We start from the raw sequence: 63,968 nt of genomic DNA, 5'->3' as shown, positions 1-63,968 counted from the left end.
AAACGGTGATGTCAATGATTATCCCCTTGGATTGGGAAAGACTCCTGAGCACGGGCTTAGTATGAGCTGCAACACTATTCAAAACTGTTTTGACAGCACGTCAGGTTTCTGTAAATTACGGTAGGCACCTATTTGGGTAAACTCCTTAAAACAGATAGCATCAGGAGAAGCTACGGGCCGTATGCAAAGTGTGAGACACAGATTCGATTGTGTGATGTTGACGGATAGCTTTGGCTGACCTCGAAAAAAATGAAAATCAAAAGGAAGGGGGAGGAGGAGTAGGAGGAGAAAGCTGGGGGGATGGATGAAGAGCGAGGAAACTGCCTGCCTGTCTCTCTTCCCCAGTCTACACATGCTACTGGAAATAGGTCACATTTGATTCATTCGACACATTCAAATCCTAATTTATTTACTAGTTATGATGACCCTCATATGCCTACAACTATTTGTATGTAATGTGTAGAGTAAAGGCGTATGTAAGAAATGGCTATTGTATTAATTTGATAATTATATTTGATAATTAAAAAGAAATACTCAATGTGTACATAGCAGCACCATATAAGCATATACTACACTTAGATATACAGTCAATTATAAATAATGCACAAATGCATAAATAATGTGTAGAGAGAAATGCTTTAGGCTACTGCCTAAGACTAGTCAAAGTAAGATTAAAACAAAGAAATGTTACTTCAAATAAAAGCAAACCCATATTCCCTATGAAGTCAAACATGATCAGGTTATCAACACAAGAACGTAAATTGAAAATACTGGAAAAAAAAACATGTGGCTTTGATCACTTGTTTTATTGCTATTTAGTTAAATCAATAAAGCTGCCTTGCCTTGCCTTGTTTTGCAGTCACCAAAAATCGCTCGATTGCTTCATGTTTTTCGGACCAGGAAACATCGAGATCTGAAACAATATATATTTTTTGTTTATTGGCAGCAGTGCATGGAGTGCATGGAGGCCAAAAACGCTTGAGAGAGCTCTGTCCGGCCAGGTTGACACAATGATATTCAATCACTGTATGTTGAGCAGAAAACAGACAGAAAGAGAATGCAGTGCACCACCCACACACATGGCTTCACTTAGATTTCTTTTTTACACACACATGCACACACACACACATGTATGTGTACTCACACACACAGGGACATATACACATGCGCCCATGCAAATGCACGTACAAACACACCCATATACACGTGCACCGATACACGCATGCACTTGCAAGTGCACACACTCACTTATGAAAACACACACTCACTCGTACATACGTCCCGCAGCACACAGGTACCGCAGCACAAACATACAAACACAACCACACACAAACACAATCACAAACAAACGTCACACGCAAATACTGCATCCTTTGTGTGCAGCAAACACCGGTCCAACTAAAAAGTCACCTCATTGTTGGACTTTTTATCAACCCCTCCCACCCCCACAACCATGTTCACTCGTCCAATCAGATGTCAGGAGGAGGGTGAAAGAAGTGGTGGGGACCTGCTGTTTCAACATCACACTGAAGCTGATCTTTGACCCCAAACCCATCATGCCCCCAACCCCATCATATCCCCCCCCCCCCTCCACTCCAACCTTCTCCATCTGAAGAGACAAAGAATTTGTGACACAGTTTTCCCTGAACTTTGATTCTCCATCCGTCCATCCGTCTAGCGAGGATGTGATGCTAGGTGACGTCACCTGTGGACCTTCCAGAAAAACTTATACTGAATTTAATAATGATCTCTGTCAGAGATGGCACTGCCCTGTTGAGAGATTATTAAGAAACATCTTATCCTTCAAAACAATTTATTATCTGTGTTTGTTCTCAATACATCTCAATTCATAGACTTTTCTAATTGTACTGAACGTGGCATATACTGGATAAAAGGTGGCCTTCTGGCTTAATATTATGGGATGTGCTTTCACCTCAATGCACTGACATGGTTTTGGATTCAAGGGGGAACAGGGAGGGGGCTTCTCCTGCTCATTGAATGTAATATTGCTGTGTGTGTATGTGTACATGTTGTATTTGTATGTGTGCTATAACTTGCAGAGACCATACGCCCCCCCCCCCCCCCCCCCCCCCCCCATTTCAGTGAGTGCTCAATGCTCAATCAGGTCACGTGTAGTTGGATCGCCCCAGACGTCCCCTCAGATGGTTACAATAATCTGCTCGACGTTTGAGGGCCTCAGGGGTCCCTCCGCAGTGTCATGGGGGGAGGGGGGGAGGGGGAAGGGGGTCTCCATATTTGAATGCGGTGCGTTCATTTTTGATTACTGAATTGCTTGAGAAGGAAAGTCCTATTTAGTCTGGAGCTCAACATACTGCTGTCACAAATGTGAATGCCATCCAATCAAAATAGCTATAGCTTGCAATGTAGTGTCTATGCACTAGGGTTTGTATATGCATTTGTACGTGTGTACAAGCACATTTTAAATACACAGCCCCCACATCTCATTAGTTACACTCCGTGATGCACTAAAGCAGGGATGGGCAACTGGCGGCCCGCGGGCCGCATGCGGCCCGCATCCTCACTCAGTGCGGCCCGCATCCTCACTCAGTCAGGCCTGCACATAATAAAAAAAATAATAAAAAATAATAATAATAATAATAATTGATCGAGTTACAGAAAACTCGGTCAAGAAAGATGAGAAGAATTCATAGAATTCGAAGGCAAACCCATGCGTCTAGTTTGCTTAGAAGCGATATCAGTCATTAAAGATATCCACTTAAGTCGCCACTACAACTACTACAACTGCTTGTTGGGTTTGAGTTCATTGAGTTGTTGCACTTAATGTTGGGCCACTGTTTTTCAGTTTTTTGACTTCATTGAATGATGATGTATGTGAGCCCTTTGCACTGATAAAAATACTGACCATTCATGTGGCTGTTTGAGCATGGAAAACATGAAATGAATGTATGTTGGTTCAATTAACATACCGTACATAGGTTATGATTCTGGATGATTTTTTAGGTAGTGGCCATCCCCAAAATGCACCAGAATACAGGAAATCATATCTACCAAATTCAAAATTGTGTAGCTTCTCTCAGCTCACGTTTAGTTGTAGTGTGCAGTCATGTGGCCCTCCGATGGTTATGATGAAAAATGTGGCCCTCTTTATCATGAAAGTTGCCCATCCCTGCACTAAAGGGATGCTGTAGGCCTGTTTTATGTTGCTTCTAGTGTTATTGAGAAACATTCACCACCTGGAACGCATTGACAAAACACCAGTTGTGTCATCTAATACCTTATTAAATACATTTTACGTGAATTCCCAAAATGTTATAAAGGTGTTACATGCCATGCTTTTCCAGTGGCACTTGTGTTTGCGGCTGGCTCTCGATTTTTCCCACAGGGTCATGTCCCTTGCTACCTTCTCTGGTTCTGATTGGATAATCTGACATCCATCCCAATCAGCCAGTCTCAATAATGAGCCGCCCAAGTAGGCTCCCTCTAAACTTGTTGTGAGAGCTACAGCCTGCGCTATGCTGTACCTCATGCTTTGCTATATTCCTGCCCTTTGCTGTGTTCTCATGTTCATCTCAGGGAGGAGGGCCAGGTAAGCTGGGGTATTCAGTGCATCCCAAACATGTAGCAGACTTCCTGTAGGGAAACATCAGGTATAGAGGTGGAGGTCACCCATGCATGTTTTATTCAACTGTTGCTGGTGGATTTGGGATCTCTTCTCTTTGGGAAGCCTTTTTCTTTGGCTTCACCCTTGGGCTACTTTCCTTGGTGTCAAATGTAATATAAATGTACTTTTTTACGTTCTTAAGTTGTGCCTTCCACTTCTGGTGGATGTCTCATCAACGCTTATTAATTTCCGCTTGTAATTGGGTACAACCATATATCGGCCAATTGGAGGTTATGCATGCAATAGCATGGGTTCAACCTAGAGAGGGAGTCCATTAATGCAAACCGATATACAAGTTGTGATTTGGTCTAGTCAACTATACATCAGCAGCTGTTAGGAGACATCAGCCACCAAACCCAAACCAGCTGGACAGAACCAACCAATCAGAGCAGCTGCAGTGCCTCTGGGCTCGATGGTAAAGAGCGCTCTAGTGGTGTGTAGTCCTCATGCAGACATCAATCAGATGCTGGCCTTTGCTGTTAGCTTGTTTGTGTTGTTGTCTGCTGGTTTACACGCACACACACACACACAAACACACACACACGTGCACACACACAAACACACACATACACACGCACGCGCGCACACACACACACACACACACACACACACACACACACACACACACACACACACACACACACACACACACACACACACATTCACACACACACACACACACACACACACACACACACACACACACACACACACACACACACACACACACACACCCAAGAGGAAACCCAATATTTATGTTATTATGCACAGCAAAGTGGTGTAAGGAAAGGAAAGGATAATGATGGATAATAGTGTATTGAACTGTCAACCTTTGGAGTTGGTATTGACCCATACATACTATATATATATATATATATATATATATATATATATATATAAAATCTTTACCAGAAAAGCAACTAGGCAGGAGTGACTGATGATCTGAATACAGATTACATTTAGTTGATTCTCGGCAAGGTGTTCATGATATGTCTACAGAATCTCTTCCTCTGAATACGGAAGTGAATGTAAATTAAACATTTGTCTACCAGATCCATGTGAATAAAAGTGTTTCTTAACATCTGTTCATTCTTGACCAATGGAGTCATGTGCATGCAGCGTTGGACAGTTTCTTTTGGGACCAGAATGCTATAATTGAAACCTTGTGTTTGCGTGTGTGTGTTTGGGTCCACCTGCTGATTGTGCAAGATTGTTATTTGTTCGCAATGCAAAACAATGTGCATGTCAATCCTGCATAAATCCCCCTCCCATCAAGCAGACTCTGTGAATCGTATCTTAACATTATCTTAGAAATAGTTAGCCATGCATCTGTGAAACACCCCACCCCCTCACGTTTATCCTTCAACATTCACTGAATGAGTGAAGCCTGTTTACAAAAAAGGGCTCACACTCCCCCCGCCCATTTTCGTCTTCCCTACGAAGTCGACTAACAAGCACCTGGGGTCTCAAGTTGCAGCGATACCCTTGTAAACGTTGATGTGAGTGACCTTATTCATACAGGCTATCGTTCTGACACATAGCTATCATGTTCGCTCCGTGACTAGCCATGGATCGTCAAACAATGCATACGTATCTGGAACGAGTCACGTGAGGCAAGAGTGATAAACGGTCGTTTGTAGCTGGAAAGGCGGGACGGAAAATGATGACGCAGAGCAGACTGTCAACCGGAGTAGAGAGAGGGAGAGAGAGAGGGAGAGAGAGAGGGAGAGAGAGAGGGAGAGAGAGAGGGAGAGAGAGAGGGAGAGAGAGAGGGAGAGAGAGAGAGAGAGAGGGGCTTGAACGGGGTAGCATACTCTCCACCTTCACTAGTAGAGTAAAGAGACGTATCTGGCGAATAACGATCACATGAAACAACCACAGTGTAACATGGGCACGCCACTCGTTTAGCTGCACGTGACGATCGTACGCCGATTAGGATGCACAGAAGGGATTAATTGCGACTGTCAAGAGATACATGGCAAAGAGTGTTCTATAGGAAGACGATGCCCGTGACAACCTGTGCACCGATGTGCCCAGGAAATTAAGCGTGCATTTGATTTCTACTTTAATCGTTCAACGGAAGTTTCTGTGGGCGTTTCACAATTTTTTGGGGGGGCATTTTGCTTATAGACCATGGACGACGACAATCACGGTAGGCTCCGGCCAATGCGATGCTGCATTTTTCTACTTTGAATATTTCTGCAGGCTATTTGCTGTTGTTGTTATTATTAGTATTTTCTGTTTTTTTTGGGGGGGGGGGGGGGGGGGGGGGGATTGGAGACAACGGCCTTCTTGTTGTATTTGCTATTTATTTTTATTCCATCACTTAGGAAGTACAACGAAGTATAAGTTTCCTTCATAACAATTTTAGTTTAAATTGCATGCAATTCATCTACATTATCAGAACAATGTCTGCCTTCTGTAGTAATGATCAGCTGCTACGCATCATTTCCGTAAAGCGACTAGGACCTACCTTTGCGTGGTCAAGTTACCAACCTGCAGATATAGTACGCTGAATACTTCTCAGAGACACGTGGTCACTGTCATGAGTTACAGACCGCTCTGTATGCAGCCGGAGCTAATGCAGTATGTATGGATTGACCTACATATAGGGCGCTGAAAAGAACCCATAATGCTGTCTGGGTCCGATTTGCCCAACCGTGAAGACTAACTAATGCTGCACCAGTGTGTCATCGTGATGTTAGCAGTGATGGATCTGCGGTCTCTTGTCTTGACCACTAGACCTACACTTATGAGGCATGAGGTCATGTCAAGCCCACGAGCTCAACCGGTAAACGGGTCAAGCATTATCACTAGCCGAGACAGTTGGTTCACTTGACCAAAGTTGAGAAGTAGTCTCTTTTGCCAGATGGAGGGCATCTGTCCCGTGGTGATGGCTTTACATCTAGAGACCGGACTCTTAAGTAAATACATTTGAACGAAACCAAGGTATTCAGTAAAAACCTCTTCTCCATGACAATTATTAGTTGCAGCAGGTGAAATCGCAGTTATAATCCTCATCATAAAATATGAGTCACTCACTGCACTGCGAATGTAGCCATTATCCCATCATCCTGGGTGCTTAAGAGAGATAACAGTCCAGTCCTTGCATGCCCATTGTTTGGTGAGCTTATAATGGGCTGCAATGTGCATGCAGGGTGGTATGCCTGGTATGTGGGTACACACACTAGTATTGAGCTATTGTACAATTGCACAGGTCTTGTCCCTGGCGATGGCACATGCACACAGAAGCACACACATATTTTCATTAAGTAAAATAACATGCTAACTGAAATTGGTTATATTCTGTCCTTGTGGTGCTGTCTGCTGTGCAGATTTAAGAATGGACAGACAAGGGCCTCTGGTGTTTGTATCTGTGTCTTTGTGTGTGTGTGTGTGTGTGTGTGTGTGTGTGTGTGTGTGTGTGTGTGTGTGTGTCTGTGTGTGTGTGTGTGTGTGTGTGTGTGTGTGTGTGTGTGTGTGTGTGTGTGTGTGTGTGTGTGTGTGTGTGTGCCTGTGGGCAGCTGTGAATGTGTGCCAGTGAGTAAGCTCATGGTCTGTTTCCTCTACTGGAATCAACGTTGGCCCGAAGTGTGTGTGTGTGTGTGTGTGTGTGTGTGTGTGTGTGTGTGTGTGTGTGTGTGTCTGTGTGTGTGTGTGTGTGTGTGTGTGTGTGTGTGTGTGTGTGTGTGTGTGTGTGTGTGTGTGTGTGTGTGTGTGTGTGTGTGTGAGAGAGAGAGTGTTTATGTGTGTGTGTGTGTGTGTGCGCATGTCTGTGTGTGTGCTGCATGGACACTCAATATAGCTCAGGTCAGAGAAGAGCCCCTTGCTTAGAACTTAGTATTCTCCTATACTGCTAGAATATTAACATTTCATGTACTTTTGTAGTGTTTATTCTTTCATAGTATTTCATTTTTGATCTTAGTTTTTCAGTCATTATTAATTATTAATTAATCGTATAATCTCCAACTTCTTAACATTTTTGAAAAGTAATTTCTAGATACATTTTGGTAATAATTACATGTCCTGATTCCCATATGTGTTCACAAACTAACACAAACAGAAATACACACACACACACACACACACACACACACACACACACACACACACACACACACACACACACACACACACACACACACACACACACACACACACACACACACACACACACACACACACACTGGACTCCAACAAGTTAATGTAGTTAGAAAAGAGGAGAGATCTCAGAGAGAGTGAGAGAGAGTGTGAGATTAGAGAGAGAGAGAGAGACAGATAGGAGTTGGAGGGCAGCCAAAGTGGTAATGGAGTTGTTCAAGGGGAGAACAGAGGGGATTGTCTGCATATTCTCCTTAAATCAATGCGTTAAATCCAATATAAGTTCTCCTGTCGTCTCTCATGATGAACTCTCGGAGCATGCTGCAGGCCGACAGGAAGTGTATTACATCTGTCCTCGGGCCGCACAGCCCAGTTTAGAGGATCTTCTAACAGTTTTATTATTTTATTTTCCTTTCATATTTTCCTTATATTTTTTGTTTTATTATTATAAATCTATGTTATGGAAAGTGTAAGGGTGTTGCAATATTTGGTACGAGTGACCTGGACCGTGCCTGAGTCTCGATTGGCTACTAAAAAGCAGTCGACCTCCGCGTCTTGGTAAGGAACCGTACCCTAGCACATATGAACCGTACTTGAGACCACCTATTCAAGTCGACCTTGGCGCGGTTCGCTGATCCGCGCACGGGCACAGGACAAACAGTGTTCACACTGTGTACACAAACTGAAACTTTGGGGTCAAGTGTGCTCGGATCCTGGCCCGGGTCAGTGATGTGAAAGCCCCTAAGGATAAGGATAGCCTACCTGGATAAGGAAAGCCTACATGGATAAGGATAGCCTACCGTTGAGCTAACCACCCAAGTTTCTTTGCATCACAGAGTAAATTCAATTTTTTCTTACTACATTTTCCGTTTCAGGATGTGTTTTACAATAACAATTAAAAGAATGTCCAATAACCATTCCTGGTGTTGCAGTGGATATGGTGCAATATACTGGATTAGGAACGTCAAAGTTATATAACATAGATTTGATATTGATAGTATATCAGTCAGACACCTACAGCCATAACAATGGCTTCAGCAACACGGATCCCAAACCGACCTCGGATTGGCTAAACCAGACATATTGGCCCCTGTAAGGATCAGCTCGTTGGTTGGTAAACCAGTAGTGCGTTTGCTCACGACATGGCTGAGCAAAGAAACAGAGGGAGTCAGAAGACAGCCACGTCAAATCAAACATCCAAACCCGGCCTCATTTATTTGCTTTGAGAGTGTTTGGCTCTTAACGTGTGTTAGTCTATGGACTGGAGCAACCGCCTCCTCTCGTCTGTCTATTTATAGAATATTGGCCCCCATACGCAGGGGGACTAGAATAAGAGAGACCCATATGGTATGAATCAGAATATTTACGCTAGGCGCTGGTTTCACAGCCTTTTGATGGCTTGTGTTTCTGGCCATGGGCCCCATTACACACTATGAAAACAGCTCATTGACTAGAATCTGTGTGTGTGTGTGTGTGTGTGTGTGTGTGTGTGTGTGTGTGTGTGTGTGTGTGTGTGTGTGTGTGTGTGTGTGTGTGTGTGTGTGTGTGTGTGTGTGTGTGTGTGTGTGTGTGTGTGTGTGTGTGTGTGTAAGTGGGGTGTGCCTATGGGATTAATACACATCTAATCGTAATTGAGGCAAGAACAGGCCCACTCCCTATCTAGAGCTGTTCATCTGTCTGCCACTGGCTTATAGGATATTTGTCCTGTAGCTCTTTGCTAGATTTGTGAGTGTTTTGTGTGTGCGTTGTGTTTTGGAGTTGAGGTGCCGCTGTTGTATCTTTCCAGTCGGCCTCTTGTCATCCAAGTACCTATATAAGAAGAGGGGATCTCTGAAAGTACTTCACATTTGAGAACAAGTCAGGGTTAGCTAGCACAAACCCCCTTATGTGAGCTTGATAATGAGCTATAGCTTCACCGAGATTCTGTAGCACAACATTTCTATATTGCTTGGAGAACTAACAAAGGTCTGATTTGTGTGAACTTGGAGAAACTGGTATATCTGAGAGTCTCCAATGCAGTTTCCAATTGGTTTTCCCCTCCAGATTTCCCGCTCACCGTTGCTTGATGACCATGACCACTTCCTGGTGTCATGGGTGGGTCTGGGCCACTGTCTGGCACTAACAGGATCAGCCTCTCTCTGTATCCCAGCCCCAGGCCAAGTCACTGCAACCTTCTTCTCTATTTAATGCACTTTCTCCCGGTCAGTTTTTCCTCTCAATATCATTCCCTCTCTAGCTGTAGGTCTTTCTCTCTATCTCACACTCAGTGAATACATCTAAAGACTCTGTGTACCTTTGTATGTATCCTTAACATTTCTTTCACACACACACACACACACACACACACACACACACACACACACACACACACACACACACACACACACACACACACACACACACACACACACACACACACACACACACACACACACACACACACACACACACACATTCTTTGTTTCCTTCTTCTTCTTCTTCTTCTTCTTCTTCTTCTTCTTCTTCTTCTTCTTCTTCTTCTTCTTCTTCTTCTTCTTCTTCTTCTTCTTCTTCTTCTTCTTCTTCTTCTTCTTCTTCTTCTTCTTCTTTTGTCCATATCTTTCTCTTCACTTTTCCTTCACTTTCTGAAACAGTGGACCTTTTAGTGGTAAGTCCCAGTGTGTATTCTAAAGTATTTAAACTGCTTTGGGAGTAGAAGTAATTAAATAGTAATTAGTAGTGAGGTCTAGATAACAATCAGATGTGGATAGCTCTTTACATTCAGTGTGTGGTGGTGTGTGTGTGTGTGCGTGTGTGGGTGTGTGCGTAGGTGTGGGTCAATGTGTGTTTTCGCATGTGATGTGTGTGTGTGTACCATCTCTGTATAGCGGAGCCACCGACTTCCTGTTGAGAGAGATTCTTACCAAGGCAAAGAGGCCTTGGCTCCACTGGTCGCAGATATCACATTTCACGGTATACTCACCTGCCGGTGCTGGCCTTAAGGGCAGACCGGAGGGACTGTACAACAACCATGCGAACCACATCAAAAAAGACGTCCACTGTTTCTCGTCTGGGGCCCGATTTCAACGCATGCTCCTCCTTTATGAGAGCTGTGTTATGACGAGGGATTCAACTCCTGCCCCAAGGAGCGTAGACCCTCTTGAAGTTGATGGTCAGGGGCGAAGACAGTTGACCCTTTTTGCAAGTTGAGGTTCAAAAGAGTCATGCTCGATTTTCCAGACTATAGCTCACAGGGGTGGGGGTGGGGGGGTAATAAAGTGCACTAGTCCTCCTAATTCCTATCCAGGCTAGTTTCCTCCTCTACAGCCAACTTAAAGAGAAGGAAAATAACCAGTCTGGAGTAAGTGGCGAAAAAACCCTGACAATCCTCAGATGAGAACCAGATTGTGCATTATGTCCAGGGGGGGGGGGGGTAAAGTGTGAGGCGAATCCAAGTGATTTCTTCTCTCTCCTTTGAAGGGAAGAACAGCAATGTGCGCTGGGATCCCAGGAGCCTTAAGTCATGCGCTGAAATTAATTTTTTAGCAAAGAGAAAGAGAAAAGTCAGGTTTCACTCAGGGCTTGATGGGAATCGCATGGTTTCACGTGTTCAAGTGAGGTATGCATACGTGTCTGTATGTTTTTTGTGTGTGTGTGTGTGTGTGTGTGTGTGGGTGTGCGTGCGTGTGTGTGCGTGTGTGTGTGTGTGCATTTGTGTGTCGTTGTGCACATGAACAGTGTAGGCAGTTTAGGAAACGGAAGGGAACAAGGAGCATAGGAGAGCGTATGAAAAGGCAGGGCTGGAACAATTATGTAAGAGGCAGATACTGAAACCTGCTGAGGTAGCAGGAAAGGGGCGTATCCCTCTTTGCCTCTCTCTAAAGTCTGTACGGCTCATCCTTCGTTCTGAGAACACGTAGCACTCAGATGGACTCGTGTTTCCTCTTACTGTTAATGTGCCTGACTAATGCTTTGTTGGCTTCATGGGGAACAGAACATTAATGCAGAGATAGATAATAAATGTGTCTGAAGGTAGACTCTATGTCAGGTGCAGGGGGAGGCACTTCTACGAGCGATTACATTTTTTTGTGACTTGAGGTCTGTATTAATTCATTTACAAAGACATGGCAATTCAGGCAAAAATGGGTCCAAGCTGCCTTTTCTAGCACACGTTGATCACCGTTTCAGGAGGCTTCGCTTTTGAGGTACCCTTTCCTTACTCCGACCATTTTGATTACAGTCAGGTCACGCCAGGATGAAAATCAATTACAACGTGAGCCAGAAAACATCCAGATGTGATCTGGCAGATCCAGTACCGTAGTATGTATCCTGTGTGCATTTACACATTGCTTTAATATGTGTATTTGCCATATCCATATAATGTAATCCAGATAGATGGATCACTTTTTCTGATTGTTAAGATAGAGATTGCTTTTTAGTAACTTCATCACCACCCCAAACAGCACCCCCACCACAATCACTACCAACACCACCGTTGCCAACAATACCATCAACCTCATCACCATCATCACCACGACTACCACCACGACTGCCAACACCACCTCCATCACCACCAGCACCACATCTACCATCACCACAACCAATGTCATCACCGCCATCAACCGAACTACCACCGCCATCAACACCCCAACTACCGCAATCCACAACCACCACCACAGCAACCCCACTCACGAGCTCCTTCTCCACAGCCTCTCCCCCCACCCCGTTGGATATCTGCCAACAGGGCATGTTTTAGTACCTCATGTATTTCTACTTACGTACTTTATTTGCGTTGCTTTAAGATGCCGCTGCTGCCGTGCCGCTGCATCAAGCACAATTCATTGTACTTTAGTGTGGGCTGGGGGGTCCGGGGGACGGGGGGGGCTGGTGGAGCAGAGGTGAAGGGAGGTTAGTCGGACAAACTTGGTTGCAATCATGGGCTCAGGAAGACTCTGTCGCTCTGAGAGGCGCCGCTGGCCTCCTCGAGATCGGCACAATGCTGCAGAGAACCCAGCAGAGCGGCTGCGTGGTGAAGGAGAAGCCCTCCGTCAATGCTTCCCTGTGTGTATGTGTGTGTGTAACTGTGTGTGTTGTGTGCACGTATGTTTAACTGACATGTGTGGGTGCGTGTGTGCGTGTGTGTGCTTGGCACGTGTGTGTTTGTGTGTCGGTGCTGCTGCTATATTTGATTGCGTAAAGAGAGTTATTGCGTAACGCAGGCGTTCACAGACATTGTCTCTACAACGGTATGTCTGTGTTTATGTTTGTGTGTGTACGTGTGTGTGTGTGTGTGTGTGTACAATAATCGTTTCTGTGTAAACAGAGAGATATAGCAGCACTGGCAGAAATCCATGAACAAGAGAGAAACAATGTCAACAAAGAGAGCTTGAGAGAGACAGAGAGATTGATAAGAGACAGATAGAGACGGATACAGAGAGGCCGGGATATTGAAACAGACAAATGGAGGGACAGGGAAAGAGAGACTTTGATTGAGGGACAGAGTTTGGGAGCAATTGATAGAGAGACAGGGAGAGATTGATGGAAGGTCAGTGATTGATATAGACGGACACAGAGACAGAGCGAGAAAGATAGATGATTGAATGAGAGATACAGAAAAAGAGAGATTGATAGAGGGACAAAGAAGGCGAGAGAATAATAGACAGAAAGAGAGAGATTGACAAAAGACGGCAGAAAAACGGGGGGGATTGATGGAGAGACAGAGTAAGACAGAGAGCGAGCTGTGAAGGAGTGTGCATCGGATTTACACAGTCTGGTGTGTACGATGAGACTTCTTTGAGTATGTTAGCGGTGCTGAGCTGAGCACAGCTGTGTTCAGTGTATACCTAACGTTGTCACACGCCCACCATCGGCATCTGACTTGTTATGTAGAACCGTGTGTGTGTATATGATGTTTGTATGCGTTAAGGGAAATGAGTGTATCTATGTGTGTATCTATGTGTTTAAGTTAACTTGTCGAATGAGTGTGTGCGTGTGTTAATGTGTGTGTGTTTGTATGGTTGGGGGTTGCGTGTGTGTGTGTCGATTTATTGTGCAGTGAGTGAGCCCTCTCAAAGCATAGACAAAGAGGGTAAATCAAGTCAGGCTTGGGGATCGGGGGGTGTTGGGGGGGGTTTCTGAATGACAGTGAGTCGAACATGGGTCAGTAGCTCTGCATAGCTGCTGCATGTCATGTCATGTCACACACACACACACACACACACACACACACACACACACACACAGACACACACACAAACACACACACACACACACACACACACACACACACACACACACACACACACACACACACACACACACACACACACACATGCAGAGTACGCGCACTTGCAACGCGTATAAACAGGATGCAAGCCTGACAACCTGGGAAATGGATGGAGGGACCCGTCTCTCCTGGCCGTCTACGCTGCAGTGTTAACCATACAACCTCTTTCGTTGACCCTGCAGTGTCCAACCCTGGATCCCCAAGAACAGGAGACAGATGCCAGAGACAGTGTAGAAGAGGCCTGCCTTTATACACAGTACATACATATATATATATATACATCATATATATATATAGACTGTGTGTCTATGCACACACATTCTCTATCGGTTCCGTTGTCCTCAGTTTCACACCCATAACTCACGTCATGCATCAAAGTCGTTTGCACTCAGCAACACTTCCCACTATGATTGATACTGCAGTACATCATAGTAATACCCGCACCCACGCGCTCAAGCACACACGCACACCTAGAGACCCACACACACACACATGCACACTCACACACTCCTACTTTCAGTGGACCCCAGGGGTTGGTTAGCCGGTCAGAGATGTGTCATAACTCTCAAGGGGTGGTTTCTTCACCGATCAATCTCAGCTTAACTTTGACCTGTTGTCATGTCCCACTTACATAGTTGAAGGAGAGGACGGGCCTGATGGCAATGGTAGGAGAACGCACTCTTTTCGTTCAGTTTTAGTTCTGCTTAACTAACTATAGACGGTTGGCTAAGTTGTGTCTTTCGATGCACTCACACCCTATTTTATATGGGTAACCAGTGAAAGCCCATCACAGTCAAATGACTGAGGATCTATCTCTCTAAACAGGAAGTCCTGTATCATAGGTGTTATTCTGCACACTGCTGCTGCTGATGCGGCTGCTGCTGACCAAGGCAAACGCTATAACTGTCTTTGCTTTTTCATATTTCCTTCCCATGTTTTTCCCCATATTTATTTAAATGTATGCATTTGTCAAGCTGCACTCGTCGTTATGTGATGCAGCTGGTGGGAGGAGGACAGGCTGGGAGGGGGAAACCTCACTGGGGGCTCCTCCTGGGTTCACAAGCTGGGTTCTTACCAGTGTGTTTGCGTTGTAGATGAACGCAGATACCTCCACGTTATGTTCGTGGTCACCATGTATCCATAAGTGCTCTTTAAACACCTCTCTCTCTCTGACTTTAAGCTCAGGGTTATACAACCTTTTAAATACCCTATCTAATGCATCTTTCTTTTTTACTTTATTTACCTATAACCTCGTCTTTCTCTTGCCTGAGTTGGCCCATTAAGCTATGGATAGTTTACGATATACATCATACTAATAAACAGCTGTTACAGCCTATGCTGTTAAACCATAATCAAATGCAAATAAATAACCCTGACTCCCCCCAAAAAATGTATAAATAAATAAATACATACAAATCGAAAAACCTGAAATAGTCAGTAATGGCCAGGCATTCACCGCCCACACTCTTGGTAAATCCTCATGTCTGGTGTACTAAGCTCCATCGGCTCTGCTCTCCTCTGCTCTGCCTTCCTCTCCTCTCACCGAAAACAGCTGGCGGGGGCCTGTTGGCAGCAGAAAACATCCCTCCATCTTCCTGTCGCTCGCCCACTCCATATCTTCCTGTGTCATCTCTCCCCCCCCCCCCCCGCCTTACCTCTCCCTGTCTCTCTGTTCTTCTATTTTCCAGATGAACTGGCTGGAAAGCTGTAGCATCCAATAAACATAGCGCTTAGGGCTTTTTTTTTGCTTCAGTTCTGTCGTAGGCCGGTTGTGTTTGGCCTCTGCAGGGCCCTGTATCGGCTTTCTGGTTAGTGAGACTCTCCAGTCGTTTCCTGAGTGAGACACAAAGGACCATGAGGCCAATTTTTAAGAGGCATGGAGCTCTTTTCAGTTAGAGAACCCAGATGTACTCACAATAGTACATTTAGCAAGTTACACATCCCACTCTCGAGTTTGAGCCAACTTTGCTTGGTGTGAATTGACTGCATCATACATGCAAATACTAACTACACCTGAGAGCTGAGAGAAATTAGCAGAAGATTAAGTGGCCGAAAGGCTGTTTGCGTTGTGTTAATTGCATATGTTGGTAATGCAACTGGATAATTAACTACTTTTGCATTGCAGCCACATCAGACATGCACAATTGTCATACAGTGGCTCAGAAAATGTGTGTTGTGTTGTTTGGGATAAGCACGTAGACCTTCTTGCACATGGGTTTCAGTGCTCAAGGTTGTGTCCTCGGTCAACAAGTGAAGGTCATGTCTGGACTCATAAATTGAGGTGAGATTATAAAGACTGGGATCAATCACATTGTAAAAAAGGTAATTACAAGGAAATTTTCGGGCAACACATTTACCAATGATTTGTCTGATGCTGCATATACAGCATCCTTCGCGTTGCCCTGCCACAATAACCTCTGTCCTCTACTCTTTTATCTCAGACTCCTTCCTCTTCCCTGGGAAAAAATCATTACCCCAAGATAGAGACAGAGATATGAGATAGTGAGAGTTTTGCATGTGAACGGTTTGCTTTATATGCCATCAACAGATGGCAGACACACAGATGGCTAAAAGCAGTCTCAGTTGCGAGGCAAATCGCCTGAGCAGAGAATGTGTGTTATTTGAGGAGGAGTATACATTGTAAGTCACTTTTGAAAAGAAGGACTCAATGTAGATTACTTTGTGTAAATGCAAATAGCTCAGGGGTAGTTTTCAGAGGGAAAGTTGATAATAAAGAATGTGTACAATCTGAGTCAGATATACTAAGAAACTTGGAAAGCTACAACTCAAGTCTTTCGATCTTTTGACATAATTTGTCCTTTTTGTAATTTGGGTCATGACACAGATATCAGAGCCATTCCCGGCTTGGTTTTTCATCCCGTAAAGAGGATGGGTATCTTTAGGCACTTGTGTGAGGCGTCACTTAGTTTGATATGAAGTACGAACAACCGATTTGACTGGTGGATGCTGTGATCAGGCTTGCTAAGGCTTCAAGTGATTTTCTCACAGGGTCCTGATGGGGGCTTTGGAGTGACAGAACCGTTTCTGTTGATTTGATGTGTCCTCTGATCATATTTTCATAGAAACATGACTCTGTATGTTTGCAAAGAGACGACAGCAAACCTAACCAGCACTGACTAGTGTGGAAAAGATTTCATGTTTTATTTAACAAGATAGGATAGAGGAATAGTCAGGCAGGCACTGTTCCTTCCATTTCTGTGAGCGTAAGACAGCTATGCAAAGCAATATTCCTTGTTTGTGTAAAGTGTAAGTTTATGTGTATGTGTTTTTATGTTAATCATCTCTGGATTTCCTGAATGAAGCTTTTGGCTGTTTCATTTTTATTTATTTGCTAACTGATTGGTCCACTAAATAACCAACAACCACAACACGGGTGGTTTAGAAGAAGTATGACTTCGAGAGGGAGATACATTTAAGGGGAAGAGATGCAATTATTTGAGAGAGAGAGAGAGAGAGAGAGAGAGAGAGAGAGAGAGGGAGAGGGAGAGGGAGAAGACAAATATATCTAACCATAGAACACAGCATAATAATTCTCCTGAATATAAATCTGTGCTGCACTTGCCCAGACTCAGTCAGTCTGCTGGGGGGACTGCCCTTTTGGCCATTATGTTAATAGGGGGAAAAAATATGAGCAAACTTTTAAATCAATAGTACTGATGCCAAAGTTATGAGGGTAAAGTGATAAAGTGGGCGAGCGGCAAAGCCCCAGCCCAGGCTCAATGTGTAATCTTTATAAATCTTTCTAAAAGCTTTATACATTTCAGGGTGAATCATGTACTTGGAATCGAGACGGCGGAGAGGAGGCTGCCGGCTCGGTTTTGGCACAACACATTGAACTGAACACATTGACGACCGTTTGAATTTTCCCGACATGCATTTAACAACCTTTCTCCTCGTGGTGTCCTCACGTGGACCTTTTTTTCTTTTTAAAGTAAAATTATCCTTAATTATCCTGACACTGTCTGTTGTAGCTGTATTTTCTGCCTGCCATTATTATCTCTTGAGCAACAACTTTAGACTAATTTGGGCTCATTGCTCTCTTGTCTTCGGTGCCTTAGGAGGCACAACTCCAGATAAATGTACAGTCACTAATGGGGGGAATGGGACTCTCCGATGTGGAGTGTTAGCTCTGTGTTTTGTCCAATCAAATCACTAAAAGCAGCCATCACCGGAATGGAAAAGCTTGATGCAACCGGGGGTAGGTCAATCTCAGATCTCATCAAAGTTTAAGAGGTTGCTCTCAGGGTGAACGGACACGATGTAGGAACCATGATGCTGCAGTGTTCCTACAGCATCACTTACTCGAGACCCATCAGTGAAAAGTGGATGTAAATGGCTTTGCGGTGAACAGCACTTTACTGTACCAGCAGCATATTGCACCAATTATTCTCGTTATGATTGTCCACCCACTGGCATTTAAATGTAACATTTGTCCATGTCCTGCTGTTTATCAAAACATTTTAGATAACCGATCATTAGCACCATTTTTACTTTTAATGTCCAATATGTTGGTTTGTTGAACGTCCTCCAATTAAAAAGCCGAAAAAAGGTTTGCAGCAATTTGTGTGTGTGTGTGCATCACTGCATGTGAAATTGTATGCATGTGTGTTGGTCTGTACGTGCACACATTTGTCTGTGTGTGTGTGTGTGTGTGTGTGTGTGTGTGTGTGTGTGTGTGTGTGTGTGTGTGTGTGTGTGTGTGTGTGTGTGTGTGTGTGTGTGTGTTTGAGTGTGTTTGTGGTCTGTGTGGTCTGTATGACTTCAAGAGACAATACTTGAAGTCAAGTCAAGTGAAGCTTTCCCTTAAAGAGCAGGAATGTGGACGGGACAGAAGATGATGGGAGGTCTGGTAGTACCAGATTGTGAGGTAGTAGCCTGTGGAATTTGGCCTCGTTCCACATCACATACAATCTATCAAGAAGCTGGAACTGTCAGACGGAGCTCCCCCTGCACAATTCTTTGGTGGCTTCCGCGTGATGTCGGATGGCTGTGAGTGGGCGTAAAATTGCCAGGACGAATGGATTACTGTATTGTATAATGTGCATGCAATTGTATTATGAATTGCTCCACAAGTTGTAAGAGATTACGTGTAAAGTTACCAGAAGGTTCCTAGAAGCACTGGAACCCTCGTGACTAGCAGAAGGGACCGGGACATTCAGCTCTTCTTGAATCCTGTCATGCATAGGAACGATGGTCATGTGACCACTGTAGAAGAGAGCTGATTGGACTTAAACTAACTTTAACTTTTTACTTTTCATGGATTCATATAATGCAATGGGAAGTTGAGGAAATATATGAAGTAATTCCACTAGATGTGATTGAATTAATCACACACACACTCACACACACACACTTCAGTGGTTTATGATGTTATTATTCAGATGTGACATACTTTGTCATGTGCACAGCGCGTTTTTTGGTCCTTTTTAGCCCACCAACCCTCACACTATACGTAAATAGAAGAAGTAATGACAATTCAACCATCCCGGCAAAAGTTATTCATTTCCAGAGACAGTCTGATACATTCCTAGAACCTGCTTACATCACTGCACTCACTCAGCTGGAATGCAACTCTTGCAGCGATTGCAGCAACCAGACTCAAAGGGCTTTTCTCATGACATTCTGCAACGAAGAGTATCCTGAATTAACTTTTAATGAGGAGCACCAGGGCCCTTCCCTTGTTTTTGTGGTTTCCATTGTTACTGGCAGCAGCCCGAAGCTACCAGCACTTATCAAAGCACATGTCCTCCTTATTATCGTGTCCTGTAGCAAACCTGGAGGAAATCAGGCGTTTCATGTTTTTTTAAATCACATCGGACACTGTGTTTGGAAATTATTGATACATTTTATACATTCATGTTAAAAAATGTCAAGGCAGATGAGCAAAAATAGACTGTGTTGATAGTTTTCAGACGTCTTCTTCTGGTCTCTTTGAGTTCTAATAGCTGTCTTATCCTATTGACCCTTTGCCCCATATATCCATCTAGCACAACGCCATCAGCATGCCTTCCAGCTAACTACTGCTGTGGCTGCTGCACTCTATGCCAAGCAGATTAGACGGGGTGAATTCACGGCCTTGTGATTTAGCGACCAGTCAATAGAGGCACGTCAGACTCTCTGAATCAGATTTGAATCTCTCCCAGCAAGCTGTGCCAGGAACCTGAGCATCCGTCTTCCAGCTTGTCCCACCACCCCACCAGCATCTTCACACACTCAGACACTTTTCGCAGAAACTTTCTGTCCTTTCTCAAAAAAATTACCTGCCTCAGCCGTTTGGACATGAGACAGCGTGAAGAAATCGCATTATTCAAGACCAAGGGTATTTTTCCACTTGACACCATTTTTTCATTGTGTCAAAATTTTTCGCTTTTCATCATCTGGTCGCATTATGTCTTCAATGGTGAGCGAGAGCTTCATGTTTCACAAAGACAGCCATTGAGATTATATCAGAGAAACAGAGAGATTGTGTCATGAGGGGGCTTCAAACAGAGCAGTGATGCTGTCAAGCAAAAAAAGCGTAGATCACATGCAAAGTCAGAGTCAACCACGAGATGAAACCTCATTGGCAGGAGGGTCAATTGCAGTATCTGCTTAACATTGGCCTAAGAACAGAAGGGTCTCAAATGGCTCGCAGCCATTGCCCCTTATAATGTATTGAACTCGAGGGAGTATATAAAAAATGCATGTTTAAGGTCAACTTTTCTATGATCTTTAACATGCATTGAAATAGGCTTGTGACCCCATCCAGATATGTACGTTTCCGTTTCGCAAAGATTATCAGTCTAGCCTTGAATTCTTTGGACTGCAACTCTCTCCCCTCGTTCCTATTGGAGGATAGCATTGAACTGTGAATTGCAAAGAGATAAGTTCTCGTGGACGTCTCATCAATGGGATTTCTACCAAATCAATGCCCACAGTTTTCTGAGTGTTTGCTTATGTGAACAAACACATCAAGGCCTTGTGTGTCTCATGGCCTCCACTGGGCTTGTGTTAAAGCAGACCTTCACCAACCAGGAGTCGGAAGGAAACGTAATCCGTTTTCTTGAGCCGTAAGCTTTGACCTGCGCTGGGAAAGTTGACCTCACATTGTCATTGCTGTGAAACAGCGGCAAATTGTGCTGGATTGCATAACATATCGCTTGAACACACAACATGATGTGCATATATGACACACTTTTTGGCGTGAATTGTACGTACACAGTATAGACCACGACATAACACAAAATATGTTGTGTATTGTAGACAATATAATACTGTGTGCATATTGCATAGATTGCAATTTTAATCAAACTATATATCTACTTATCTATCTATCTGTCTATCTTTCTATCAATTTGATATCGTTCTTTCTATCTATCTACTATCTATCCATACATTTATACATCTGTACTTTACACACTTTACTTCCCATCTGCCCCACATTTCATCGATTTTGCATCCCAGCTAATTTAAGATAATTCCTGTGCACTAATTGCCATATTATTAGGACAACGGAGCCATATTCACAGAGCTATCATTAACCAACTGGGCACCGGGCCAAGCAAAGTGCTTCCTCGTCCATGACAAGGAGCTGTCCATGTGTCCGAAACCTGATGGTCCTCATCTCTCTCTCTCTCTCTCCCTCTCTCTCTCTCTCTCTCTCTCTCTCTCTCTCTCTCCCTCTCTCTGAGAGTCAGAGAAAGAGATGTACTGGGTGTAGAATGTTTCTCTCGCCTCATTCGTCACAAAAGGAAGGGGAAACAAGAGAGTGCAAAGCTGCTTAGAGCTGTGTGATTACGTTAAGGGGATTTCAATCCACTCTCACTGCAAGTGTGTGTGTGTGTGTGTGTGTGTGTGTGTGCGCGTGTATATATGTGTGTGTATGTGCCTGTGTGTGTGTGTGCGTGCATGTGTGTATATGTGAGTGTAGATGAGAGTATATATGTAAGTGTGTGTTTGTGTTTATATACGTGTTTGTGTGTGTGTGTGCGTAGGTCTATGAGAGAACGAAGAGCGTATAGCAGATGCTCCGCCTGCCATAGCTTCAAGTGAGAATGACCTACTTCCTATGAGCATGCTCTCAAATGGATTGCCGTTTGGTGTGTGCGTGCGTGTGTGTGTGTGTGTGTGTGTGTGTGTGTGTGTGTGGTTGGGGGTGGGGGGTAGAGCGAACATCAGAGAGATATGGGGATGGGGGGGAGGGTTAACGTGGAACCGTTAAATGACCGATAAGTAGTGGTCTCTCAGGACCTGTGCCTTTGAATAAAATAAATGTGTGTCAAGTTTGATGTATGTATGCATACATTGTATTGCCTTTGTGTATCTTTGTAGTGTGTGTGTGCATACAGGCAGTATCAAACAGAGCTCACCTGTGCATACAACGTGGTCAGGCAGTAAACGTGTGTTTATCTGTCAGCCAGACGGCGGCCATCTGACCTATATATCTTTATGATCGGCTAATGAACCACTCTGAGCAGGTGGACCGTTAAGAACAGGACAACTATTATTTAAAGACAGAGTGTGTACAATTCTAACTTCATTGTAGGGAGGGGGGGGATATCTCATCTAATGTGCATAATAGGACCGAATTTTGTAATTTATTATTTTATATATTTATATATATATATATATATTATTTTTTTTGCATTTATTTATTATAGTTGGCTGTACAACTACTGTGCAAATATGTTTTCCTTTAAAAAAAAGTACTCTGATTGTATTTTACTCTGAGTGAGCTGGATCTCCTGGTCTGACAAACTTGATCCTGCTGTGCAGGGTGCAGGGGAAGGTTACCAGTTACGTGTTTGAGAGCATAGAGAGATTCAGCGATTTGGTATGCACTGGGTCACATCCAGCCTAATCCATTTAACTGTGGAAGGACAGGTTGCTTGGCTGTGGACTGTATTCTCCAACGACGCAGACACACACACACCCACACCCACACCCAAACCCGCACACACACACACACACACACACACACACACACACACACACACACACACACACACACACACACACACACCACACACACACACACACACACACACACACACACACACACACACACACACACACTTACACTCACGGCATCTTTCTGTTGCTCATATCGCTCGCACTTATCTGCTACTGTTTTGTAATCTTGTTCTCTTTTTTCTTCTCCCCTTTGTTAAATGCTCAGTACCGGAGGACTTGTCTCTAGAGGAGAAAGATGAGCTTTCCAACATCCGGCGCAGGAAAAAAGAGCTGCTGGATGATATTGAGGTAATGACTCTCACCGTTCAGCTGATGCTGTTATGCAATGCCACCATCCCGTCAACCCAGCTTTACAACACATCAGATACACTGCACATCAAGGCAACTAAACATCAAATCCCATATACTACGCGCCAACCTCACTATACATCACATCACATATACTACACACCAACCCCACTAATTATCACATCACATATACTACAGACCATCCCCAATACACATCACATCACACACATACTACACATCGACTATAGCTGTGAAAGGCCCTTTAAAATAATGGCATATTAACAGGTAGCTTGAGGTCATGAACCAATATAAGTGTTGCTGTCAGCGATTTTGTCTATGTGCAACATGGCGTATGATGGAGAAATTATAGAAAGAATTACACAATGATACAAAAGCTAATTCATGTTTGGGCACTTTGTCGCAGGGCTGTGTTTCATCGGTCGAGCCTCTGTCTTATTGGAAGTGTCTGTATAATGCCTCAGGCATACAAAGCCTGAATTTCGCCTCACGTTTGTGGTAGCGCGTCACAAACAAGAATAAAAATCCTATTGTTGTAATGGAGCATAGCACACAAAGCTTGGCTGTATTTATGTTTGCGCATTTGAAAGAGGACTAACTATAGATATTGGACAAAGACATTGTTTCGCCTCCGTCCTGACACGGCTTGTTCTTTTATCTGAACCCAATGGGTCGAGTTGTTTTAGCTAGCATGAAAACTAACTTGCTTATCTTCTCCGTTGCAGCGGTTAAAGTTTGAAATTGCAGAAGTGATGACCGAGATCGAGCAGTTAACCTGCGTAGGGGATAGGTACGATTTTACCCTTTGAGCTTTTCTATTGTATCTTTCACTCTCTTCTCCCTCTCTTTCCTCCTTCAACATCTTTCAACCGCTCACTCCCCCGAGCCTCACACCTGTCATCATTGTGTGTGTGTGTGTGTGTGTGTGTGTGTGTGTGTGTGTGTGTGTGTGTGTGTGTGTGTGTGTGTGTGTGTGTGTGTGTGTGTGTGTGTGTGTGTGTGTGTGTGTGTGTGTGTGTGTGTTTGAACTAACTCGCATGTGTTTGAAGAGAAAAACGGAAGTAATCGCTGACCAAACATGTCTAAACATGCTCCATTTAGACGGAGGTGCTGATTGGTTGGTTTAGCGGGAGGGTGACAGGGTTTCTGTGCAGATGGCGAGGGGGCAAAAAGAATACACACACACACACACACACACACACACACACACACACACACACACACACACACACACACACACACACACACACACACACACACACACACACACACACACACACACACACACCTGTGCAGGTGGCTATTTCCATGTGGGATGTATGCAAAGATCTCTTAAAATAGACGGTTGTTGAGAGGGAAATTTTACAGGAAAATACAAACCTTTCAAAAAGCATGACGGCTGGGTGACAGACAGGTCAAACCCATTTTCAGCTGTTTATATATTTCTCCATCTACCTGCTTTCATGAAGAGTAATAATAACCATTCATTTAACAAAACATTCAAGCAACCAAATAATTTGATCAATAAATTAAAAAACAAAAACTGGGGTTGGTGTCTAATCATGTAGCTTGTGTCTGTTTTCTTGATTGCAGCAAAACGACACAAAGAAACAAACAGATCGCCATGGGAAGAAAGAAATTCAACATGGACCCCAAAAAGGTCAGGCATCCTCTTGCTTCTCAAATTAAATTGAAAAGGGACTATTGAGTTACGGCAGGCCGGTATTTTTTATGGTGGACATGAGATTACATTCTCAACATGATTTAATTAAACAGCGTAGGAAACCACACTGATATGTTTCCTGTTTTTGTTCTTTTATCCTTGCAAAGGGTCAGCTGTCATATTCTAAACCTCAAACCTCAGGAACAGTCTAAATGCTTGCTCATTCAGCAGATGCTTTCATCCAAAGTGTCTGACAATGAATTTGTAGCTAAATGAAAAGGTAGTCAGACACAGGCAGGCATTGATTAGATGTTTTAATCACAGCACGACCATTGTCAGCATTAACAAGACGCAGGCAATGTGCAGTCCGTAAATCCGCAAAGTATACGAATTTGGACGATATTTATAGAGAAAGAATGGATACATATGGAGGTGTAGTTTGGCCGCATGAGGTCTGGTAACCTCCATTTAAAAAGCTGTGTATTTCTTTTACTACAAACAATCAAAATATGATATTTCGTCCACGTTGATTTAAAGCGATGGCCAACAGGATCTTAAAGTGTAAAATAACCATTACAAATCACAGAGGGATGTATCCCCCCCACTTCTACCAAATAAATTGTCAGGAACATTTAAAGGGAGTATGTTAATGTAATCTAAAAGTCAGCTGATGAACTCACTGTTGGAAAGACTCAGGGGTGTGGTCTGACTCTCCGCCCCCTCAGTGTTTTGTACTTCCTGAAGAACCAAAACGCCGTCCATAGGCAGCGTTGCCCTAATGTGAGTGGCCTGGTTGGGGGACGTGAGTGTACAGTAATTGGTGAGCTGCCTAGCTCAGTAGCCAGGAGGGAAAAAGGACTCAACTCATCAAATCAGCTTGAAGGAATAAAGGGATATCGTTAGACAAAGATGACTCGTGATTGCAATGGATTTCATGTGTGTGTTTGTGTGTTTGTCTGAATGTGTGTGTATGTGTCTGTGTGTGTGTGTGTGTATGTGTATTTGTGTGGCCTTGTGTGTGTATGTACGTGTGTGTGCGTGTGTGTGTATGTGTGTGCGATTTGTATGTGTGTGTGTATGCGCTTGTGTGTGTGTGTGTGTGTGTATTTGTGTATGTGTGTGTGGGTGGTGTGTCTGTGTGTGTGTTTGTGTGTGTGTGTGTATGTGTGTGCGTTTGCCATGTGTCTCCACAGGGCATCCAGTTCCTCCTGGAGAACGACCTACTCCAGCACACCCCCGAGGACATCGCTCAGTTCCTCTACAAAGGCGAAGGCCTCAACAAAACGGTCATCGGAGACTACTTGGGGGAACGGTAAGGAAGCTAAGCTATAATTCTCTTCCACCTCCTCCCTTCTCTGACAGGAAGAAGAGGAGGATGGAAGACAACAAGGGAGGAGGGAGGGAGGCCCTTCCTTCCTCCCCACTTCTTGTCTTCCATCCTTAGCTCTTCTGGAGTAGTTGGTATGCATAGGTGGGACTGGATTTATGGAGCTGGAGGAGGAATCCTGTTTATACCTACCTGACGTTTATTATTGCCGTGGAATCAATGGGATTTGGGGCGGTTTGGGTCTGCTTAGCTGAGGAGGTAGAGCGGGTTGACTTGTAACCGGAAGGTTGCTAGTTTGAGCCCCGGCTCCTCTTAGCTGAGTGTCAAGGTGTCCCTGAGTAAGAGCACTTAACCCTAACTGCTTCCAACAAGCTGGCTCTCGCCTTGCACGGCTGACTCCGCCATCGATGTGTGAATGCGTGTTTGAACCATTGTAAGTTGGTTTGGATAAAAGTATCTGCTAAATGCCCTGAATGTAAATGTAAATGTTTGAACAACATGGCAGCCTAAGCCAGAACAACAGGTTTCCCTTTTCAGTTAACTACCGCCCCCACTACCTGTGATTAACACTTGAATGACGATGATATCATTGGAAATGTTGGAATATTCTCATGAATCCATAATATAACTTTTAAAATACCCAGATTCAGCTCCCTGCTGTACAAGTCGGTGATATATAACAGTTTCGCAGTTTCTTGGATGCCCCAAAAACATTCCTGTCAGCCGTAGCTCATTTATGTTCCTAAAGATTCCACTCTTTAATAGATCCATGTTCATGTTAGAATCTGAAAAGTTATCCGACGTTAACCGTTGTCTTACCCACCCTTCTGTGCTGCTCAGGGATGACTTCAACATTAAGGTGCTGCAGGCGTTTGTTGAGCTGCACGAGTTTGCTGACCTTAATTTAGTACAAGCTTTAAGGTGAGCAGTGTTTATTTTGAACGTGTGTGTGTTTGTTTGTGTGTTTAAGTGTGTGCATGTGTATGTGTGTGTGTGTGCGTTTTTGTGTGCTTGCGTTCATGTTTAAATGCTATTCAAATACCTCTATCGATACACAGTGTTGAAGTAATTTGCCACTCTTTAAATCAAGTACATGCTTTCCTTCTGTCCTTCCTTCCTTCCTTCCTTCCTTCCTTCCTTCCTTCCTTCCTTCCTTCCTTCCTCCCTTCCTTCCTTCCTACGGTTGTGCGTCTGCAGACAGTTCCTGTGGAGCTTCAGACTTCCTGGTGAAGCCCAGAAGATTGATCGCATGATGGAGGCCTTTGCCTCCAGATACTGTGGATGCAATCCAGGTGTCTTCCAGTCCACAGGTACCTACACACACACACACACACACAGACACACACACACAGCAAGGGCCACACACATACACACACACACAAAGACACACAGCCACAAACAAACACACACACAAACACACACACACACACACACACACACACACACACACACACACACACACACACACACACACACACACACACAGCCATGGCCACACACACACACACACACACACAGCCATGGCCACACACACACACACACACACACACACACACACACCACACACACACACACACACACACACACACACACACACACACACACACACACACACACACACAGTCAGATAATGCAGGCGGCCCTGTGTTTATCCCCCCCCCCCCTAACCAAGACACAGATCAATCCCCCCGCCTCTAAAACCTCTACAGCGGCTCTCTTTATTACAGTGTATTATTCCTATACACGTCCATCCCACGTGGAACCAAGCGACCAACCATCCTCTAGCAAGGACCTTGAGCTGGTCCTCCTCTCTGATGGATCCATCGGAACATCTCATTACATCTCCTCGTGTGTGTGTTACCTCGTTCCAGGCGTTCTCATCTCCCGACCGAATGCCTGTAATGGGGTGCACCAAATTAGTGTTTTTGGCAAGAGAGTGTTATTGGACTTCAGAGGGAGCGTCATTCGCTCCAGTTCCAAGGGTTTAACGGCCGGAGGGACGTTGGCACGGAGTGTCTTCTGACAGAGGGAAGATGCGTTTGATATTGCGCTGTCGAATTCGGCATCACTGTTTGCCTAAACCTCATTAATTCATCTCCTTGACTTTGTTGTGGTTCTTCTTGGCCGGGTCTCATCTTCTCGCTCTGGGGAGAGGTTGTTAACTGCCATGCAGAGCTCAATAAAGGAATGGTAATTGCGTTGCGGTTAAACGCTACAACTCAGTGTCCCCTCTCAATCTGGTGTGTACATATCAACGGTGGTGGTGGGTGGTAATGATTAGTGAAGGGGGTATTGACCAGTGTGGCACCCTCCCCACCTACCCTCTCTCGTCCCCTCCTGATTGTGGCGGTCAGAGATGTGCTAAGGAGGTGTGAGCCGGTGGGGGGGGGGGGGGGGGGGGGTCATCCATATTAATGGGGTTCCAGCCAGAATCGTCTTCGGAAGCCAAGGCTTCTTAAGTATTGCACTAACAAGTCACATGGCGTAAGATGTTCCAAGTGTGTGTAATGTACGTATGTGTGTGGGTGTACATGTTTGTGTGTGTATGTGTATGTGTGTGTAATGTATGTATATGTTTTTTGTGTGTGAGTGTACATGTGTGTGAGTATAAATGTTTGTGTGTGTGTGTGTGTGTGTGTGTGTGTGTGTGTGTGTGTGTGTGTGTGTGTGTGTGTGTGTGTGTGTGTGTGTGTGTGTGTGTGTGTGTAAGTATGTGTGTGTGTAAGTACGTGTGATAGGTTAAAAGTAGGGCAACAGAGTAACACTGGTGTTCTGAATTATTTATAGCGTTTAAAGTGTATTGGATGTGCGGATTGCATGGATAGAGAGAGAAATAGATGGATGGGCAGACAGATGGATGGACTGATGGATGGATAGATAGATATGAAGATAGGTAGTGACGGGTAGACAGATAAATGACATACACAATGACAAACAGACAGACAGACAGATAGACAGAAAGATACATGTCCTTGGGAAGTCATATCTGTTGCGAATGGGATCACGTTTGCGACCTAGAAAAGCGGGAAGCTTACTTGATTATTATCTCACTCCTAGCAGGCAGGGCAAGGTCAACAGGCAGCATACCCTCATCTAGATAGACAGATGATTCATCCAATCACCGAGCCCCCACAGGCTAATGATAATAATTATAATACTGAGGACCAACATTACAAGAGTAAAGTAAAGAATGTATTGGTCAAGGTCACTGCATTAGCTGACCGAGAACGATTCTACAGAAACTCAGAGGAAGTGATATTAAGGGCTCATGTCATGAAGCAAGCCAGTTAACTGAATGGTTTAACAGAAACTTGATTTGGCTGTTCAATACTTCCACAAGGAAAAATGAAAGCTTTCTGTCTACCGCGGCTGTTAATGAGGCAATTTTACTTCATCTATCATCAGGATTAAGTCATTTTGAGGGCAATTCGTTCTCGAAACAACGTTTTTTCATTATAAGCCTAGGTTATAATGAGATACAATTTACATGGGATCTGACTAATATGCTAATATCAGTGGTGGAGACGGTAAATGAATCACAGAACGACACACCATTTTGAAAACAAGCACCCATTGGACCATCTACTGTGTGACATCATCTGTGTGTGTGACGTGTTTGTTCTGCCCCCAGACACATGCTACGTGCTGTCCTTCGCCATCATCATGCTGAACACCAGCCTCCACAACCCCAACGTGCGCGACAAGCCCCCCGTTGAGCGCTTCATCTCCATGAACAGAGGCATCAACGAGGGGGGGGACCTGCCAGAGGACCTGCTCCGGGTGAGCCCAGAGAGTGTGTGTGTGTGTGTGTGTGTGTGTGTGTGTGTGTGTGTGTGTGTGTGTGTGTGTGTGTGTGTGTGTGTGTGTGTGTGTGTGTGTGTGTGTGTGTGTGTGTGTGTGTGTGTGTGTGTGTGTGTGTGTGTGGGTGGGTGGGTGGGTGGGGGTGGGGGTGTGTGTGTGTGTATGTCAAGTTGGGCATGATAGGGTTTGATACGTTTATTGTGCAAATAAACCTGTCATGTGTGATAGGTTATGTGTGAGGGGAGGTATCGTTGTTGTAGTGTGTGTGTGTGTGGGGGGGGGGTAGGGGGGTACTCAACACTAGTACTTGACTTTATCTGTGTGTGTTTATATGTGTGAATGCAGTTGTTTGTGAATGTGTGTGGCCATATTGCCTCTGTGATGGTGGATCAGCATTAAGGCTGACTCTCTACTCCTCAACCACTTAAGGATGAACAACACAACAACAACAACAAAACATAATTCAGTAACTTTAAAGTACCCTTGGACTTTATAGCAAGTTATCATAGTCATCATTATAGCAAATTCATTCATACTGTACAACTTTCCACTTTCTCTCCTTTGACGGAAGGAGTATTTGAATGTGTGAGCAAGTGACGATGATGTCTCTCACCTTGTTGGTGAAACACTGAAATAGAGTGTTTCACAGTCATGCTGTGCGTCTCTTGAATGCAGACTTCTCAAGGTGTGGTTCCAGCTGGAGGGAACCATGCGTTAGCTCAAATCAAGTCTTTACATTTATCGCTCTCTGTCTGTCTGTCTGTCTGTCTGTCTGTCTGTCTGTCTGTCTGTCTGTCTGTCTGTCTGTCTGTCTGTCTGTCTGTCTGTCTGTCTGTCTGTCTGTCTGTCTGTCTGTCTGTCTGTCTGTCTGTCTGTCTCTCTCTCTCTCTCTCTCTCTCTCTCTCTCTCTCTCTCTCTCTCTCTCTCTCTCTCTCTCTCTGTTTCATACCCAGAATCTGTACGAGAGCATAAAAAGTGAACCCTTTAAGATTCCTGAGGACGACGGGAACGACCTCACGCACACCTTCTTCAACCCAGACCGAGAGGGCTGGCTGCTCAAACTAGGTGAGTGTCAACCAAGCCCCTCTGATATGATCTGGCTCTCAGTCACATCGGAGAGAGCGCAATATAGAGCTTTGAGTACTATTACCTGCTTCCGTCCAAAGTTACCTACAGTTAAAAGGGATTTGGGTCACTGTGATACAAGCCATTAATGTAGGGACTTAGACAGTGTATACAGAGACAGGTCATTAGGGACCAGGTAGGATTTGGACAGTGGACACTGATACAGGTCATTAAGAAACAGATCAGGGTGTGACAGTGAGGACAGACACAGGTCATTAATGAGCAGGTAAAGGTAAGACAGTGGATACAGAGGCAGGTCCTTAAGGAGAAGGTACGGGGTTAGACAGTGAGTACAGAGACAGGTCATTAAGGATCAAGTAAGGGTTAGACAGGGAGTACATAGACAGGTCATTAGGGACCAGGTAGGATTTAGACAGAGGATACTGATAAAGGTCATTAAGGAGCAGGTCGGGGTTAGACAGTGGATACATAGACAGGTCATTAAGGACCAGGTAGCAGTTGGACATAATGCCTTTGTTTTTTGGATTCAGTATGTGTTATTTGTTTTGAAGCCAGTGTCTGTGCACACCTGGCAACACACCTACACAGTAAATGCACCACATGAATCATCATAAATATTTGTGGATTAGACCCAGGAGATCGAATGGTATAAATTTGCTTAATGGTATTTGCTTGGAGTTTGTTTGTGTGTGAGTGTGTGCGTGTATGGATTTTAATGAATGTGTATTTTGTGCGCGTGTGCTTAAATGTGTGTATTTTAGTTTGCATGTGTTATAGTGTACATTTGTGTGTGTGTGTGTGTGTGTGTGTGTGTGTGTGTGTGTGTGTGTGTGTGTGTGTGTGTGTGTGGTGTGTGTGTGTGTGTGTGTGTGTGTGTGTGTGTGTGTGTGTGTGTGTGTGTGTGTGTGTGGGTGTGTGCTGAAAAGTGTGCTCGGGAGTTTTTGGAACTGCTCATTTGTGTCCTACGAGTCCTAAGAGTTCGGCGTGCTCGCATGTGTTTTGCATCAGCACACCTCCGCCTCTCTACACTCTGTACTCACCTCATGGTTCGCTCGCATGACTCCCCTGCAACTGCCCACCGAAGGGCCTTAATGAGTCTTTGAAACGCTACAGCCCACACACACACACACACAAATCACTCATTCACACACACACACACACACACACACACACACACACACACACACACACACACACACACACACACACACACACACACACACACACACACACACACACACACACACACACACACACACACAGACAATTCACTCATTCACACACACACACACACACACACACACACACACACACACACACACACACACACACACACACACACACACACACACACACACACACACACACACACACTAACACACACACACACACACACACACACACACACACACACACACACACACACACACACACACACACATTCGCACACATGCACAGAAACAAACACAGACAGCGTTTATTGTAACATTCCAATAACGCCTATGGAATGTCTCTATAGTCTTATCAAATCGAGCATATGTGTCTTCTATAGTCTATTCAGATTAACCCAGCATGGTTTATATAACCAGCATTCTCCTGGTTTTCCTCTCAGGGTAACTATTCCAGTAATATTTCTCAAATTTTACTATTGCAAACTGATCCCTGGAGAACTTGAAGGAACAACGGAAAACACCGGTCATAAAAAGAAAAACTAACGGATAAAACAGGATTCCTCTTCTCCCAGGGTGGAGATTTGAGTTTAAAAGACACGCTTAAATAAAGAGGACCACCCTGTCGTTGTATTTTTGACGGTGTAGTTATATGTCACATTGAGTATAGCAGCAGAAGACGGAGTATGCTTAAGTATGTATGTATGTATGTCACACACATGAACACATACATGCAGGGCCTGAAGCATGTGTGTGCCATGTGTCTGAGATTTGCTCATGTAGCACATTTACTTTTAGTATCTCCAATTGTTCGCCGCCTCTTATTAAACTCTGCCTCCGTCTGCTGTTGCATTGTACCGGGACTTCTGAGTTAATGTGTGTGTTTACATGTGTGCATATACTTACATGCCACATGGGGCTGTTGCGCAACCTCTCATGCTTTCTACTCACCGCCAAAAAGAGAAACGATTTACCCTGTCTTTGTGGATGACTTTGGTTGTACTGTTGCTATGATAATCCTGGGCTAAACAATCAGGGGACATCACTATCGCTCAGAATGTGTACAGTCCTCTTAGACATGTGTACATGCTTATGCCTGTGTTTCCTTCTTTCTTTGTGTTTCTGTGTGCGTGTGTGTGTGTGTGGTGTGTGTGTGTGTGTGTGTGTGTGTGTGTGTGTGTGTGTGTGTGTGTGTGTGTGTGTGTGTGTGTGTGTGTGTGTGTGTGTGTGTGTGTGTGTGTGTGTGTGTGTGTGTGTGTGTGCATTCACACAATTCATTCTTTGCTTGCTCTACAATGCTAATATGATGCAAATGAATAATGTATTATTTTAATGAAGCATTGTTCCTATGAGTTGGAATCTAAGAAGAAAATGTATGGTTTGCCAGTTTTTTTTTGCATATTTTTAGTTATTACATATTTATTTTAGCTTACACCAATATGATTATTTTTCATTCATGATTACAAATGATACTACATCTGTCTTTGAAACTATTTTCATGTATCATTCACTTTTCAATGCACAGGTTTAGGGACATCCCTGTCAGATCACTTCCTGTCTGGAGGTGCCTTCCAGTCCTTCACCTTGTGGTCACTTCCTGTTCCTTCCTATGCTTACTTCCTGCCAGGGGGCCGAGTGAAAACCTGGAAGCGACGGTGGTTCATCCTGACAGACAACTGCCTTTACTACTTTGAATACACCACAGTAAGCCATCAAGTTTACAGTTTTAACACACATATGTGCATGGGATTTTTAGTTGTTGTGCTTGTACATATATGTATCTGCTTTTTAGTATGTGTCTGTTACTTGGGGCAGGATTATATATTCAAAATGTGCAGAAAGTATTCCATTTGTTTTTAATGTCTGATGGGAAATCGTGAGTGTGCTTGGGAGTGCGGTTCTCCCTTCTCCCTGGTGCTTATCTGTGCTAGCTGCTCTGTCAGCAATGTCCTCCCGCTACCCTGGTGTTATCCACCAGGACACTGTCATTACGTCCTGTCCCCTGGACAACTTACTGCACACACACACACACACATGCCGGTTCACACACATGCACAGCACACGTGCACACACTCGTTTGAGTGCACCCACAGACACGTGCGCCCTGTTGAAGAGATAGGAACAACGGGTGACAGAGAAATGAAGGTTCAATTCAAGTGGGAGCAAACCATGTTGGTCCTCTCTAACTCTTTGTCTCTTCCCTTCTCTTTTCCTCTCCTCTGACCCCCACCTCACCTCCTCTACTCTATCCTCTTCCTCCGCTCCTCTACTCTACTCACCTCTCCATCTCCCCCTTCTCCTTCTCCTCCTCCCCTCTCCCCTCCTCCCCCCGTCCCCTCTTCTCTCTTCTGCTCTCCTCCCGCTCCACATCTCCTCCTCCTCTTCCTCCTCCTTCCCTACCTCCTCCTCCTCCTCCTTCCCTACCTCTTCCTTCCCTACCTCCTCCTCCTACTCCCCTGCCTCCTCCTCCTCCTCCTCCTCCTCCTCCTCCTCCTCCTCCTCCTCCTCCTCCTCCTCCTCCTCCAGGATAAGGAGCCTCGTGGCATCATTCCGCTGGAGAACCTGAGCATCAGGGAGGTGGATGAGCCCCGGAAGCAAGTGGGTGGCTTTCTTTAAAAACAAACAATTTATTTTGGATTTCCTTAAATGGGAACATCAAGCTCTGCCTTTATAGAATTTCCCCTTGAACATTATTCCCTCTCATAATCTCATAAAGGTCAGTTCTTATTGCTCGGACGTGAACGATCAGATTGTTGCTGGTTAGTTTTTTGACAGTAGAGGTAAACATTATTGACCGTACACTACATAATCCTTTACATGACCAGAAAAGTAGTAGGTATATGTCACATAGACTAACCAAGTTAGGTCTTTGAATGAGGTTATAAGATACCTACTCCTCTTCTGGTTGGTATTTAAACTCTCCTAAAGGACCTCTGCAGGGCACCAACACCAGTATACATTACAGCTCTATCTGTTTTTTATCATCAAGCGTTACCTGAGATGCACCACTCCGTTGCAAAGCACTGCACACTGCAAATCACTCCTTGAAATTCCTGAGCTCATTCCCGAACTCCATTTAAATTCAACCTCTGTCATTCAATCTATTTATAGAAAGATGCTGAGCAGTGTTGTGAGCCAAATAGATGTTCGGATGTTTGTGGTGACATCATATTTTAGATATCAACTTGATCATGACCATCATGGCCAGGGCGCAGCAGCATCGGGCCCGAAACCTTGCCGTTTACCATCACGATGATGTCATGATGACGTCATGGTTTACATTGAGATGTGGCCGAAATGGTTATAGCTCCTCTGACGTCACCTCCCCTTCCTTCTCCCCTGTCCCCTCCTCCCCTTTTCCTCTTCTCCCCCCCCCCCTCCTCCCCTTTTCCTCTTCTCCCCTGTCCCGTCCTCCCCTTTTCCTCTTCCCCCCCCCCCCCCTCCTCCCCCCCCCCCCCCCCCCCCGCCCCCTCCTTTCCACCAATAGAACTGCTTTGAGCTGTACAACCCCAACCACAAGGGGCAGGTGATCAAGGCCTGCAAGACGGAAGCGGACGGTCGTGTCGTCGAGGGCAACCACGTGGTGTACAGGATATCGGCGCCCACGCCGGAGGAGAAGGAAGAGTGGATCAAATCCATCAAGTAAGACACCCTCCCTAGCGCTCACCTCGGAAAGGCACGAGGGTATCGTAGTGGCTACGCCCAGCCGAAATGTACTGGGTTCAATCCCTGATGTCCACGGTCTAACAGTGGCGGTCTTTGAGCAAGATGCTTAACGTCTAGTAAATCGATAATATATTACGTTTGACTTGTAGTCAATTAGTCCCAAGGTTTTCTTTCTTTCACTTGATGTTTGTTTCGACCCATCGCGTTGCTGGAGGCAGAGATCAGTAAGTGCGTATTTGGCCAACGCAAACTCAGCCAGCAGCAGCAAACTGTAAAGAAGTGGGTGGTATCAAATCAGCATTGTGTAGACTTAACTTGACATGCCAGATGGTTTTTTACACAAAACCATCTTGAAACCAGTCCTTGGAAAACAGTTTGGATTGGGGAAGGTACTTTAAATAGATACTTGACAGGGGATTGAATGAACCATCTGTTTATCACTGTCCACCACGTATCATGTACATCAGGTAGTTTCTCATAGGACGCTGACTGGTCTGAACCACTGTGGTTCGGCCAAAAGCGTATAACTCGTGCAAATCTCTTTGTATCTTCGTAACGAGAGGGGAAACAAGCACCTAGGCTCTGCAGTCTCCCACAACAAGTTATGCCATAACATAGCTGCACTACTGGAACCCAGATTAAGATGTGGCATACCCCGTTTTACTCTTAATTGGGTAATTGCATTTATAGTGGCACTGTGGGAGTATATAGTATGGCCGTCCACTGGGCCTGTGTTGCAGGTAAGCAGTGTGGGTTTGTGTATGTGTTTGTGTGTGTGTGGTAGTTACAGCCCTGGTGTTATATGAGCTCCAGGTGTAATTTCCGGCAGACTGCACCTGGATAATATTCTGGGTATCAGACGATCTGCAAGCTCATGTTCTTATGTCAGAGAGATTTGGAAATCTCAAATGCCAATCACAACTGTGGGGCCACCTTTGGGAGGAATTTTCATAAACAACCAAGATGGCTGCGGCTGATTTGTCACACGTCTCGTTGCCCTGATTGGTTGTAGGTCTATCCAATTGCATCCAGATGCCTTTGTGTTGGGTCCGTTGATAAGGCCCCTTGGAATTCAAAATGAACGGAGACGTCCCAGACTAATTTGCATTTGCGTATTGGTCTGGTGATGTTGTGCCACATGGATGGTGCAATGTAAAATCGAGAAGGCTCAGCAGAGCACTAATTCACTGTAATAAAGTGCATGTATTCATAGTATAATAGAGATGACCCCAAGAAGCCTTAACATTTAACCACAAACACTAATACATGTGTTTTATGTGTGTGTCTGTGTGTGTGTTTGTGTTTCTCCGTAGTTGTGTAGAAGTGGGTGTGGATCTCAATAGAAAATTAGGTCACAGACACCAATAATATGCGCTAATGCGTTAGCGTTAGCCTGGGCTCATGCGTTTGCCTTTGGGACGATAGATTCATGCATCTCTAGTTTCTGTAAATTCCCGCTCCACTGGTGAAGCAGGCAGATGCACACGGTCACCATGGGCAATATACACCAACTCTATGGATAAATCAGCTGCACAGTTCATAATGATCGGAGCGGAATGCTCCAGTGAGCCGTCAAAATAAACTCACTGTTCTATGGTTCTCGTTCCTTGGGAAATGTTTTGTGGGAAAATGTTTGACAATAGTGGCCCTCCCCCCCAAAAAAGCATAAACATCACAGTATGGTGTGTGTGTATAGAGCTATAGAGCTTCACTGTTGGTGAAGGAAGAGTGGAGGGAATCAGAGATGTTCAGCCTGCTTTTTGCTTTGTGCTGGCGCTAACAGGATTTAGCATGCATGAAACTCGGCTTCTATTTGGAGCCAAAATGGCTTCCTGACGTGGGTGCTTTGATGGTATGGGGAAGCCTGATCCTGAATGGCTCAGAACAGAATGGGGAAATGGTACTGTTGTTTTTTCTATGCTACTGTTTAACGTGTCACAGCAGGTAGGGATTCATCATGTGGGAAGTCTGAGTGTGTGTGTGTGTGTGTGTGTGTGTGTGTGTGTGTGTGTGTGTGTGTGTGTGTGTGTGTGTGTGTGTGTGTGTGTGTGTGTGTGTGTGTGTGTATGGGCAATATCTTGCCAGAATAGGGAATCAGTGAGGTATGGCTGGGAAACTCAATGAAATATGAGTAAACGTGTGTGTGTTCATGGTGCGAGGGGTTAGCACGTTATTACAGGAACCATGGAAACTAGGTCACTGCAACTTTTTTTCCCCATTTTTGATCCAGTTAGGGAAGGGGTTGGTGTCAATGTGCTTCTAGTATTTCCATATCAAAGATGCACAAGCCACTCCTCTCAAGTGGCCTTGCTCGGTCACACATGTCATTTCCTGGTCTTTGATTGGCTGTTTAATGTACTTTGCATTTCATTTTTTTTGATTGGCTCTTTTATATATTATGTTATCATTTGGTCTTTGATCTTCTTTTTAGTGAACAGTAATTTGTACTATGTTATTACTTAGCCTCTGATTGGGTCCTAACGTAATCCTGTCCTCTGATTGGCTGCTCCAGGGCTAGCATCAGCAGAGACCCATTCTACGACATGCTGGCCACCAGGAAGAGACGGGTCGCCAACAAGAAGTGAAGAAGGACAGTCTTATCCTCCACCTGTGACCTCAAACACCAACCCCGCCATTCACAAACACATCATCCACCCTATGCATACACACACACACACACACACACACACACACACACACACACACACACACACACACACACACACACACACACACACACACACACACACACACACACACACACACACACACACACACACACACACACACACACACACACACACACACACACACACACACACAAAAGCAAAGTCACATTCCATGTGTAAACAGCACTAGCCAACCGGACCTGTGCTGCAAGTTGTTGGACATGTTGAGGATAAAATACACCAACAATTTACCTTTGGCAGACGTATCCAGGGGCCAATCCCCTAGGGGGCCAGAAGGAGAGTAGGTTAGGGGCTACAGGAACAGGACTGCAAGGACAGCACTGTTCTGGACTGTGTCTCTGCGCACATCGACCCACACATACACACACACACACGCACACAGGCAGACAAACACACACAAGCACGCTCCCGCAGATGTACACACACACACACACACACACACACACACACACACACACACACACACACACACACACACACACACACACACACACACACACACACACACACACACACACACACACAGTAAGGAAGGACAACACTGATACTACACACACGTCGGTGTGTGCACCCCTGTGTGAGTGTTTGTGTGCTACTCTGAAATATTATGTCTCAAGCTCGACCTTTCTGTTGTCCCCTTCCATCTCCCTCTGCTCCTCCTTCCCCCCCTCCTCCTCCTCCCTGTGTCTTTATGGGGATTTCATTTCCTGAATGACCTGAGCAAAGCACAACTGCCATTTCGGTGCTTTGACAGGGGGCCACATGCAAACGTGTGTATATGTGTATATGATGTGTGAATTGGTATGCAGTTTAACATGCAGAATGTGTCCACTGTGCTTTACATGTACAAACTCAACAAAAAGAGATTTGCGTGGCAAACCAAGGTCACAGCTCATATGTTTGTTTGTTTGCTAAGAGAGAGAGAGAGAGAGAGAGAGAGAGAGAGAGAGAGAGAGAGAGAGAGAGAGAGAGAGAGAGAGAGAGAGAGAGAGAGAGAGAGAGAGAGAGAGAGAGAGAGAGAGAGAGAGAGAGAGAGAGAGAGAGAGAGAGAGAGAGAGGGGAAGTGTGTGTGTGTGTGTGTGTGTGTGTGTGTGTGTGTGTGTGTGTGTGTGTGTGTGTGTGTGTGTGTGTGTGTGTGTGTGTGTGTGTGTGTGTGTGTGTGTAGGATGACGGGAGGTCCTTTGGGGGCCAGTGGGGAAGGGGGTTGGGGGGGGGGGGGGGGGGGGGGGAGTATGGGGGGGTAGTTACATTTTGCAGCATAACCTCCACTAGAACACATATTCATTCCATTCTGATGCTCAAAGTCCTCTCAGAAACCGACAGCCTCAGCGATCTGCAGTACCGCTGATTTACAGTTCAGTTTTTTTCTTCTCCAGTTCATGGTTATAACTCAGCTGGACTGACGACAGTTGTTTGTGTAGACCACATTGTTTTGTAATGTGCATACTTTCATTGTGCTTTCCTTGTTTCTTTTTGTTGGGGAGGGTGATTTGCTAGAAGGATATGAAACGTAAACCTACTTTTGGACTAAATAGCCGTGAAATCAGAGAATCTGTGAAAGGGCCTTTTTAAGACTGATATAAGCTTGGCTTAGTTATCATATGAAGCTCTTTTCCTCTCACCCCTCTTCTTTGCCTGCAAGGTATCCATGAAAGTTTCATGCATCCATGGGATTTTTGTTCATATTCATTTTGTTATTTTGTATTTCTCTTGCTTGCTTCTTTGTGTTGCCTGTTTAAATATAAACACTTACAAACTGTCCTTGATTTTCTAATTTATTTTCATTTGTGAAATGTTTTTTTACTATACTCGTAAATGTAAAAAAAAAATATATGCCTAAGTTATGTATGTGTATATATTGTATAGGTTTTTTGTTCACCTTGTTTTGCTAGTGTGTTTGTATGCTGTTTTGAAGCCAGTTATGTAAACTAGCTGACGTTCGGGGTGTTCTGTATCCAACAGATTTAAACTATATCAACCAAAATTGTCTTGACCATGATGATGATGAGTATGAAGATGATGATGTCGATGATGATAACAATGGGGATGATGATAACAATGGTGGTGGTGCTGGTGTTGGTTATGATGAGGATGGTATCACTCAGGCCGTTTTGTGATAATAACTGTGATGATTATAAGAATAAGCCATGACTGAGGGTATGACAGTGGTGTCAGAGTAAAGTTGTGATTAACTGATGACTTTATGACATAGATGACTGGTGAATATATATCTGACAGTGGTATCCATCATCAATAAGCTTGATGGTGTCCATGATGTGGATGGTAATGTCGAAGATGATGTCAAAAACAATCAAGGGTTTTGTATGTGATTGTAAAATAAAATGAAAGTCCTAACATTTGGGCAGAGTATAGCTTGTACTAACCTTTGAGGGCTATGGTTACTTTTACTTTTATATTCCATGTATAATCTATTGGTCACGTTGTATATTATGTGTATCTACCATATACATATATCTTATATATCACCCGTGTGGCTTCGTTATTATGAATGCGCCTTTTGACCTACTTATCTGCCTTTTTAGTAGCATCATGAATAATTAATCTGTCGCTCATAAAGAGGTATTGGGTAAAAGGCCTACGTTTTAATATAGATTTGGATTTTATATATATGCCTGCTGTGTGTTCAGATTATAAACCGATTACACGCTGAAGGACAACCGACAAGTGAAACGGGTGAAAGGAAATAAATAAAGATACACTACTACCCTCTATCGGTAACTTCAGTAAACTACAACTTTGAAAAACCTTTTCCAGAATTAGAATTTTTTTTATTATTAAGTTAACTGCTTCTATTTGAATTGGTTTTGCCAGTTATTTGGATACATGTGGCTGTCCATTTATTATTAATTTGAATTTAGTTATGTGTAACGCTGGTTACTCATGAGCAGCCCAGTTTCTTGCTATAAATAGCAATGACTAAACAGTAAAACCTTATCTTTTGGTTTTAATAAAAACAAACAAGCAACATAGAAGGACAGGATATTTTGGATAACGGCGGTACAGTTGTACAATATTCACATAATAAAATAATTTACTATAAAATATAGCCATAAATATACCATAGCCTACATATTGCAACCCTAAAGCAAATATTATTGTGTATTGAATTGTATTGAGTATTGTTTATCCATCATTTTGGTCTTTGAGACTAAATTGTCAATGCATACTTGACAGAGCTGCTGTAAAAACAAAATCTGCGTTTTAAACGGCAAACAAATCACAACTGAAAACACCAAGCCTGAGGCGGTAAAAAGTCCAAATATTATCTACTACCCTACACTGCGAAAAATAAATAAAATAAAAATGAACAACATTATACAGTATTCTCAACATTATACACATCATTTCCCTTTATCTTCACAGTTTTGTCTTTCGGCGATCATTTTGTCCCCCCTCCCTCCCTCACTGCACCAACCGACCAATCAGCACGGAGAGGAGGACACCCGGTCATACTCGGGGCACTTGAGCAGCGCCGGGTAGCTGGCGCCGCCAATCTGCAGCGAGGCCTCGCTGGAGAGGTCTGAGGGGCTGCGGCCGCGCGACCACGCCTCCGGGTGCAGAAACTGACCCGAGTGGTCGGAGCAGGTGCTGAGGCGTGGCCGGTAGAAGCCGGGGTGGCGGGGCTGGTACTGATCCTCCGCCGAGTAGCGCTTCATGAACAGGTAGACCGACATGACGCCCGCACTCTGTGAAAAAAACGACAAATATGGAAACACTCAAACTCAAGGGTATTGAGTGTTGCTCGTCACTATGGTGATGAGTTTATTGAGAAACATATGTGAGGTATGTCTAGTGAGGGGTCAGCTAGACCCTTCTTATTGCAAATTGTCTGATTACATATTAGATTACATCAAATCAGATTGCACAAAATCAGAGGTCATCCGATTATATTAGATTACATTTAATCATATTAGGTTAAAACACATTTGTTTGAATCAGATGATGTTGAATCCAATTATTTCGAGTCAGATCAGATTAAACGGCCTACCTCTGTAAGCAGGAAGGAGATGGCGGCGAAGGCGAAGGACCAACCATACTTGTAGTTGAAGAAGGCCTCGCTGCTGCTGGTCCGGCTGAACATCTCGTCATTTATGGTGGAGATGTACAGAACCAGACCCACCACCAGAGCTAGGCCTGGTGGAGAGAGCATCGCAGAGAGGAGAGAGAGAGAGAGAGAGAGAGAGAGAGAGAGAGAGAGAGAGAGAGAGAGAGAGAGAGAGAGAGAGAGAGAGAGAGAGAGAGAGAGAGAGAGAGAGAGAGAAGGCAAAATAGAAGAAAATAATGGAGAGATGGAGAGAGATGTATCGATATACAGAAATGGGAGAGAGAGAGTATAAGGGAAAGATGGTGGAGGAAGAGAGAGAGCAAATGAGAAAGGGAGCATGGGAGACAAAATTCTTTGTGAGGACAGGCATTAGTGTTTGGTTCTATTTTCTAAAGGTGAATGACTTGACATTTTGCCTCCTGACAGAAAGCTTTGACGCTAACGAACAGCACACTCCACCTCTCCCTCCCTTTTCTCTCTCCTCTGCCTCCTCCCCTCTCCCTCCTCTGCCGGTGAGCGGAGAGAAAGAGACAGAGTGAGAGAGAGAGAGAGAGAGAGAGAGAGAGAGAGAGAGAGAGAGAGAGAGAGAGAGAGAGAGAGAGTAGGGCAGGAGGGAGGGAGGGAGGGAGGGAGGGAGGGAGGGGGAGCCAACTGTGGCATGAGGCTTGTCAAGGTTGTTTACGAAGAAGAACTGTCACCATAAACAAACAACAGCACAGAGGCTAAAAGGAAATCTCGCTAACAAATATAAATAGGAAAAAAAGGGAATTCAAGAATGTGCAAAGTAGCAATAATCAATGAGGCAATAACAAAGAAGCAAGGACCAAATTAAGTGGAGAAAGAAGAGAAGAAGAGCTTTATATAACACATTGCCCGGCTATGCAAAGACAAGCTATAGATCAGTCTTAAAGGCCGTTTCATAGACATCATAGTTTCATAGACTGATTACACGGCTATTTAGTCCAAAAGTAGGTTATGTAACTACTCTGACATCGCCAGACCAATTTGCAAATGCGCATTAGTCTGGAACATCTCAGGTCATTTTCAATTTCCAAGGGGCCTTATCAAAGGGCGCAGGCCAAAATGCCTATAGACGCAATTGACAAGATAATGGGTTGTGATTGGGCCGACCAGGTAGCCTGGCCAGACCAAGCCAATCATTGATTGCACGTTGGTCTGGGGAAGCTGCCGTCATTTTCTTCAGCACAAGAGGTGTGATCAACGGGTCTAGTTCAACTGACTCTGTACGCGATTGGCTGCTTGCCGTCGCTTTCCTGTCGTCATTGTGTTGAACCAGCCAATAGCGCGCCAAGGGGAAAAGCCAGCTCGGCGATTGTCTCCCGCAAAAACATATCTGAAGCAGAAAGAAATATATTGCTCTTCTCCAGACCCTTGTGCAGAGCAAACTCAATTCTCCGGAAGAATGGGCGGGGCTACCCAGGCTACCGACCAGGGGCAGGTCTGCTGCAATCTATCCGAACAGGAATTGGGCCAGAAGCATATGCCAGAGCATATAAAACATGAGCTCACAGATACGTCTGGTTTCCAGGGTTAAAACGTTACATCTACGCAGTAGTACACCGCTCCCCCCACCCTTCCCCTTTAAGGAGAAAATGCTAAATAAAAGAACAATGAAAGTATGCACATTAGAAAGTGATGACGTATTTTAGCAGATCATCCTTACCTGTAAAAAAGGGGATTAATGAACTTGATAATTCATTTGAATTGATCTATGTAGGTATATTGTTCTTCCCCTCTTCAGTCTTCATCAAATGATACAGACAAGGAATTTAGGCACAATACATATCTACAAATATATTATTTTCATCATAAAGTTGAATGTGGCTTGATTTTACTCTCTTTACGTATAGTCCACTCTCACACCTGTTGTCACCAGAAGTCTCCAAACAATAGCGGGGACGTACCGGAGAGGATGAAGAAGATTCCAGAGACGAAGGCCAGGATGGTGCGGTGGGGCCGCACGTGGCCGATGTTGTTGAGGACGAAGCCGATGAACATGAAGAGCAGGCTGACCAGGGGGAAGGGCGTGGCCGAGCGAATCATCTCTGAGGATGAGAAGCGATCACATCAATGAATCACAAAGAAGCTTCACTCCCTGGGCCTGCAGCTGGACACATTGTTTATCAAGGAACTTATCTTCACTGGCATGCAGTGTGAGGTTGGAATAAATTGAAAATAAATATTTAAATCAATATAGCTAAATACATAAATAAATAAGGGGAAGGTCTATGTACATTTTAATTAATTAATTGAGAGATGTTGGTCCTTCATGAATAACGAAGGTGAAACCACGCACACACAAACACGCACACACAAACACTCTCCCAGAAGCCTCAGTGACACACACGCGCATAATGTTACCACCTCCTCCTCATCTTTTTTACTGCAGATGACTCATTCTGTGGGAAGATTTGAAATCTCAGAAAGATAGAAATGTGGGACACATTAATTGTTTCCTCAAGGATTTAAATCGGAACTGGTTGTTTATATGAAGAGAAACAATCAAGCGTGCAGTTTGGGTTAACGGCCTCATGGAGGTGCAGTGAGTCGGACTGGGTACTCACTGAGAACGTTGACAGTCGACTCGGAGGTTAACTGCACGTTCATGGGCATTATGTACTCGATGGTGAAGCATCGGCCAGCCTCTTCACCTAGTGGGGAACACAACTTCAGTGACTGCGGCCTCTAGACTTTGAAAGAAAGGCTATAGGCCTATAGCATAATCATAACAGGGCAACAACTCTGTAATTGCAAAAACAATGACGGTGACTTCAGGCATGAATAAAAAAACAATAATTGGATAGGATACCTTAAATCTGAAATGTTGGCTAACACCCTGCCATTTCATGGCATCGGTAACAGACTAATTAACATAATAACACAGTTACACCAACACCAACTACACAAACACCATGAGTCACACATATATACCGCACCGCTACTGTGTGGTTTCATAATTTCATAATGGTGTCAACCCCTAACTCTAACCACTAACTCTAGACCAGGAGCGGGGAGGGGTGAGATACTTAAATGCATATCTTTTTAATATTCCTGGCTAGGATACTTTTTTGTTAGAATGAATCCTTTGGCACAAGCAACAGCCACACCTGTATATCACACCTGTAAAATAACTTAAACCACAAAATGGATAACGTGCATATCAAGGCGGAAGAGGAGGCGGATTAGAATATCTCAGCCGAGTCAGCTTCTCTGACTACAGGTGTCAGACTGTTCAACAGGTCGATCAATAAGAGAATGCTCTTTTAGCTATGGATGTCTTTTTCACTTTTGGAATTGTTTGAAGGCCAAAGACCAATGGGGCAGAGAAGGTCAGGGTGGAAAAACACTATGGCTAGGATGATGCTAATCCGCGCAGGGCTTTTTCGGTCAGTAATTGGAAGTCAATAAAGGAAGGAGAGAATAGTAATATGGTTGAATCATCTAACTCTACTTTGGAGTCTAGCGGCGTTCTGCCTCATCTGGAAGCACTTTGTGAAGTAATTTGGTAAACCAGAGAACAGTGCATTGCAGTAATCTAGAGTAGACGTTATATATCAGCGGATGAGAGTCTCTGCATCGGCTGCCGATAACATTGGTTTGATATAGGCATTGTTCCTAAGATGAAAGAGGTTCCATGTTGATCTAAATAAAGCACGGGGTCAAACAAGACTTTGACACCGGAACTTTTGGGGACGGTAGAGCCCTCAAAACACAGTATGACATCTTCAAATAGTATCGTTGCTGCTTTCGAGCTGTTGATTAGCAGCTCAGTTTTCACTGTGCAAAACTGTAAATAGTTTGTATAGCTAAATGATCCTGTGAAGATGAATGGCATCTTCACTGTGTTAAACCTTGTTTTAAAAGATGCACATGTTCCTGTCTGGCCGTAATAGTCTGCAGCTGTGGCTCATAGGTTAATTGAGCCACACCCATTCTGGTGCTCCTTAAGAGGGCCAGAGTTCTAGACTGGAGGGAGGCTCGAGTTGTGCTAGGAGGTAATCGACTGTTGTGCTATTGTTTGTTTTAAGTAAAAATATGCTTTTTACCAACAACATTGTGCGTCAAGGAAACTCTTTCTCACAGATCCACTTAATTTAGAATAGACTCAAAGCCTAAATTATACATTTACATTTTTTTATCCACTGAGTAGCAGTGCTTGAGGCCAATAGGCCATACTTTTTTTTTTTTCATGTTGTCATGAGCAATATTGTTCATATTCCTGTACAAATTATGCAAAACATAATCACACAGTGCCCCACAACATTGTACTGTATAATTTGCCAAAATGTCATTGTCTGTCTTCGACCAATCTAGATTTGTGGTTGAAAAAAAATCTCTCTCTCTCTCTCTCTATTATGTCCATTTTTTTATTACATCTTTTTGGTTTAGAGCTTTATAGTTTATTGTATTACTATGAAAGCTGTGGAAAATATAACTTGGTATTGTCACGGTCGATAATGCTTTAACCTGTGCTATGTAACTTGTCTACTGTTTCCTTTACTTCCTTTAGTAGTAAAGGACACAGTACATGCCTTATGTACTGTGTCTCAACAAAAAAAACAATCTGAGCGAAAGTTTCTCAAAAACATTTGCTTGTCTAGGCGGCAATAAATCCAGATAATTTCTGTATCGTATTTATCTGGTCCACTTTTGCCTAACTATGGGAAAATATCAGCCACTGCCATCTGGAACTATATAATTATAACCGTGGCTACAACACAAGCCACTAGATGAGGCTAAAGGTTGGAATGTACATAGTGAAGGTTTAATTAATAATGGATGATTTTACAACTGATGAACATTGATGCAAGCAACCAAAGTGAGACTAAAACAGACGGTTTGGGTCTTTGATGAGTGTCATGATCCACCTTTAAACATGCAGAGCATTGCATTGCATGGACCCACAATCACCCAGCCTAGGAGCAAGCTGTGCTATATGATGATTGCATCAGACAGACAGACAGGACAGACGGACATCTTCAACTGCTTGTTCGGGGTCGGGTCGCAGGGGCAGCAGCTCTAGCGGGGAACCCCAGACTTCCCTGTCCCGGGCCACATTGACCAGCTCTGACGGGGGGATCCCGAGGCGTTCCCAAGCCAGTGTGGAGATATATTCTCTCCACCTAGTCCTGTGTTTGCATCAGGACAGCCTTATTATAAAACTGGCAAGGAGGAATGGGAGGATTGGGCTTTGTTATCAATGTAATTAGACCTGTTGTGTTTAAATGGTCTCCTTTCTTCATATCACTTGATATCAAATGCTATGGGACACGTGGCAATAAAGGATCATTTAAATTGAAATAAAAGTTCACTTTGAAAGGGACTGTATATGATTACGCCCGGCACAGACAGCACAGCAGACACCTCACACACAGACACACACACACGTACACACACACACCACACACACGCGCACACACACACACACGTACACACACACACACACGTACAAACACACACACACACACACAAGCACACACACACACACACACACACACACACACACACACACACACACACGTACACACACACACGTACAAACACACACACACACACACACACACACACACACGTACAAACACACACACACACACACACACACACACACACACACACAAACACACACACACACGTACACACACACACGTACAAACACACACACACACACACACACGTACAAACACACACACACACACACACACACACACAAACACACACACACACACACACACACACACACACACACACACACACACACACACACACACACACGTACACACGTACACACACACACACACGTACAAACACACACACACACACACACACACACACACACACACACACACGCACACACACACACACACACACAAACAGAGTGAGAAAGTGGGTTTGAAATTGATTTTGCGTGAGGGTGAAGGCAGGTAAAAGCAGCAGTGTTATGGCGGTGTGATGATAGAGCTCATCAGCTTGGTCTCAGTGCCTCATTTCAATGGCGTGGCGTGCATACTCTATCTAACAGGGCCTAGAGAGCACTCCACAGAAATGACTCCATAAGCGGCTGCACTCACGCCGCGGTCGGGCACCGCCGTCCGTTAAATTGCACCGGAGGAGTAGAGACAAAAACGTCACTCAGATCATTAGCAGGCACTCCTGTTGCTCTCACTCACACGAGTTCGCCCTTGATCTCGTTCGACCTCTTTGCACTTCGAAAAGTGTCTGATAGTGTTGCGGTTAGGCTAGAGATGCTCTTAACTCTGTGGAGTCATCAAGCTAGACCCCAGCACTTTATTTGACATTGATTGCATATGTGAATCAATCCACATGTTCCATCCAGCCTCCATTGCACCGATGATCCTGCAATACATCCCGATCCAATCATCAACCATGCAGGATATATATACATTAACCAATATATATATATATATATATATATATATATATATATATATATAAAATGATCGATCCCTCCCCCATCAGCCACCCATCCATCTGAATTATATTCCTAACGCTCTAGTTACTAGTGTTTTAAAACACTATCTTATATGGAACATTATACAACGGGGGGCCTAAATCCAGCGATCTGATTGGTTCCTAACTGTTGTATAATGAGCGTATACATAACTGCTATGACGCCCGATCATTTTGTGAAAGTATCACTCCGCGCCTTGAAGTGGAAACCGGTACAACCGTTCTCTCGGAGGGACGGTAAAGTGTGTTGCATAGCGACCGTCGTGGATTTTGAAGGCAGCCAGGAGGGACTACTTTTTGGTAGTCTTTAATAAAACGGCTACTTTGACTTTCTTGGTTTCTTTTTAAATGTAGTGTGTGACACTGTGTCTATGACTTTCGTTTCGCCATAACAGTAACCGTTGTATAAAAGCAATAGATCACTTCAGTCAGTGGCATGTGCTCATTATGCCACTCCGCTGCGCGTCGGGGCCGGACAACGCCCGTGGTATAATGAGCACATACCACAGCCTGGCGTGATCTATTGCTTAAATATATATGTAATGCATGTGTACCGATCCATCAATTCATCCATCAATCCATCACCTAACTTAACACCGCCTTTCCGTCCACCCCCTCATCCATCCATCCACCTCTAGCGTTCTCCACGGCTCACCAGCCAGGAAGCAGACGCGCCAGAGGCCCGAGTGCAGGGAGCTCCGGACCTCCGCGCTCTGGTTCAGGGGCAGGACCACGCCCTCCTCCAGGTAGAGCCAGTAATCGGTGCTGACGGCCACACCCAGCAGGGCCAGCCCACTGACGGCAAACACGCTGCTGAGCAACGTCAGGGCCTTCCTGCTGCAAGAGCTCATCGTCCCAACCACCGGGGAGGGGCAGCGGAGGATGGACGGGGCAAACACTCCGCTGGGAACTCTGTTTGGGGAGATAGGAAGGGAGAAGATGGATTATGGGAGATGGTTGTAAATGTTCTCGTTTGTATGTTGTTAATGTGTTCTGATTGGATGGCTCTATGCTAATAACATGTGGTTATTAATTCATTTGATCATTCTACTAAATGGGTGCTATTTAAACTTTACATTTTCCTCAACAGCAAAACCTTTTTTTAAATCCACAACATAAAAGATATGTTAATCTTCCAAAAATAATTAGTAGGCTACACCATTTGGGTAGACAGATAGATTTATCTGTCTACCCAGATAGATAATAGATTTTAAAAATCGTTTTCTAACTAATACTGTTTTTTTCCGGAAACCATCATTAGGAAGTATGCAATTTAATCAATTTCTTTGAGTTTTAGATTTTTAATTTTTAAATATGAATTTGACACATCAATACCTTCATTGTTTTTAGAAAAAATACACACAACACAATTATAATTGTTTAATTGTCCACAAAGAAAGAGCATTATTAAACATACATTTATGAAGAATGTCACTTACTTAACACATTTAACAAAATTACCCTTAGATGAGGTAATAACTGATGTGACGGCTTTCAATACAACAGCATCCTTGAAAAAAAGCTGCATATTATGTAGTATATACGATTGTATTATACTTTACAAATACTGACCAGTAAATAAGTGATAAAAACATCAGTAATTGTCAGTGCATCAGTGGTTGGTCAGTAATTATGTAAATCTCAACGTTCAATAAACATGAACGGTTCAAATTGTAAAAATAATAATAATATAAATCCACTTTAAAGTTTAATCCACAGGAGCAGAAGGTAATGGAAACATTTGGTGATGGCTCTAAAAAACTGAAAAGTTATAGGTATTTGTCACTAGAAGTATGAATATTAAAAATAACTTCCAAAAAAAAATTCCTCCAGATCTCAAAGGCTTCAAGAGAGTGTTGATACCGACTGGGAGAGTCGTTTCCATCTCTCTGGATTCCCACGCAACGGGATGTCACAGGCTGCAGTGTTTGAACAGTTTTGAGTACCTCATCAAAGAGGTACTACAAGGCCAGGTGATTCATCTGTTTCATAGATGATCCCTGGATAAAGATCAGTATCATATTTAAGCACACAACACTCATTGTCATATTTAAGCTATCAACAGTGAAGTGATGTGTGTTGAAGCACTGAAATATCAGCTGCTTTTGTGTGGGGCACATACCACTGACTTTCTGTTATGGGATCCTCCCTGGAGAGAATGTTAGCACTTGGTTTCTTTTCATTGTGGATGGCATTTTCCATTGCCTGCTCCACTGAAAACCAATTAACAGTTGTAGAGGTTTCTGTGAAGCTCATTGGCATCGGGTGTGTCACGGCTGTTGGTCACAAGCTTGTCTGTTGTTCTTTTCTGAGTCCCCATAACACCATGCTTACCATTGCTTGTTTCAATATGCCACCCACCTTTAAGACCTCATCTGTCGAGCTCTATGCAGAAAAAGAGGAAATTCCCTTTCCCTAACATTGGTTTCGTGTGTTCCCATATAGCTGTGGGACTTTTGTGTTTGGAGGACGACACTGTGCTAAATCAAATCTTTTTCACCATCTATTTACAAATAAACAGTGTGCAAAGTACCTTATTGGTGGGAGGAGCCAAAGTGGACAGCTTGAATCTGTATTTGCACGTGTAGTTTTCAGAGGTCAATGTGATTCACTGCCTCTTCTTTTGACAGATTTTCTTTCCAAAACTGCAATAAGAGATCTACTGATGAATGGTGAACTTAGGCCTTTAGAATTGATGCTGAAGAGTGTGGAAAAACTCCATTGTTTTGTTTACTGTAATCTTGACAGTGGTAGAGCCCTCCCATCGTATCTTCCCTTTTTTTTCTCTGCTCTGGCCCATTGAGTGATTTTAACCTTTGCCAAGCCATCAAAGCTGGAGCGCTGAACAGTCTTGTCTTTGCACTCTTCATCATTCATGCACATTTGGCTTGAGGTGTCACAGATTATCATTTTGGTCAAATTCCCGAGAGCTAAGATGTCAATGAGCCACAAATAATGTAACTCCTCAACAAATCAATATGAGATTTTCATGCATCTTGTACATACAGGTGTTGTGGTCAGAGAGAGTGGGATGAACAACCCAAAATGGTTGAAGCTTAGAGAAAAGAGAGTATGATATATTATTTGTGATTTCAAGAAATAAGAAAGAAATGCATTTAAGATTGTTCATTGTGTCAACAAGAAACCTCTTCTGCTTCTTTCTTGTTCGTGGTATTAGTTTGCTTTCGTCCTATTATCCGACAGACGTCATCTCTGGTGAAGAGTTTTTTTACTTTAGACTTGAACGCAGTGGTGTCTGTGGGATGTCTATTTGGTAGTACAAATGGCTTTAATTCTAAACATTGCGACTATACTTCCAAGATAGAATCCAAGGGCAAACTCTGAAAATTCTTGTAAACTGTACTTTTTTACAATCCTTCCCCTGTTACCTTCAACATTAGTTGTCTTTTCTTGCTTTAAAGTACTTCAAGGCTTCATGGCAGAGTACTTTTTCAGACTTTGGCGCTTATTCTGTCCGTCTTGAATCTGCTCGTTCAAAAGTAAGTGAGTTAAACTCACTTACTTACTCATTACTTATGTTTTTGTATGTATATGTCAGCTTATTTTCTTTCCTTTTCTAATGATTTTTGAAGTTCTTCTTTTGTCTCTGTTCTTCCCCAAAATCGCCTGTCTCCTGAAACATAACACAATTTAATTGGTAACTAACAAAGTCAATGCTACACACCACCTACGTAGCTGCCACACTCCACCTAGGTCACTTTAACTCCACCTAGGTGTCCTCCAGACAAGGACGCAAGATGGTGATGTTGAGGCCGGTTTATTGTAAGATTTGCTGATAATAATACACGGCCTGGTGCTCAATGTTGCCATGTATGAAAAACTCACAGATTGAATGCGGTGATGGCTGGTTTAACTTGTGCACATTGATTTCTCAATGCACAACAGGTGTGCAGCCTCACCGAGTCCAATCCATCTGACTAAGGCCAGCTGAGGGTGCTTAAACCAGCCATCATGTACACACACTCTCACAGTAACTTAATGGGTCATGTCATGTATACTTAATTACCCATCAATGATAGGCCTGCTTCTTATTCGCTGAATGTGTCCATTTATTATCAATCCTAACTGCATGCTATCCTGACCATGGAGAGCCTGGCTGCTGCGTCGGCTGTTGGTCAGGATCTGGACTCTGAGGAGGGGTGTACTGCTTCCTAGCCTCTGCCTTCTCTTTCCTCTTCTTTTGTTTGCTTCCTCCACCTTCTACGCATCTGACCTTTCCCTTTCTCACTTAGATCACTGATGTTCTTATTCTTCTCTTGCTCTACATCCCTTCTACATCGTTGATGCTCACTCTCTACGCATTGTTGCCTCCTCCCAGTATCAGCATCAGGTAGTGAGTGAAAGAGAAAGTGAGGGATAAATTAATCTTAAATAGTACTACTTAATCAGGCATTTTTACTAAGGTATTGGTAAAGGCTCCAATTAAATAATATGTTCATATTCAAATGGTAAGCAGAACCCCCCCCCCCCCCCCCCCCCCCCCCCCCCCACCGTTACGACCCTGTCATGTGTGACGGTTGGTATGTGACGGGGTGATTAATTTTCTATTAACCTAGCTGCAGATCTCTAGAAGTTCCTGAGCTAACATTGTATGCCTTCAATTTGAAATATCATTTTCTTTGCAATTATTTGTTTAAATATTTTAATAAAGATTATAAACACTATCTATTTTGTGTGACGGGGTGGCTGGATTGAGTTTAACGGACTGCATCTAAGATTAAAAATCAACAAATAAAGAATGAAAAAGAATTTCAGAAATTGCCTGCTTGTGTTCCTGGCTGTTCCAAAGGTTTATTTTAAAGGATGTCTCTTTCTCTTTGTGATGTCACTTAAAGGTTGGGTATGGAATTCTCTTTTTTGGCCATTTTTGCAAAATTACTTAAAATCCTTATCATAACCCACTTACAGCCACCGAGTTAGAAGTACTGACATGAAAATTAAACAAGTCAATCATCTGTGGCACGGGCAGGGCTCGAAAAACTCCAGCCAATGATTTCCAGAACCACCGACAATTGTGGGCCGGTCCACCTGACCTCGCTGGCCGGCCGGCCGTCCGGGAAATCTCCTGATCGTCCCGATGGCCAATCCGCCTCTGGACATACGTCACTCAAATGGTCGTACTGCACTCCCCCTCCCCCTCCCCCGCTCCCCGCGTGTGACCCCTTCGTGCTCGTACTCAAAGCTCGTGACCCAGAGCAAGCTTCTGTTTGTTGTTATCCTGCGGTAGCTACTGGAGCTACCTAACTAGCTAATGGCTCGCTCTCGCGCATCTGTGTTCGCGCTCGTGCAAGTTTGCGCGTCCATGTACTTGGAATGGGTGGAGTCAGGGTCAGCGTTGAAGGAGAGGGGGTAGGACCATTTGAGTTGTGCATTTTCAAAATCTGCTGGCGTTTCGCAAATCCCAAAATGGATTTGGGATATGTTTTGAATGATAACGAGTTGAAACATTTGTTTTTGGAGCACAAAAAACGCATATAGACGCTTTCTTCAGTTGGCTGTTTCTAGCCGATTCCATCAAAACGCTATAAACTTGGAACGATGGTTATGATAAAAACTAAATCACTATTTTAAACCAATTAAAAGGCTAAAAGTAGCCCGACACTTCTTTTGTAGTATAATAAGGGTCTTAACATATAAAACGAGGCATTGAGAACTTTGCAAGTGTACAGATTGTTTATTAAAAGGACATTTTGTATGCACAATACCATCAGTAGATCACCTGTCTACGCCATTTTGTTTTTAAGACTCGATAGGTAGATTGACAAACACAGAGATTGTGATATCCGTCAGCAATAGTGGTGGAATTAATGATTCGTTGCAGTCAATATGTGTAACCCAGTTTGCGTGAGTCAGTTCGCCAAGAGGAGTCGTTCGCGAATCGTTTGTTCGTTCATTCAGTCGAGTTTCCGGTAGCACTGAGTCTGACTGACTCAGCTGAGAACAGTGCAATGGCGTGCATTCCATGATGCGATTTACCGCTACCGGAAACCAGGCTGAGAGAACAAATTATTCGCAAACGACTCCTCCCAGTTCAGTCGAGTTTCCGGTGAATCGATTCACCAGAAACTCGACTGAACTGGGAGGAGTCGTTTGTTCTTTCAGCCTGGTTTTCGGTTAGCGGTAAATCGCATCATGGAATGCAAGCCATTGCATGGTTCTCAGCTGAGTCAGTCAGACTCAGTGGAGTCAGTGCTACCGGAAACTCGTTAGTTCGTTCAGTTGAGTTTCCGGTGAATCGAATGGTGAACGAGACGAACGAGAGAAACGAACCGGTTCGGTTCGTTTGTCCTAAAGACTCGTTCATTCGAACCGGTTTGTTCGCGAACTAGTCAACACTAGTCAGCAACACGCAAGCTCTGTGTTCGCCAATCTACTTATCGAGTCTTAAAAACAAAATGGCGTCGACAGGTGATCCACTGATGGTATTAGCTGTGTTCGAAATCGTTCCCTATCATGGATGTAGTGCACTAAATAGGGTGCACGCCATTTTCTAGGGTGTTCGAATTCTCAGTGGTCCACTATATAGGGCACTATATAGTGGACTTAAAATAGGGTACATACGATGTTCCCTACATGTTACTCCCGTTATACCACAATGCAATGCGGTTGTATTTTTCCAGGGGGAGAAGAAGAAGCCGAATAACCGCGAAAACATTTAATGATGGAGTCTCCGGCTTTCGTTTAGAAATGTCAACAATTTATTTGGGATTTAACATAGAATATTAACATTCAAATTAATTAAACAGGAAATGTAACATTCAACATCAATACAACCTCCAGCTTCGTCGTGAGTGCCCGGTTTGTTTACTTGATGTGGGCGCATCTGTCTGCGTCACACAAATACCCGGCGCATTTACTGACGCAAATGACGTTTAGAAATGTTCAGCGTAGTGTCCGAATTCTCGTTCCTTATTCCCTATATAGTGCACTATATCATGTACACTATATAGGGAATAGGGAACGAGTGTATAGGGAACGATTTCGAACATGACTATTGTGTGTATAAAATGTCCTTTTTAATAACAATCTGTACACTTACAAGTTCTCAATGCCTCGTTTTAGATGTTAAGACCCTTATATATTACCATAGAAGTGTCGGGCTACTTTTAGCCTTTTAAGTGGTTTAAAATAGCGATTTCGTTTTTACCATTACCAGTGCCCCCATCGTTCCAAGTTTATAGTGTTTTGATAGAATCGGCTAAAAACCGCCAACTGAAGAAAGCGTCTATAGGCCTATGCGGTTTTTGTACTCCAAAACGAACGTTTCAACTCGTTATCATAGGCCTGCAAACATATCCCAAATCCATTTTACACCGGAATTACCCTTTAAAGCAACAGTACATTATTGACAAAACAAGTTGTGTGACACAAGTCATAAAAATGTTAACAAACGTTTGTTAACGTTGTGTTGAAAAAATAAAAAAGAAGATATATACGTTATGCAAACAGGTGAGACATATTCCTGAAAATAATAAGGGTTTGATAGGCATATAACATTTATTTGGTGATAACTTACCGTAAATATCATGTTGGTCTGAATTGGACAGATAAAATGGCCAGTTCTCAAGAAAAATGATGCAGAATTCAATGTTACTCTCTAAGAGTACATAATGTTAACAAGAACCCTTGAATGAATAACTTTAAGCTTTGGAATTTTTGTGTCTTATAAACCATTATTGATTTAGCAAATGCTTCTTCTAATGCAACTTACTTATTCAGATACATGCCATTAATGAGCATTTAGGAGGTTAGGCATCTTGCTCAAGGATACCCTACAGGTAGGATGTGAACTGACATGAACCGTGCAGCTGGGAGCCACACTACACTTTCACTACACTTGGCATTAACACTGCCATGTAGGTGTTGATAAGTTACCCATTCTAAGAAATATATGCACTCTCATATTGCAAGAAGCTTTTAATAAAAGTGTCCTCTAAGCAGCAAACCGTTTTTTGTGTGTTAGATGTGTATGTCTACTACTGGATCTATGATATTTTTTAGGGCCGGAATCGATCCCTCATGCTTTTATTCCTCAAATTGATAAATAATGACACGGTTTGATTTTAAAGCATAGTCACACGCACTACCTACACCTGCCCTGAAGGAGCAAGAGATGCATGCATTATTTCAAATGCTTAATCCATGCATTATGCATATGTAGAACGAGATCAGGGAGAAATGGAGTGATATAGTCATATATTTCTTAATAGACTGGGAATAAACAAAGTATGCTACTTGTCCCTTTTAATACATAATCGGATTTGTTTGGTTCAATAATCGACACATCTACTCGTGAGCATATTGACACCTGCTCATGTATTACTACCGATAATTAAATAATCTCGGGTAAATTATATCGAAACCATTAGGCTACCTAACTAATAGCCTACGTAAACAATGCTGAACGTATTAAGCGTTCTCGCCGAACTAGCAACTGCTTATTATTAAACGTAGGATATCTTACATCAGGGACAACACATTTTCTGCATCTTATGATGCCCAGTTTGAAAACAAAAACCAAAATATGTCCGATGAACAGGTAATATTGACTGCATGAGAGTCGAAGTCAGTTTTACCTCATCATTTAATAGTACTTTAAAATGTGTATTCTTACCTGAATAGTCCTACGTTCAAGATGCCAGCGGTATGCTTGCCTCTTGCTTCCAAATAGATGTTTATCAGCTGTCAGGTAAGTAGGCCAAATATAAGGATAAAACGGCTGCGCAACAGACAGTGAGGTCGACGGATCAAAATGTAAACACGTAATAAAAAATTTAAAACGAATGATTATGGGAACTGGGAGAACCAATTAAACGCCTGGAGTTGTGCACAGCGACAATCGCAATTGTTATCGACTTGCCTACTTGTAAGCCTTCTTGTCGTCACCGTGTCCAAAACAGTTTTCAACTGGTACAGAATTGCGAACTGTGACTGGTGAAGAGAGAAAGCGCGGGAGGGAGAGAGAGGCGCCGAGGGAGAGCGATGCAGAGAAAGCGCGGGAGAGAGAAAGGGCGGTGATTAGCGAGTGATTGATATGCTGTCAGCACGAAGGACAGCTCCTCCGCATCGCTACGGGTGAAAAGATTGACAGGGCGTTCTGTTATTCTATATTGGACCACCGAGTGTTATCATAGCAACCTGGAAGCCTAACTGATAGTTGAAAAGCATATATATTGTCATTACATTAGTGCCATTTTCTTAAGATAGGTATAATACTTTTGTAAGCACTAAGAATACTGTTGTGGCCATAAAAGTTATAGCGAAAATGTCTTCCTAAAGAAGAAAGAGTGTGTTTGTCAGTACTATTTTGTCTATGCGTTTGGAATAATAAACTTGACAATCGGATTTTATACCTTTATTCATACAGTATCCTTTATACCACAATAAACAGAGGAACAAGAGTAATCTGGTTACCAAAAGCAGGGGGCACTGAAAGGGAGAACAAAACGAATAACTCAAGCCTACTGTGGTATCCTGACAAGCATGTTGTGCGCATCAACATGGGCCCCACAGGTTGGTCTCCTCTGATACTGGTTCTCAATGTGAGACATTGTAAACATTCATTTATCTTCTCATCTTAAAAAAAAATGTAATTTTGGTCCAAATGTGACAGTTGAAACATCAGGTACGATAATAGTAAGTATTACGTAACTACAGAATGAAGACCCTAAAGTGTGCAGAGTCACTGACATTGGCAGCTTCTGAACGACAAAAACAAACAAATTTAGGGATGAAGTAGGTTTCAGCCTCAAAACTAAGCAAGCTGCTGGCCAGATCCCCCTCGCTACCACAACACGAGTTTCAGCTGGTTAGTTTGGCAACAACCCAATTAGCATAAAGCCAGCTGAACAAGAAAGGTACACCCACCAAAATCGCCTTAGCTTATACAGCTTGTTTAAACGCTAGCCAAAAGGAGCTCGGAACGGAGGAAGGCTACATGACGAGCAAGAGAGAAAGCGACGGGTAGAAAAAGAAAGATGTTGCGTGGCATTTGGTTGGCTGTACTCCATGCCTCACACCTGGGAAACCAGTTGTAGCATGCAGGGGCCTTTGTCATGCTTAGATCAGGCCTAGTCGCACACATGCACACTATTAAGCTACAAAACACAGGGCTTTTGCTTTGTTCTGACGGCCATCGAAGGCCCCATACAACCTCATGTCTGGCTTCCAGCAGGTTGGTTGACGACTGGTTGTTACGGACTTGAGGAGACCGAGGCGAGACAGAATCAAACTGATTTCAAGCACCACTGATAAACATATGGTGCGTTGTAAGCTCTATGATACTAGTTGCTAACGAAAGAAAACCTATGGAAACGAGACGAAACAAAACAAAAACAAAATACATAAGGTAATAAAGCACATTCAGTTCGTTTTATAAAATTTTGAAGTAAGGTATCTTCTAATAACTTTTTTTAAACATATTTACAAAAGAACGGACATGAATGGTGTGAATCTCGCTAGACATGGAGGATCACAAAGCTTAATATAAAACAAAATGGGGGGAAAAAAACTATTGATTAAAAGTCTTCTCTCAAACATACAACAATTATATATCAACATATATCATACTCAGTTTACAATGATAGACATTTATGGCATTCTAGAGAGCCTTCGGGGTCAGAAATTAAGCATGCAACAATGAACTGCCTTGTGAATATGGAGATAGTAAATATAGGTTCAAGTCAAATTAATACTCAATATTTGTTGTTCCACAGATTTCTGACTCCCAATACACGTCAGACATACTAATGTTTGCATCTTCCTCTGTAACTTTCTTTATATATCTGTAAATGTGTTTACATGTAATTCCCACATTCCTATCAAGAATAGTGAAAATAAAAAGATCCAGTGGAAAAGGGTTTGAACTCGTTGATAAAAAACGGTCCAATATGCCGGAGACCTTGTAGTTCCTAAGTACTGTTGAGCAACTGATACAGCTGTCTATAAACTCAGCAGGATTTGTACTTATTTAGCTCCACGTCTATTTTTGGCACTCGTGTAACAGCACACCATCTGTATATTACAATAGAAAACATAAACAGGATGTATTTGAACCATGGCAGGACATTTTGGTCAAGAATGTACAACAGAACAGGGACCAGGAAAAGTGTATTGTCAAGTTCTGTCGAGTGTGACGTAGCTCCTTGCATGGTAAGAGGTGGTTTGGGGTTATGTACATCTTGCATCTTATTACCAGGACCTAGAAGGCATATTAGGGCCGTGTCTGCTTCTCACATTCAAAACACAGGAAAGAGTCGGAGTAATGAAGGATACCGGCGTGAAGGAATATGAATATATTATCTATATATTTACGAATGTGTGGGGCTGTGTGGTGAAAAGAGATGGACGTTTTTTAAAAGTAACAGCAAAAGTGTTGTGATGATTGAGACTTGATTTCTCTCCCCTTCTGGTTTTTCTTGATTCCTCCTTGATCTCTCCCGGAGGGTTGAGTAGAGGACGACACGACGAGTCTCTCCCCCGTAGGATACTGAAGGATTGGCGTGTGGAATAGCTGCAAAGTCACCGTTGTTGTCCCACTTTCTATCCATAGCCCTCTGTCTCACTCGATCTTTCGTTCTCCATGTCCTCCTTCTCCACTGCCGTCGGTCCACTCATACGACGCTGTGCAGTGAGGGTGGATGAACTGCGTGTTGACGTAGGAGAAGCCGGCGAACTCACTCTGGTCGATGTTGGCGATGACCAGCTGGTCGGACGGGGTCAGCATGGGCTGGGTGCGCGTGAAGAACTTATCAAAGTTCTCCGCCCCCTTGCCGCCCTGTGAAATACAAAGACACACGAGAGACTGTTGAACTGAAAACGACAACCCCGTGGGAAGATAATTGTTATCCTTCGTGTCTTATCGATGTCAGATGCAGTGCGGTTCAACCACCATTTTATCTTGTTATTTTCTAAATAGTATGTTAATCCTACAGTGGGTTTGAGAGTCTGTTATGTAGCAGATGCCCTCATTCAACGTGAGATCATTTAAAAGTTGGTAATGAGCCGGTAGGCGTCAGGCATCTTGTTTGCGGATGTGAACAAATAACGAAGACCACGGCGTGATTTAGTTCTAAGGACCACTGGTTGACGCTCTCCACGGAGACCGTCAACCCCGTCAGCTCAGGAGGTTGGGGAAGGCGGCACATTTGACAGCCAGATATTGAAGGGAAGGGCGTAGGAGTCATCATGATTGCATTCGGAAAAAAAGCCAAACCCAAAGCAGCATGGGCCGAGGTCATCTTAAGCACTGGGGGCAGTCATGTGTCAGACTCATTCAAATTCAATGTACAGTACATAGCTGACGCTTAATATACAGGGGACACCACGTAGCCGATTGGCACATTCAACATTCCTCTCGCGAATGGGACTGGGTTGTCAAGGTGCATGCGTGTTTACTTGCGTCAGGATTCTATTCTTTAACAAACTGTATGACGAATCAATCCTAATCCCATCTGCAACTATGTAAATGTTGAATATTGCTTCAACCAATGGGTCGCAAATAAACACATTTTCCTGTCCTTTGTGCCTATGAAATGCATTTTGGGGCGCCTTGTAATGCTGCTACTCAGAAGTACAATAGCGCAGAATACATAAAAACCAACGCAATAACACCTCAATGGGCCTTTGTGTTGTGGCTGTGGACTGTTTTCAGTCCCATTAGTGAGGAAATACGTGCACTTGGAATACATGCACCCACATGAACCCCACAATGCTTTCTGAGTCCACCAAGCCAAAATTAGCCCACCACTCAACCTCCCTGTCTTCCATTACATCTGCCATGAAATCATCGGCACGGGCTGTGTGTATATGTGTGTGTGTGTGTGTGTGTGTATGTGTGTGTGTTTGTGCATTTCTGTTTGTGTGAATATGTGTTTGTGCCCCAAGTTGGCTATTTTGAGCCGCGGCCAGCGGTGCCTTGTCTCAGTAGGCGGAGCTGATACAGACGAGGGAGATGAAGTGTGTGTGTGTGTGCGTGGGTGTTTAGAGGATACAGGGTTAACCGAACTGTAAGCTGAAGCCCTTTGTAGTCACAGGAAGAGACAAGCGGTAGCGTGGGGCAGAGGGGGTGGTAGTTGGGGGGGGGGGGAGTGCTGATTGCAGCTGGTATTTAATGGTCTTTTTAGCCTGTGTGCACACATGCACACACATATGCACACAAACAGTTTGTAATTGCACGTACAAAAACGAGATGCGCACGCACGCACGCACGCACGCACACACACACACACACACACACACACACACACACAGACACACACACACACTCTCACACACACACACACACACACACACACACCCACACACACACACAACACAACACAAACACCACACACCACACACACACACACACCCACACACACACACACACACTCACACACACACACACGCACACAGACACACACATACACACTTTCAAATTCAGAATTAGAGTTATGAAGCGACATACACAGATATTCACATAACATGTTCAAATATACAATATGTATTTTGGGGGCGCAGACTTGTCCTCACCACTTTGGGTTTGAAGGGGGGCTGGATCTCTCTGTTGGCCAGGCGTTCCCAGTCGATGCGTCTGAAGAACGCCTGCTCCCTGATGTCCCGTTCCGCCTCGGGCCCACAGCCCAGCCGCTTGGATGGGTGCTTGGTCATCAGCTGAGAGCGAGAGGGAAATCACATGCTGTAGGAGGAGGGTGTATACGCCAGCATTATATACAGCTTTTATTGTGTATGAAGTGAGACTTTATGGATTCGGTTTACAACATTTTCTGCTCTGTAAATCAGTGATATTTTTACCATACCACAGGCCTATTATGTCACAAATTAAACTATGAAAAAATTTGCCAAATTCCGTTCTTGTTTTTAGTATCGCAGCACAACCGGTAATCAACATCGGCAAAAGCTGCAACCTGAGAATCATAGCATCAAACAAGAACTACAAGAACTTGCTTCCAGTCCCTTACTCTGTCTACAGGACCGGGAGAGAGAGAGAGAGAGAGAGAGAGAGAGACAGACCATTGGCAGGAAGGAGGGAGAGTTGAGGAAGTAGGGAGTAGTAGGAGAGAGAAGGATATAAGGGATTGTATACATGTGATGCTATGAGGTTTTAAACTTCAGTGAGTTTCAGCTTCATAACTACTAGTTGATATGGCTATGGAATCAGATGACTGGCACACAAAAATACACAAACACACACACACCACACACACACCACACACACACACACCACACAACACACACACACCCACACACACACACACACCACACACACACACACACCACACACCACACAAACACACTCTCTTTCTTTTTCTCTCTTTGTGTGTGAATGCTGAATAAAATGATATCCCCTTAAACTTCACACATCCCACAGCTTTGAGATGGAAAGTGGGATTGGAAGTGCCTATTCATGGCAATCTCTTTGATGTAGCCATTTTCAGCATTCTATTTTTTCCATGAGAGGAAACATTGATATTTTAATTTATACTTCTATTGGGGTCCATTAAGCTGCAAGGCACACTATTAAGTGTGGAAGTGATGGTAGGGTATATCAAAAGACTGGCTGAACCTGTCTGTGAATATTAATATTACAAAATTGACGCCCGTGGTGATGTTGCAGTGTTATGATGTCAGCTCACAGACAGCAGGTTCTCCTGCAGGTGCTCAGGAACAATATTAATAATTTGAATGACTCATGTACATTT

The 63,968-nt window shown here is 43.7% G+C and overlaps 3 protein-coding genes across 3 annotated transcripts in view; 1 reads left to right on the top strand and 2 right to left on the bottom strand.

The window, feature by feature from the left end:
- Nucleotides 1-5,400: 5,400 nt before the first annotated feature.
- Nucleotides 5,401-39,676, top strand: LOC130374852 (cytohesin-3-like). The gene is made up of 13 exons (XM_056581832.1): nt 5,401-5,795; nt 23,188-23,270; nt 24,014-24,078; nt 24,882-24,948; nt 26,145-26,263; nt 27,119-27,199; nt 27,476-27,588; nt 29,910-30,058; nt 31,033-31,144; nt 33,962-34,038; nt 34,861-34,932; nt 35,822-35,976; nt 38,513-39,676. Exons 1-13 carry the CDS (start codon nt 5,777-5,779, stop codon nt 38,583-38,585), a joined length of 1,185 nt encoding a protein of 394 aa, XP_056437807.1. The 5' UTR covers nt 5,401-5,776; the 3' UTR covers nt 38,586-39,676.
- Nucleotides 39,677-41,587: 1,911 nt separating this feature from the next.
- cacng5b (calcium channel, voltage-dependent, gamma subunit 5b) lies at nt 41,588-53,650 on the bottom strand. The gene is made up of 7 exons (XM_056581821.1): nt 51,368-53,650; nt 50,685-51,245; nt 49,901-50,157; nt 45,342-45,428; nt 44,682-44,822; nt 42,700-42,845; nt 41,588-42,397 (listed from the first exon to the last, which is right to left on the bottom strand). The coding sequence occupies exons 2-7, from the start codon at nt 50,771-50,773 to the stop codon at nt 42,134-42,136; spliced, it is 984 nt and encodes a 327-aa protein (XP_056437796.1). The 5' UTR covers nt 50,774-51,245; nt 51,368-53,650; the 3' UTR covers nt 41,588-42,133.
- Nucleotides 53,651-60,826: 7,176 nt separating this feature from the next.
- Nucleotides 60,827-63,968, bottom strand: part of LOC130401879 (protein kinase C alpha type-like) — a 5,143-nt gene continuing 2,001 nt past the window's right edge. Inside the window, exons 3-4 of the mRNA XM_056605894.1 lie at nt 62,779-62,919; nt 60,827-61,042 (exon numbers count right to left, since the gene is read on the bottom strand). Coding sequence (XP_056461869.1) covers nt 60,827-61,042; nt 62,779-62,919 — 357 coding nt within the window. The remainder of the gene's footprint in view (nt 61,043-62,778; nt 62,920-63,968) is intronic.

This window comes from Gadus chalcogrammus, chromosome 2 (assembly GCF_026213295.1).
Source record: "Gadus chalcogrammus isolate NIFS_2021 chromosome 2, NIFS_Gcha_1.0, whole genome shotgun sequence".
In the NCBI taxonomy this organism is placed as follows: Eukaryota; Metazoa; Chordata; class Actinopteri; order Gadiformes; family Gadidae; genus Gadus; species Gadus chalcogrammus.
Note: the sequence above shows the minus strand (reverse complement) of the source record. Positions and strands in the feature narration are given on the sequence as shown.

Excerpts from the sequence above, each read along its gene's own strand:
- cacng5b (XM_056581821.1), bottom strand. The coding sequence starts at position 50,773 with ATGCAGCTTTTTTTCAAGGATGCTGTTGTATTGAAAGCCGTCACATCA. Across the intron at positions 45,429-49,900 it reads GCGCGTCTGCTTCCTGGCTG|GTGAAGAGGCTGGCCGATGC; the intron begins GTGAGCCGTGGA and ends GTTCCCCACTAG. Across the intron at positions 42,398-42,699 it reads TCTCCTTCCTGCTTACAGAG|AGTGCGGGCGTCATGTCGGT; the intron begins GTAGGCCGTTTA and ends TTTTTTTCACAG.
- LOC130374852 (XM_056581832.1), top strand. Across the intron at positions 26,264-27,118 it reads GGAGACTACTTGGGGGAACG|GGATGACTTCAACATTAAGG; the intron begins GTAAGGAAGCTA and ends TGTGCTGCTCAG. Across the intron at positions 34,933-35,821 it reads TGGATGAGCCCCGGAAGCAA|AACTGCTTTGAGCTGTACAA; the intron begins GTGGGTGGCTTT and ends TTCCACCAATAG.